The following is a 64,799-nucleotide window of genomic DNA, read 5'->3' as shown; positions in this document are numbered from 1 at the left end:
TGACAAGCAGGTCTTCCCCCACTCCTCTCTGGCTGGGCTGAGTGCCTTCACTCTGTGCCTTGTAACAAGCAGACCAATATCTCCATCACTGTACTGACCACACTTTGTTGCAATGATCTATTTATATGCCTGTTTCCACCATATCTGTGAGCTTTTTGACAGCAGGGGAGATCTTATTCATCTTTATATTTTTTATCCTAACAACAGTGTCTGACACAAAGTAGATGCTCAATAAGTAATTGTTTTACTGTATTTCACTGACTTCCTTTGATAGCTGGAGTAAATCAGAGAGCTGACCTCTTCCCTCAGGAAAGTTATATACAATTTAACCTTGATTATTAGTATGGCAAAGAGCCATCCTTTTCTGAGGATTCTTTTCTGATGCCTCCTAGGAAGGTGCCTCCTAGATGAGGCACCAAGAATTACTATGCAGATGAAAGATACATAGAAATGTGTCTAGCAGGCCAGGTGTGGTGGCTCATGCCTGTAATCCCAGCAGTTTGGGAGGCCGAGGCGGATGGATCACCTGAGGTCAAGAGTTTGAGACCAGCCTGGCCAACATGGTGAAACTCCATCTCTACTAAAAATACAAAAGATTAGCAGGGCGTGGTGGTGCATGCCTGTAGTCCCAGCTACTCAGGAGGCTGAAGCAGAAGAATCTCTTGAACCTTGGAGGTGGAGGTTGCAGTGAGCTGAAATCACTCCATTGCACTCCAGCCTGGGCAACAGAGTGAGACTCCATCAAAGAAAGGAAGGAAGGAAGGAAGGAAGGAAGGAAGGAAGGAAGGAAGGAAGAAAGAAAGAAAGAAAGAAAGAAAGAAAGAAAGAAAGAAAGAGAAAGAAAGAGAGAAAGAAGAAAGAAAGAAAGAAAAAAGAAAAGAAAGAAAGAAAGAAAGAAAGAAAGAAAGAAAGAAAGAAAGAAAGGAAAGAAAAAGATATGTGTCTAGCAAACCAACAACCAACAGCTCAGATTGGCTGAATGGCCAGCCAGAGGTGTGAGATTTAAGTCAGTTAGATGTCTCCGGTAAGAAGTTTACAAGAAGTAAGGGTATTTTACATTTTCCCTCAGGTTTCTGGAGGAGGGGCACGCTTTGCGGAAGGGTGGCAGGTACTCTGACTGATAGCACACAGAATCAAATCCCAAAAGGTCTTTAACAGTTATTTCTTTCAAGAGAACTTCATATAAGCAATAATCCTACAGTCTAGATAATAATTTATTTTAAAAATAATAATAATCCAGCAGAGCCCTAGGCACGTATGAAAGGCGTTTACAATAGGGAGTCTTCCAGGAACTTTTATTCTTACAGAGGAGATAAGGCACGCGCATGTGCAATTGGTACACAGATATCTTTCTAGTTGCTTTTCTTTGAATTGCAAAAATTGGCAGAGAGGCAAGATCTAGTGGTGACGAGGGACTTCAACTAGCGGGACATCTGCTGGAAGCCTCATGCAGAACATCTGATGAATATTTGCCTGGCCTTGCTGACAACTTCATCTCTCAGCAGGCAGAAAAAGTAATGAGAGGAAACTGCTAGTCAAGGTTTAATTATGACCAGTAAGGAAAACCTGGATAACGATGTGTGTGTGTGTGTTATAAGAAACTGGGAGGAAAGTGACTGTGACATTTCCGAAAACTGATAATAAATGATAGGGTGGCCCCTTATTATAATAAAATATGGCAACTATCTCAATTCCTTTTAGGAAACAAGCAGTGCATGAATAAATTAACTAAAATGTTTAGATCAGTACATCCCAGACACCAGGAGAACAAATGTCTAATAGTTCAGAGCAAAAGATTATGATCTTGTGACCCATGACGCAAAATTAATAATGGAGCTCCACCCTCTAACAGGATGGGCCCTTCTAAGAAACGAAATTCAAATAAAATAATCATGAGTCATCCTGATTAAAAAAAAGGAGAAGGCAGCTAACAAAACCCATGGGGCTTCATAAAGAGCTCTTTGATGAGCTCAGATTGAATAAAGGCTTGCACAAAAGATATAAGGAGGAGAACATAGCAGAACAAATGCAAAACTTCACATGGTCCTGTAAGGACAGTAATAAGATTAATGCTCACAATACACTGAGGATTCACTATGTGCCAGGAACTGTGCTCAGCACTTTTGCATGTATTGACAAACTGATTCCTCAGAAGAGCATGACAAAGTAGATGTCATATTTATCTTCTTGTTACAGATGAAAGATCTAAGAAACAAAGTGGTTAAGTTACTGACCCAAGGCCAAAAACCCAGTAAGTAGCAGAGTTGGGATTTTAATCTAAATAAGCTGGTCCAAGAGTTGACACTCTTAACCTCTATGCTCTCCTTCTATTTCGCGATACTCCTCAGGACATTGTATGGCAAGTTAAAGCAGACTGCATAGGCCTTTGGCAAAGTATAGTTTCAAATAGCATTCAAAGGGCATATTCCATGTAAAAGGAAGAAGAAATGATAGAATAAAATGGAGGTGGTAAAATGGAAACATGGCAAAGAAAAGGCAGCCCTAATAAACTCTTAAATAGTTGCCATGTTCTCCAGAGAGGTTTTTAAGTTGGAAAAGGTGGATTAAATATTGTAGTCTTTAAGCCAAATTAAGAAGGCAAAGCTTCCAGTTGCTCTAAAATATTAGTGGTTTTAGGATTTTAAAGATAGTAACTGGCCAAAAGGGAAACAAGACACATTTGTGCTGTGATTGTAGCATAAAAGTAGAGAGCTCAGGTTAGAAGGTATAAAAGGGAAATATCATGGAAGCCAAGACCCTAAAGACCACGCAGGCCAGCGCTTTGTCCCATTTTACTCCATGTTACCAACTAGATCTGAAGTTTATGATCAGTTCTGGGTATCATGTTTTGTGGAGAGTATTGACTAATCATTACTCCACCCACGTCCAGAGAAGTAAAAACCAATGCTAAACAATAGGTACTGTGCTGTGTGGAGATCTCTTGGTGGAAATGGGGCTGTCTTATCACTATAGGTGTAGGTCAGGTGCGGTGGCTTATGCCTGTAATCCCAGCACTTTGGGAGGCTGAGGTGGGTGGATCACCTGAGGTCAGGAGTTCGAGACCAGCCTGGCCAACATGGATGGTAAAACCCCATCTCTACTAAAAATACCAAAAAAAAAAAAAAAAAAAAATGAGCCGGGTGTGGCAGCAGACACCTGTAATCCCAGCTACTCTGGAGGCTGAGGCAGGAGAATCGCTCCAACCCAGGAGGCAGAGGCTACAGTGAGCCAAAGTCGTGCCATTGCACTCTAGCCTGTGCAACAAGAGCAAAACTCCATCTCAAGCAACAACAACAACAACAACAACAAAACCATAGGTATAACATTTGCATGGTAATTCACTAGTTACAAAGTGCTTTCACAGGCATTATTGTCCTTGATCCCAACAACATTCTTCACCGGTAGATACTCCTAGCCCATTTAACAAAAGTTCAGAGGAGGAAATCAAGATGGTAGCAGAACTAGAACTGAGTTTAAGCCAAAGGCTCTGCCCACTATACCAAGCTCCCTTATAGTTGGTGTCTTCAAAGATCTGAAAGACAATCATGTAGAAGAGGGGTTAGACTTGCCCTCTTAGCTCTATCTGAGCTCTAAAGTATAAATAACTTTTCAGCACCCTGACCCTGTTCAAATGGAGCCAACAGAGTGACACATAAAGTGACTCCACTGATGGGAAATTTAGTCTATTAGAGCAGTGGTTCTCAGACTTCTACATTTCATGAACGAAACAACAACAATAATAAATGGAGAACTTACATGGGATTAACAATTTTACCACCTACCTTTTGTCAGCTCTCTGAAAGAAAGGAAACTGAACAGCAAGGAAAGAATAGCTACCGCCACATTGTCTTTCTGTATTCCATTTTGCTACAGACTGGTAAAAAAAAAAAAAAAAGAAGAAGTCAGAAATTGGCAACAATCCACAGACCATTATTTGGGAAACATTGGATTAGAGAGTTTTTAAGGTTCGTTCTAATTTTAAAAATCGTACGACTTTAAATCATGTATTTTGGTACTTAATTATGCCTTTCTTAAATTCTAGCTAACATCTTGAAAGCTTACTCAGTGCCAAGCAATGTGTTAAGTTCTGTACATGTCAGTCAATTTAATGATCCAAATAACCCAATGTAAAAGATGCTGCTGGTCTACTTTCAGTGGAAACTAAGACTCAGGGAAGTTCTGTGACTTTCCTCAGGTTGCACAGCTGAATTGCACTTCGGTGTCTAACTTCAGTGCCTGTACTTTTAATGACTGCTGTAAGAGTGAATGATTGTGTCCCATCAAAATTCATATGTTGAAATCCTAACCCCCAATATAATGGTTAGGAGGTGGGGCCTTTGGAGTGAGATTAGGTCATGAAGGCTTAAGTGCCATTATAAAAGAGACCCCAGAGACTCCCCTTGTCCCTTCTGCCACATGAGGACATGAAAGAAGACTACTGTCTAAGAACCAGGAAACTGGCCCTCACTGGATGCCGAATCTGCCAGCACTTTCATCTAGGATTTTCCAGCATGGAGAACTGTGAAAAATGGATGTTTGTTGTTCATAAGACACCCAGTCTATGGCATTTTGTTACAGCAGTCTGAACAGACTAAGACAACTGTGTTATATGCCTTCTATTATATTATTAATATTAATAAAATATTTCAAGTATTAAAATTTTTATAGACTCTGAGTTCCTAGAAGCCAAGGTCTATAAGTTTTTAATTTCTGAATTCTACAATAACAGTACAATATCTACACTGCATTGAATTAAATTAACACGTGTTTACTGAATGCCTACTAGAGTTCAGCTACTTAGCTTGGCTGAGGCACACAGAAGGTATTTGTTGATTAGTTGATCAGCAAATTCATATAGGAGAAGTTTGAATCTATGATGGGTAAAACAGTTCTCTCATTTAACTCATATGCTATCTCAGTATTCAGACTCACAGGAATCATCAGCCAGGGGAGTCTTTTCTCTGACTTAATAACTCAAAGAAGGAACACCCTGACGTCCTGTTGCTTCTGAGACTCTCCTCTCAGCGCCAGGCAGAACAGCAACAATCAGGCTTGTTCTTTATTTCCTGTGTTCTCCATGCACATAGCTGTTCCTGCCCACTGTCTGTCAGCCTGCAAGAACAAACAGGCTCCCCTCTGGGCCTTTTGAGCCCCTGAACCATTAAAAGGCTGTTGGGAAGAACCTACTGTGAGCCAAATAGTAGGGAAAGCAGGTTCTATAAGAAAAGGTGGATTGGGGGGTAATACACTCTAGAGGAAAAGAGTCTCAAGGGACTGGGAGCTTGATGTTTGACTTCACAGCTTATATTCATATAATGCTCATCATCTGCCCACTGTCCTATGTGCCAAAGAGATTTTTGTCTTGCACTGCCATCTCACCAGTGAAAAAGCATGTAACTTGCTGAGAATGTCCATTCCAATCAGCATAGCTGTTAGCAGGAACACAGCAGATGTTACCTAGCAGCCGGCATGGCGTGCTTTGAGGATTCAGGCTAAGGCGAGGCTGCTGTGCTGCCCTTGTGCCTGGCCCCGGGTGCCACCTCTCCTTGGTGCTGGCACTCCTGCGCCTTCACGTATCCCCTTCCCCGACATGCACACACTGGCTCGTCCTGTATCAGGGCCCAGAGACCGTGGGTGGGTGAGAACGAAAGTGAGAAGAGCAAAATCTATCCATGACAACCTGAAGGTGGCAATAATCACATTTACTTGAAAATTGCCTGAGAATGAGCTGCATGTTCTGTGTGAATATGCAAACACATGCAAATGTATGCAAATGTGCGACCCTCCTAACTATTTTCTCCATCTGGATGTGGCCCCTTGTGGTGAGGCCAGAAGGAAGCAGGCTCCAAGTGATGGATTCCATCCATTTCTCCCTCTGACCTGAGAGGGTAGCTGGAGAAACATCCGCCTTTGTTCTCCTGGTCACCTTTCTCCTATTGCTGGGGTTTGGGAGGGGGCTCGGGCACCCAGATAAGCTCACGGTCAATAAATATACATTGCTTTGATTTATTCTGGGCTGAGATGGAAAAACCAGCCCATCTCATCCTTGTCCCCTGCCTCATGCCCAGTCCCTGCCATCCCATTTTGGCCCCACCATGATGTAATAACATGATAACATTATCATATTGTTGTGAGTATTACAGTAATGTGGGAACGTTCCACATCCCTGAGCCTCAGCCACCATCTCTAAAACAAGCAGGCAGGCTGGGAGCGGTGGCTCACACCTGTAATCCCAGCACTTTGGGAGGCCAAGGCCAGAAGATCACCTGAAGTGAGTAGTTTGAGACCAGCCTGGCTAACAGGGTGAAACCTCATCTCTACTAAAACTACAAAAATTAGCCAGGCACAGTGGCGCGTGCCTGTAGTCCCAGCTACTTGGAAGCCTGAGGCAGGAGAATCGCTTAAACCCAGGAGATGGAGGTTGCAGTGAGCCAAGATCGTGACACTGTACTCCAGCCTGGGAGACAGAGTGAGACTCCATCTCAAAAAAAAAAAAAAATCTAAATAAATAAATAAATACTAAAATAGAAACAAAAACGCAAAACCTGATTTGCTTTAAGGCTCCCTCCTGGAAGGTTAGATCTGAATGTCTTGAATTTATGATGGGAAATGCAGCAACAGGGCAGTGCAGTTATGACTTACCACCAGCTGAGCACATAAGAGAAAAGGGAACAAGGACCTTAAATTCACCTGGAACATAGACCTAGGTTCAAACTCAGAATTTTCTGGTTTCTAACAGTTGATACTTGGACAAGCTGCATAACTTCTGATTGGAGAGCCCCATTTTTCTCTTTAGTAAAAAGAGTCCATTAGCTCCCAAAGGGTTTTGTACTTAACCTCTATCCTCAATACATACATCAATATACACAACAGACATTTCAAATGCATACTATCTGTCCAGCACTGGGCTATGTTCTGGAAAGTAAAAGTAAGCCACAACCTTTGTCCTTAAGAAACCCGGTTGGCGGGACCAACACATAAGAACAGTGGTTAAATAATATACGATAGTCATTATTATGCCCAGTGTGCTTCAGGAGCACAGAGCAGTCACACCTACCTCACCAACCCAGCTTGCAGGGACAGAGAGGATGCGCTCAGGTCAGGGAACACCAGAGCTAAGTCTCGAACATGTAGGCATTAGCTAGATGAAGGGGAGGTGTTGAGAGCTTTCCAGGCCGATGGAGCGGCCCCACACTAAGGCACAGAGGCCGGAGGGAAGGTGGCTTGCTTTGGGGGAACTACTAGTCATTTATCATGTCTAAAAGTTAGCGTGATTGATGAGGCTGGAGAGACAGGTTTGGGGAAGGTTCGGGAGGACCTTGGGAGCTGTGCTAAGCTTGGCTTTACACTAGGATGATGGGGAAGCCACGGATACTTGCAGGAGTGATAGGGATAGATTGGCATGTTTTAAGAATCTCTTTGACTGCAGGTGGAATTGTTTTGAGGTGAGTCTGGCTAGATCCCAGGAGGCCCATCAGAAGCCTGGAAATGCTAGTTCCCCCATATGTCCCTGAGAAGTCAGGTCTGTGTAATCCAGGCCCCCATCCTGCACTACAGACCAGCACTGCTCCTTGGTGTAATTGTGATGCAGGTAAAATCTGTCTTCCAGCTGCCCCGCCCCTGCTTCTTCTTTCTTTCAGCTCCTTGTCCCTCCTCAGCTGCCTGTTTTTCTCCTGCTGCCCTTGACCCTCCCTGTGGCAACATTTCTGATTATTAACTTACAAGGAGTATCTGTTATTTAATCCATTGCCCCTCTTGGAGAAATGTCTGTGTTAAAAGAGGAGCACAGAGAGGGGACAATGTTTGCCAAGGAGAGCAATCTCTCGTCGCAGTCATTTCAGGCATCAGCAGACTGAGTACAGAGTGTGGGGACTGGGCTATGAGGTGTCTGTGCCACAGAGCATGGACAAGCTCTGGCCACTGGGAATGGGGTGGCATGGCCTCTGCCTGCCTTCTGCGATGTGTACCTGGACACAGAGTCCAGAAGCAGTAGACCGTGTGTGGCTGCGTACACATGTGCGTGTGAGTGTGCCCACTTGCCCTGGTGTCTGGGGGTGCACAGCCTGAGACCCCACATGCCTCGTGACTCTGTGTGGTCTCTCTGCTACCTTCCGGGGGCACATTCTTCCATCCTATGCCCAGCTCCTTGGCACCCCTCAGCACTCACTTCTGATCTTACTTTTGCATCACACCTGACACAGTGATGGCTCCGCACAGTCACCTTTCTTTCCAGAGGCCCCTCCCACCCAAAGCAGGAGAAAGAAAGACAGGTAGAAAGGTTGTGTCCCCCATTGCCACACAGCGCTCAGATCTGTGCCATTTAGGGGAAGATTTATTTATTTATTTATTTCATTTTTTTAAGAAGAGTCTCTCTCTGTTACCCAGGCTGGAGTGCAGTGGAGCAATCTCAGCTCACTGCAACCTCTCCCTCCCGGGTTCAAGTGATTCTCCTCCCTCAGCCTCCCGAGTACCTGGGAATACAGGCACCACCCCCACACTCGGCTAATTTTCTTATTTTTGTAGAGATGGGGTTTCACCATGCTTGGCCAGGCTGGTCTTGAACTCCTAACCTCAGGTGATCCTCCTGCCTCGGCCTCCCAAAGTGCTGGGATTACAGGTGTGAGCCACTGCACCCGGCCTTGGAGGAAGATTTGAGGAAGGTCTATTTTTCTGGGGCAAAGGGAGCCTGGGAAAGAAAGGCGGTGTGGGTTTTTGTCACTTTTCCTAAAGCATGGGAACTTGATGTTTGTGCAGGGCTGTCCTCAGTGCGGTGGTGATTCCTGAATTTTAAGGTGGAATCTGGAAGACAAGGAGACTGCTGGAGGTAGTGGTAGGGTGGGAGAAAGGAAACCCTAAAGTCAGGTTCTCATTTTGTTGAATATCCAGCAAAATGTGGGGTGCTTCTTAAACTTCAGTGTGCAGACGAATCACTTAGGATCTTGTGAAAGTGCGGCTTCTGATTCAGCGGCAGATCTGGTGTGGAACCTGAAAGTCTGCATTTCCTACAAGCTCCCCAGTGATGCTGATATTGATCCATAGCCCACAACTTGAATGGCATTAGTAGATGACGTGGCATTAATGTATTTCCAATGAGTTGGGGGGAGCTCCATGGCTGATAAGCAGATGAGTTCTCCCAACCACTCCACCCTCCCACAACAAGGAGCTTCCAAAGGACACCAAGGAACAGAATCCACAGGAGAGGGTTGTGAGAAAAGTTGCAATGTGGTCATTTGAGGGTCCGTGTATAAGGTTAAGTATGATAAAAGATTTTGTGGCAGTTCAAGAGCATTTTAAGCCCTTCTCTAAACAATACTATAATGCAGAAAAGCCAGCCCAAATGCCATTAAAATACCCACCAACAGCTCCCATTACCATCACTACTACCACCTGCTCCCTTCCCTCGCCCCCCGTTGACCTCTGTTGTAAGGGAATCCTTCCTTAGAGGTCCCTATGAAACACTGTTTTAGGTAGATTCTGTGAGTCCTTTGGTCACAGGGCTGAGAACGCACCCAAGGACAGAGCTGGAAGGGTAACTCCTAGCAGTCCAGCTCCCACGTGCTGCTGCCTTTGTGAGAACTTGTGTTTAGATGAAATGGCCCCAAAAGGCAATGGACATTTTTCAAATTGCCTGCAGGGCAAACTCTTCTTTAATACTAATTGCAGTGTATTTCCTCCCAGCTGTAACTGATTTCAGAGCTTCCACATCTGTCAGTGCATTTAATCTTTACATCAGACCTGTGAGCCAGGCAAGGAAGGCGTCATTACCTGCTTTTTCTCTTAGAAACTTCGAAAGCTGCGAAGTGTCACAGCTCAGAATGCACAACTCATATCTCCCTACTCAACCCAGTGCTCTATCTGACTACCCAACTCTGATATGTTTTGCATTTTGCCAGGGAATGAAAATGAAACTTGGAATCCCTAACTGATGGCCTGGTATCCTGGGGAGCTGTCTACTCTGATTTCTAAAAGTTGTTATCTCCGTCAACTCCCTTCTTTCTCTAAATTTAAATTAGCCAAGACAAGGTAAAAAGGGTCAGGAAAAATTTGGAAAGAAATTCCTGAGTTATGTCACCTCTATTTTTAATGTTAATTATAGAGAAGAACCTTCTGAAATATACATGTATTTAGGTTTCTCTGCCTGCTTTTTGCGTGACTCCCGCTCCCTCTTAGAGCCTGTATCAGCAAATTCTCTGGCCAAACCTGGGCCAAAGAGAAGAGAATTGAAGTGACAGCTTCTGACCACTAGAGGGACCCCAGGAACCAGCTACAATTTCTCTGCAGCAGCTAGTGCCTGGAATGGTACCCACCTCTTGGAAAAATTCAGGTTAGGTGCATATCTGGCTAGGAATCCCTTCGTTGTTTGGTCTCCTGAAGAGACAAAGTTATCCTAGCTCTGCACCAGAGGAATTTAGTTCCATAACCCAAGCAAAGAGACTAAAGTCATCACAAGTGAAACCCAGACACCAGAATCAAAGATTACGCATTTTAGTCTAGTTCTTTCACTTAACATATTATCATAGAGTTTCAGAGTCTTCTAGTTCCAAAAATTATGATTAATGGTATCTTGGATCAGATCAAGGACTATTGAAAATCTTCCTCTAGGTGATTCCAATGTATTGCCAATTTGAAAGAAAGCAGTTGGACTGGTCCCAGCTTTAACCCAATTCAGGGGATGCTTTCTGTGACATTTTGATAATTTATTACCATCAAGCCATAGCTTGGATCCTTTCTGTAGCTATGAACTCATAACCCGAATTACTTTTGTGTCCGGAATTGGTGGGTTCTTGGTCTCGCTGACTTCAAGAATGAAGCCGTGGGCCCTCGCGCTGAGTGTTACAGCTCTTAAGGTGGCACGTCTGGAGTTTGTTCCTTCTGATGTTCTGATGTGTTCGGAGTTTCTTCCTTCTGGTGGGTTCGTGGTCTCGCTGGCTCAGGAGCGAGGCTGCAGACCTTCGTGGTGAGTGTTACAGCTCTTAAGGCGGCGCGTCTGGAGTTGTTCGTTCCTCCCAGTGGGCTCGTGGTCTCGCTGGCTTCAGGAGTGAAGCTGCAGACCTTCGTGGTGAGTGTTATAGCTTATAAAAGCAGTGTGGACCCAAAGAGTGAGCAGTAGCAAGATTTATTGCAAAGAATGAAAGAACAAAGCTTCCACAGTGTGGAAGGGAACCCAACCGGGTTGCCACTGCTGGCTGGGCAGCCTGCTTTTATTCTCTTATCTGGCCCCACCCACGTCCTGCTAATTGGTACAGCCCAGTGGTCTGTTTTGACAGGGCACTGATTGGTGCATTTACAATCCCTGAGCTAGACATAAAGGTTCTCCACGTCCCCATCAGATCAATTACATACAGAGTATGGACACAAAGGTTCTCCAAGGCCCCACCAGAGCAGCCAGATACAGAGTGTCGATTGGTGCACTCACAAACCCTGAGCTAGACACAGGGTGCTGATTGGTGTGTTTACAAACCTTGAGCTAGATACAGAGTGCCAATTGGCGTATTTACAATCCTTGAGCTAGACATAAAGGTTTTCCAAGGCCCCACCAGAGTAGCTAGATACAGAGTGTCGATTGGTGCATTCACAGACCGTGAGCTAGACAGTGGGTGCTGATTGGTGCATTTACAATCCCTGAGGTAGACATAAAGGTTCTCCACATCTCCACGAGACTCAGGAGCCCAGCTGGCTTCACTCAGTGGATCCTGCACCAGGGCTGCAGGTGGAGCTGCCTGCCAGTCCTCACCGTGCGCTCGTACTCCTCAGCCCTTGGGTGGTCGATGGGACTGGGTGCTGTGGAGCAAGGGGTGGCCCTGATCGGGGAGGCTCGGGCCACACAGGAGCCCATGGAGGGGGTGGGAGGCTCAGGCATGGTGGGCTGCAGGTCCCCAGCCCTGCCCCGCGGGAAGGCAGCTAAGGTCTGGTGAGAAATCGAGCGCAGCGCCGGTGGGCTGGCACTGCTGGGGGACCCAGTACACCCTCCACAGCCGCTGGCCCGGGTGCTAAGTCCCTAATTGCCCAGGGCCGGCAGGGCCCGCCGGCCGCTCCGAGTGTGGGGCCGCCAAGCCCACACCCACCCAGAACTCCAGCTGACCCGCAAGCACTGCGCGCAGCCCCGGTTCCTGCTCGCGCCTCTCCCTCCACACCTCCCTGCAAGCTGAGGGAGCAGGCTCCCGCCTTAGCCAGCCCAGAAAGGGGATCCCACAGTGTAGCGGTGGGCTGAAGGGCTCCTCAAGTGCCGCCAAAGTGGGAGCCCAGGCAGAGGGGCACCCAGAGCGAGCGAGGGCTGTGAGGGCTGCCAGCACGGTGTCACCTCTCACTTTTATCTTCTTATTTTCTTTCTCTTATTTGCACCAGAGAAGCAATTTTTTTATTTGCATTTCTCTTAAATGCTGTTATTTCATAACAGCATTTGTAATTTATTTGTCTGTTTATGTGTCTAATTACTGCCTTTCACTTTAGTCTCCAAACACCACAAAGGCAAGGCCCACATCTGATATGCTTACCACTGTAAAACAAGAACACAGAGCAGTGCCTAACACATGGTCTGCTCATACGCATTTTCTTCCTCCCTCCACTTCTTCCTTCCCTCTCTCCCTCCCTCCCTCCAGAATGTGACACCCATCTCTGTGGCTCAGATTGAATTGTCAAAAGCTCTTCCTAACATTCAGCCAAAATCAGCCTCCCTGTTACTTCTTCTCATTCAGTGTTTCTAATTCTGAAGCTACATACATGCCTAATGCTTTTTGAACAGCACAACTGTTGAGTTAAAGACAACTATATATTTTCTACATATTTCCATTGTAAATTTCCCCGACCCCTGACTCCCTTGCACCTTTAGTCTCTCTGTGTAGAAGTAACATCGTCTCTAGATTGTCAACATTTTAGCCACTAGTTCCCTCTCCCTTGTCTTCACTTTTTTCTTTTTTCAGACAAGGTCTCACTCTGTCGCCCAGGCTGGAGTGCAGTGACACAATCACGGCTCACTGCAGCCTCAACCTCCCAGACTCAAGGGATCTTCCCACCTCAGCCCCTTGTGTAGTTGATACTGCAGGCACACACCACCAAGCCCAGCTAATTTTTGTATTATTTGTGTGCGTGTGTGTGTGTATGTGTACAGATGGGGTTTAATCATGTTACCCAGACTGGTCTGGAACTCCTGGGCTTAAGCAATCTGCCGACCTCAGCCTTCCAGAATGTTACGATTATAAGCGTGAGCAGCTGCACCCAGCCTGGCCACCCCCTTTTTAAGAACTCTCATTTGTTAGTGGCCTTTAAACATGCAGTACCCAGAGCCAAGCCCTCTATTCTAAATATGGCCTGTCCAGGGCAGGGGTGGTGCTGTGCACTCCCTCATCTTGTACACTTTGTCTCTTAATGCAGTTTGAGTCTGCATTAGCGTTTTGGCTACCACTTGCACTATTGAATCATCTTTAGCTTGTAGCCAAGCAAAACCTCTAAGTCTTTTAAATTTTTTTTTACAAGAACTTCTGTTGAGCCAGGTATCTTCCATCCTGTTTTTGTGCAATTGATTTTTTAAACGCAGGTTTTGCATAATCCCTATTATATTTTATTTAATTTCTGCATACGTTTGCTATCCCAGTGACCTTCCCTTCCCTTGCTCTTGTCACACTCCCCAAAGCATTCCATGGAAGTCCCCCCTGTCAATCAACCCAGTATGTGAAGGGAACAACCCTGTTCTGAGGCTTGAGGGAGATCATGGGGGGAGGAGAAGCATGTTCGTGTTTTTGGAAGCATCCGGGCAGATAGCACAGACAGTCCACTTCTTCCTCACCTCTTTGTCAGGTCACAGACAGGAAAGGGTCCACTAATTTGTAAAGAACTTCCTTCTCCAAGGCTCCACACCCATTCCCTCTACTCTGGGTAATTGTCTTTCAGTGTATTGGCTTCCAGAATCCACCGCAACCACCCTGGAGGAGTGTGAAAGGGCAAGAGCTTCTTGCTCTTGTATCTTCTGTGCGTCTGCATGTAAGGAACACTTCTGAACATGACACTGAGACAGGAACACCCACTGAGTAGAGGCTGTGCGATTTGCTATGGGCCTTTGACTGTGAAATAGAAGTTTGCTCTGAGAAGTCTAGGTGACTGAGGGATTTGTGGATTTTCTGTGTGTCCTGGGATCCAAATTTGTTCAAGGTTGTTTGCGAGAGGACTGGGAAAATTTGAGAAATAGGAAGGAAGGAAGGAAGGACGGAAGGAAGGAAGGGAGGGGATGGGGGACCAGGTGGGTCCAGAGAGATTCTGATGTCAATAATTGTGTATGATTCATTTCCAAGTATTCCAGTACTTTCACTAGCATCTTGAATGTAGTAGGTACTCAACAAATTCTTTAAATGAAATTAATTATACACCCTTAAGTGCCTTAAAGGGTGATCCTGTTCCCAAAACTGCAGAGAGATCAATTGCCACAGGGGGGCGACAGAGGCCAGAAGGTGAGAGTAGGAACCAGCTTTCACAGGTGGGGAAGGAGTAGGGTTGGAAGGGGAGCTAAGTTGAAACTAAAAGGAAGGAGAGAAAACCGAAGAAAAAAAAATCAACATGGTGACTTTTCAGTCCATGGGGGGCAGTGGGCTCTCCCTGAGAATGATGCAATCTGAGGAGGTGGCTGGACTATGAATTTGATTCTGAGCCAGTGAAGGACTTTGTCTCCCAGAACTCTGGGGGAGTCTCAGTGACTCACTTTTCCTCAAGCAAAGATGAAAAATAACAACCTTTCCCAGTTTTCCCCTGCTGGCCAAAAACCCGGCAGTATCCCAAAGGAAAGGAAGCATTGTTTCTTTAATGCGTGGTTCAGGAACTGTGGTGAAGTCCTCAGCTCCAGTCAGCCATGAATTGACACACACAAAAAACAGGTTCACAGGCCAGAAATCTACAGAAGATTCTCTAGCCTCTTCAGCCCCCAGACACTGGAATGACATGGGAGAGGCTCTGGAGGACTTAGGGAGAAGAGGTCAGTTTTCTGCATCAATTATTTGCTTACTTGTTCCTATTCCCTCTCTGGACTGTGAATGTTCCAGTGTGGGCAATGAATCTTTATTCATGAAATTAACTTGGGTATTAAGTAGATGTTTCCTGAGCTCTGATCATGTGCCAGTCAGAGAAAGGACTCTTGCATGGTTGAAGTTTCTTTTCTAGTGTTGGAGGGAGGAGGTAGACAAGCAGTAAACTGATAAGCAAATAAACGAATAAACAAAATTTTAACGTGATAAATGCTACAATGGAAACATCCAAGGTGAACTGGTAGAGAATAATTGGGTGTGGCATGGCCAGGCTACATTCCACTGGATGTCAGGGAAGATCACTCCTGAGGGAGGTGATATTTGCACAGAGACCCCAAGGACAAGAAGTTGTCAGTCACATAAAGAGCACAGGAAGGAGCATTTGGGGCAGAAGAGATATCAAGTGCAAAGACTCTTAGAGTGGAAAACAGATTTGCCCCTTCAAAGAACAAAATTCACCCCTGGGCATAAAGCTTCTTGAGCTGTGGGGAGACAAGGCCACCAGCTAATCGTGGAAGTCCTGTCAGAGAGTACAGAAACACTCAGGATTAACTCAAATGTAGTAGCGAAGAACTAGATGCCAAATTTAGGGTATAATATTGGATTTTTCTAAAAAGTAACTTTATTACTTTCATTGGATTTTCTAAGAGGCCTATAACCCTCCTCCTATCCCCTAAACATTAGTAATACCTGATTTAGAGGAAGAAGACTAGGTCCGTGCTCTTAGAAAGACTAGAAAGATGAAAGGTACAGTTTGGAGCTACATACAATGTATTTTTGCATGATACAGAAAACTACCCAGGAAAAAAATACAGTTATCTTTGAAGAGGGCAAGGGTGAAACTTGACACGGTATCTAGGAAATCAAAGGCAGTAGGCAACTTCTTTTTTTTTTTTTTTTTTTTTTTTGAGATGGAGTCTCACTCTGTCGCCCAGGCTGGAGTGCAGTGGCGCGATCTCGGCTTACTGCAAGCTCCACCTCCCGGGTTCACAAGCAGTAGGCAAATTTAAATGACCACAGATGTGGTAGGAACATATAAAGAAAGCTGAGGACAAACGGCATTGATGGGGGAGTTGAGGCTTTCATGCTAGAAACCAAGTTTGCAAACAATCAGGCAATGATTTCAAGATACTAGAGAGCTATAAGAACTTAATCTTCTCATTTATAAAAATGTGTCCAAAAGATTTCCTAAATCTAAGTGCAACATAAAGATGTCTGATACATCCCCTTAAAATGATGTTCCCGCCGGGCACAGTGGCTCACGCCTGTAATCCCAGCACTCTGGGAGGCTGAGGCAGGTGGATCACCTGAAGTCAGAGTTCGAGACCAGGCTGGCCAAACTGGTGAGACCCCCGTCTCTACTAAAAATACAAAAAATTAGCCTGGCGTGGTGGCGCACGCCTGTAATCCCAGCTACTCAGGAGGCTGAGGCAGGAGAATCGCTTGAACCTGGGAGGCGGAGGTTGCAGTGAGCTGAGATTCCGCCACTACACTCCAGCCTGGGCAACAGAGTGAGATTCTGTCTCAAAAAAAAAAAAAGAAGAGAAGAAGATGTTCCCAAAATCCCCCAACCAATTTTCCAGAGCCAGTCTCTCAGAGATTTTCTCTTCCCTTCACCAAATAGTTAGAGGAAAGAAGAAAGCTAACATGCATTTTTGCTGAAATGATGTTTAAACATTCCCCATCTCTCCCTGTGTTCCCCACACCCCTCCTGCCCAAATCACCTAGATGTCTAGAGATGATTTGGAAGGACTTGGACTTGTTAATTAACCTAAACAGTCACATTCGTCGGCAAGGTGCATTATTGTTAATTAAACTGCGATTCTCCTTGTGCCCAGACGGCGGGCTGCTGTTGTCAGAATAATTAGATAGCATACGATGGTTTTCATGCAAATCTCTGGCAATTAGAGTTGGCGATGAATTGGGTTTGAAATCCCAGTGAAGTTCTCAATCAGAATTCCTCTGAGGGAGGAAGGTGGTGATGGGGTTGGGGGATAGGGAAATAGGAATGGAAAAAGGGTGTGAGGACCAAGCATTTGTTTTCTAAATCCTAAGGGAGGGGCCTCAGCTTGGAATAAATGAACTATGAGCGTCAATGTGATGTTCAAACTTCCCTTGAATAATCTCTCTCCTTTAGAAAGCAAAGCAAACTGACCTTCCTCAGGGTCCTGTGTTTTCCCAAGAGCTTGCTTCCCTGGCTCTCATCTTTCTGAGAGGATTTTTTTCTTTAGCCAGGAGGCCCAATATCTCATACACAGCTAAAGTCCCTGCCAACCCTAAGATTAAATTCTTAAGGGCTCTAAGGAGACAAGATTTGTATTCCTGAAGGGTTGCAGAAAAGATGCCAGATTGAGACCAATTTTAGAGTGGTTGATGGCATGTAGTGGGTTAAATGCATGGGGTGGCAGGTCCCCAAGGAAGCTTTAAAGAAATGACTGAGGTCTAGGTTAGACTTAAGGTGGAGCTCTCCAAGTGCTGCCTAGGTAATGGCAGGGAAAGGGCAGCCCAAAAGGCCTGGAACAATCCCGGTGGGGGTGGGGATGAGGAGGATGTAGCAGGGGGCGGGGGTGGGGCACTGTCTCCAGCCCACCCTAACCTCTTAGCAGCTTCGGGCTTCTGCAGCTGCTTTTCCTTTGTGAAAGCCATAAGAGCTGCCAAGCTATTACCCGGGAGTCTGAGGTTCTTTCTAACTGGACTGACTGACCAGGGATTTCTATCCAGAGGCACAGGGTCGGGGGCAGATAAGACAAGCCAAGTGGTCTTAAATTAAGCCTCCCTTGCATCAGGTTGACACTGGAAGATTCAGGGAGTCAAAAATGCCCTCTCCTCCTCCTCAACTAGGTCAGCTTCCAAATCAGTACCTTGTAAGGGAGGAAAGCAACATCTGGTAGAATTGGAAGAGTGGTCAAGGACGGGAGGGGGATATTGAGAGGAGCCTGGAAAAAAAAAAGCGGGGGAAAAATACTAGAACACATTCATGAACTGTGGTTGGAAACCAGAGCATAATTTAGGTTTGTAAATTATTTCCTTTCTCTTCATTTTCTTTCCCTTCTTTTCTGTTTCAGAATGTCTCCCGCGTCTCAATCGGTCCCTAAATCCCGCCTTTCAATTTAGGACGAACCAATCAGGAGCTAACCTGGTGGTTGCTAAGAGACAGGAGGTGGGAGATTTAGAGGCTTTGTCGTGGCACCCACCCAGGAAAATTCCCTAAAGCTTTTTGCACCCTCCTGCCTAAGCTATTCTAACTCATCTCTGCACCTCTGCCGCACTCACCTACTATTCCCAAGCCCAGAGAGTCAAGCAGAAACATTTTAGTAAAGAAACCAGGTATAGCATATCTTAGGAAAATGGAAAGATGGTAATTGGGTTCAACTGATAGAACGTATCTGCTCAAGTTTCCCCAGCCTTTAGTTGGGTTAGAGGTAGGAACTAACTGTTTTGTAGCCTCTTGGGTAGAGGGTGAATCTGCTCTTGGTGGTAAAAGCTGTGCCCCTAATGAGGAGGGGCTTCTGTCCTTCCAGCCATCTAAACTTGGGTAGGTAGAGGCTGAGAAAAATCTCAAAGGTCATGATTAAGCAGCCAGAGAATCAGGGGTATATTTGGGAAAGAGGTGCCCAGGGGATTGGGCTATTGTGTGGAAGGTGGAAGGAAAGATGTATTTGGGAAATAAAGGTTTATTTCAAAAGCTGAGATTTTGAAAGGGAAATTCAGGGAATTCCAAGCAGAAGATGAATCAGATCAGGGCCTCCCCCTTCAAGTTTCTCCACCCTTCACAACTTCTTGATCTTTTCTTCCCTCCACACATCCTACACAGAAAAGACTAGGCTTAAAAACCAGGGTAAAGAAAACTCATTTGGGTAAGGAGTGAGTCATAAATCCCGATTCTGTATCCTGTGAACAGGGATGGGTGCAGAATTGAGTGGGGGTTTGGGTCCTGAGAAAAGTCAGTGCACAGGCACAGGTGTGCGCAGTTCAGGTGCTGACAGAGATGCAAGCTCGTGGGTGGACATATGTTTTTACATGCATACATCTAACATAAAGGTAGATTCTAACAGATCGAGAAACAGATGTATACACACACACACACACACACACGGACACGCACATTCAGGTCATGCTGAGGAACCTGGGAGAGATGACTCCCAGGAAGTGGCTTTTTAAATTATCTTGATATGTTCCCTGAACTAAGTAACATCCCCTGGGATGCTTCTTTCACCTTCCCCACCACCATCCTAATCACTAAACAAAGCCAGAGAGGAGACAGAAGACAGAGAGAGGCTGGGCAGGTAGGACATGGGGAGGTGGTATTGCTCTGGGCTTCGTCATCACTCTTCCCTGTTTATCTCTCAGTTTGGGTTCCTATTACATTTGCTTCCCAGAACAGCTTTTTTTCCAGCTAAGCCATCCCTTCTGGGTTTTTTGGTTTAACGACTCCCCTCATGCTCTGGTTCCTCTTCCCTTCTCCCTTGAGATGGCAGTGACCCCACACCTCAAGAGAATATCTGTGTACCCTGAGGGTATTTATTCATCATTCAACTTCTTCCCAGGCCAGCTATAGAAACAGACACTGGCAAGAAAGTCTGACGTAAAAATGTCTCTCTCCATTCTCCTTCCTCTCCCCAGACAAAATAAGAAACCACCCGCTTCACAAAGGCAGTGTAGACTTTAATTCAGGTTGACAGGTGGGAAGAGAACTAGGATTTGCTTCCAAGGGTGTCCAAATGGGAAGACCGTCCTTCAGGGAGGGGCAGAGAGGGCAAGAGGGTGCGGGTGGCCTGGTGGCAGAATAGGGCGAGGAGCAGGGGTGTAGCCACACAGTGCAAAATTGCCAGGGCTTCTGCCAGGTTCAGCAGCAGGTCCAGAGCCTGCTGGACCAGACATGTTGACAACAGCAACAGCTTGGACCTCACCAGGAAATCCAGTCCTAGAAGCACCCCATGAGGCCACCAGAAAATAAACCAGGCCCACAAGATGTTCATCCAGGGTCCTGGCCCCATACCCAATGCCTTCTTCAGCCCCTTGGCTCCAAACAAACCCAATGGCAACAAGACAAAGATGGCAAGACAGGCTACAGTGTGTGTGGCCTGCAAAGCCTTCAGCTCCGTGCTGTATATCGGGGTGCAGGGTCCACCAGAAGCACCACTGGCCAAGGTGACAGGCAGTGTCAGTAGGGCAGCCACTCCCCAAATTCCCACAGTGAGCCCCAGGGTGAGGCCTGGGACCTGGCCTGCACCCAGTTTGTGGCCCAGGGAGGCATGGCACCCTAGCAGCAAAGCCTGGGCAAAGGCTGAGCCATACCAGACACAGTAGCCAAGGCTACACAGGGCAGAGCTGCGAGTGCTACCTAGCCCTGGGGCCAAGATGGGCACCACAATGCTGAAGAGGGCACTGCCCACAGCCAGCTGTGCCAGGACAGGCCAGCCAGGGCAGAGCTGCCAGCGGAAGAGAGGTCTGAAAAGCATGAAGAGGACAGTGCTGCTAGCTAGGATGCCCAGGACACTGGTGAGGATGAAGAAGGGCAGTGCAGAGTCATCCAGCAGGTTACAGGAGTGGCAGGGGGCAGCTGCTTCCAGGTTGGCATCGTAGTCTACATCTGGGAAGGAATCATTCCCACCATAGGAAAAATCCCATAAATCTTCAAAGTCCAGCTGACTTGAGTTCTCAGTTGAGGGGGAGAGCTCCGCCTGGAGGACATACCCAGAGGAGGCCATCAGTTACACCGGAAGAGTCTCCTGGGAATTGAGGGGCAGGTGGGAGGGGAGGGCAGAGAGGAAGGTCGGGTGGGAGAACAAGGTCTCTGCAGGAGTCAGATGCAGTGTGAACAGTGGAAAAGGACAAAGCAGGGAGCCTGAAGAGCCGGAGCAGGAACGGTCCTGGGGAAGCCAGGGCAGCTGGGGCGGGAGGAGCAGTGCAAGGTCAGAAGGGAAGGCACCAAGAGACCAGGATGGAACTGACTCAAAGGCAAAGGGAGGGACACAAGAGGGAGCTAGGAGGCTAGCATAGGAAGGGGAGAAGGAAAAAGACTTTAAAGGAAGCGGAAAAAGAAGGAAGGGAGAAAAGATGAAGAGGAAAAGGAAGAGATATAAAGACTGAGGGGCAAACAGCGGGGGAAATGAGGGGCATAGGGGTAAGGGACTCTGGGCCCTGGCCCCATACTCACCCGGTGCAGACAGTTTCCCATGGCACCGTTTGGTTCAGGCCCGAAGACAGAAGGGTTGGGACGGCTGTCAGCGCCTGTGCTTCCAAGATAAGAGTCAAGGACTAATGAGGGCCATCAGGTTCCAGGCAGGGACAGGGGGCATCAGGAAGCCTCACCCCACGCCCACTGCCTGCACAAGCCTCAGGCCTATTGGGGGGCACTGGCCTCGGGGCTTCCTGTTTTGAGGTTGGATTTGACTGGTTGGGACTACACTCAGGAAAAAGGTGGGGACCAGAAAGTGGGCATTTTACCGAAGTGGAAAGGGAGATCGAGAAAACAGGGGGCTTTCCAGCAAGTAGAGATTCTTCAAGCACAAGGAAGGAAGAGAGGGGGGCTGGGTGACTTGTGAGGCAGAGATAAGGGAGGTGCTGGGAAATTGGAGGGGAAGGGCGGCTGACTCTCACTGCTCCTCCATCCCCTTGAACTTGATCCAAGGAAAGGCAGTTCAAAAGCCATGTGTTTGAGAGAAAGGTGGTGGTGGTCAACTCTGTCCCACCTGAGGGGTGTGTGCATGTGGGCGTAAGCTCTTTGTGTGTACTGATCTCTGTGTACGTTTGCTGTGTATCAGTGTGCATATATCTGTATGTGAGGGGCTTGGCGGGTGTCTGGGTGTGTCTGGCTATCTCTAGGTCTGGGTGTTTCAGTGTGAGAGTGGGAGGGTTGGCGTGGCTGTCGAGGCTGCATAATGAAGCCATTTCAGGGAGCTATTGGGTGTTTGCCCAGCCACCTATGGGTTCAGTGCATGCCTCTTGCATATGAAGTGGAATACATGGTCTGACAAGTTAGAGTAGGCTCTAGGGGACAATGGGACAGCATATTTTAAAATGGGACCATTGCCCACAGAGTGATTTCTATTCATATTTCTACTGGGGGACATAAAGTCTCTGGAACTGTTTCATTGGCCAGGCATCTTAGCACTATGTGAAGTTTCTCATTGAGGGGCAGAGGTGGCCAGCAGAGAGAAAGGGCATCTACCCTGCAGGCAGGCCGATCCTCCTAAGCCCATTTCACTTTTTTAGTGGCCTCTTCCCCCTGCCTCCCCTCCTCAGCTGTTTCCCAAGGATCTTCACTGTTTCATCACCCCTTTCTGCTTTTATTTCCTCAGCTGGGGAGACATAGTGGGGACTTTGGGATCGGTGAGCCATGGCGTGTCCAAGTCAGAGCAATGAGATAGAAAGGGCTGGTTTAGGGGACACTGTTTCATTTGTCCAAAACAGCATTGGCTGCTTCATCCCCAGTGTTGTTAAGGACCTTCTGTCTCATTCATGTAGGACTTCCTAGGGGGCCAAGCACCTCAGACCTAACGTGCAGAAGGATGGGTACCTCGTAGAGATTTCCCCCTTTTCTCCCAAGACACTAGCTCAAGTTTCAGGTTCAACATGCAGGGGCTGGAAAGTGAATTTGGTCTGGTGGTGTCTGGTGATGCTCTCCAGGGTGGCGTTGATGGTGTCTCCATCGCCGTCTTAACATTCTCCAGCGATGTCTGGCAGAGGGTGGGGGGAAGCAGTCAGATGCCCCCCAAGACACTCTCCGGAAAGGAAGGGGTTAGCAAAAGGAAGTGAATACACTTCTCTCCCTTGTAGAGTTATATTGTTGCTGTACATAGATATCCTTGGGAGTGGCCTGGCAAGGGACACACCACCTTTTGAGGCACCAGGCACCAGGTGCAAGGAGTATGGGAAGAAGACCCTCACATACACACATCCCAGCAGCAGCAAGAGGAGCAGAAAGGAGGCAGCTGAATGACACAGATAATCCAGATATATTGAGGGTGGCCCCTCTGAGATTAGCACAGGAGAGTTAGAAAGATTATAAAGATACACGGTCCCCTCCCTGCTCCCTTCCCCCACCCCCCCACCCCTGGACAGACACACACAGCACAACAGCCCCTCTCCCTCCCACCCCCCATACAAATATGGCTTCTGTGTAATATGGACAGAGTGGTTCAGCTCAAAGAGGAAAAGTCGTTTTCCCAAAAGCGGGTGCTGGGAGATAAGAAGCTCGACAGGCCTGGGGCCCCAGGGCTCCCTTGCTGTTGTAAGAGGAGTAGGCCCTGGCTTAGGTGAGGGGCTGCCTGTGGTGCCCAGGGCCCTAACCAGCGGCCGGAAGATTCACAACTGTATTACCTGAACTGAAGGGGGGTGGGCAGGCCTGCTAGATCGCAGCTGCCCCTTTTTGCTTGCCCATTGTCAGACCAGGGAGGAGAAGCTGGTGGAGGGTGGGAGCGATGCCAAGGGCATCCTGGATCCGAGGCGGGGCAGTCCGGCCAGGACAGGGAGGACCAGGAACCTCATCTCCATGGCAACCAGCTGGGGCCATGAGAAGGAAGACAGGAAACCAAAAGGAAGGGTGGGGACCCAGCCTTCAACTCACTGGGTACAGACTATGGGAAAAATAGGTGGTGGTAGGTAATTCCAGGGTCAACGCCAAGGAGAGGCCTGAGAGGTGCATAGCAAAGGCTGTGGCACTGACTCCATGGCTCAGCGGAGGGAAATCCAGGGAAGAGCTGAATGCTCTGTGTTTAAGGGAGAGATAGAATGGACAGCTGGGCAAACACACACCTGGGGACTCCTTTCTCCAAGACAGATGGGCATTGGGGGTGGCAGAGGAAATACCAGCATGGAACAACATCCCAGGTGAGGTGTGAACCCTGACTAGGAATACCCCATTCCCAAAGCCTCCCCAACAAGTCCCACAGCCCTGTCCACCTGCCCAGGACCCCTGGCTCTTAGCCCTCCTCCTCAGGCCCTCGCTCTGTCTCTCACTCACACACACATGCACACACACGCACACATGCATGCATGCATACACACTACACACATGTGCACACAGTTCACATTATTCCCTTAGTTTGGGCAGGAAACAGCTCGGTGCAGTGAAGCTCCTTTTAGTAGTTTTGTTGTTATGTCTGCCTGGCTGCTGAGGGAGGAAGGACTAAGGGCTGGCGTTGGGATCAGGAAGGGGGCACAGGGCGGCCAGGATGGGAGGAGTAGTTGCTGAGCAATGCCATGGGAGGAGTGGTTGCCGTGCAACAATCCAGAGTCTTGGGTAAGAGTGAGGGGCCCCTCAGCGGGGGAAGCAGAGGCAGTTCAGGCCCCAGAGCAGTGCCTCTCCCACAGCTGCTGGAGCAAGGAGGGGCAGCCACACTCTGCTATCTCCAAGGGCAGTTCCTATGGAAAGGGCCCAGCTTTGTTCATTTGCTGGGGGAATGGGGCGATAGTCCACCTCCATCCTTCCTCTCCAAATCTACTCTTCCTTGCAGGGACCTGCATCCTCCCCAGGTTAAAGCCCTGGGTCCCTGCATGGCTGCGTGTCTTCTGCAGGCCACATCTCCTCAGGACTCCCCCACTCATCACTTTCCCATTGCTATTGAAGAGGGGTGTCAGGGTGGCACCTGCCTCCCTGTCCGTAGTGCTCAGGTGTGTGGCTACCAGAGGGAAAGCCAATCCCAACCTTTGCCGAGAACCATCCCGTTTCTGGGTTCCTGGAGAGGTCTGGGAAGCTGCTCTGTTGTAGAGGCTGAAAGGAGGGCTGGTGAGGGCCCCCAGCTCCAAACCAGCCCTGCCCCTTACCCTTCCTCACCCCTCTACCTGCACTGTCCTCCTAACACTCCAGGGTTTTGTTTTTTTGTTGTTGTTTTTTGCTTTTCTCACCCCAGGGTTCCCGCCTCTCCAGCCTGGAGACAGATTTGATTTGGGATTGTTACAAAAATAATAATAACCCAAATGCAGAGAAGCCACGGAAAGGGCTGAGGGCAACCCTCCCCTCCCCCCCGCCCTCCTCCCTCCCCATTCCAAACCGAGTACAAAACCGCACCCAAAGCAGACATTCTGTACAGGGGGGTGGGTGGGCTGGGGAGCAAGCGGGAGGGGCGGCCCTGGGGTCGCTCTGTACAAGTCCGGGTTGGTGACGGCCCCAGCAGTCCCCACGGGGCCCCTGGGGGGCGCAGGAAGTGGGCAGGCACCCCTAGATGAAATATTCCTTCTTGTCGTCCCCTCCCGACTGCCCGCCTTCTGCATTGATGATGGCCGTGTCCGCGTCTGGGGCATCGTCGGAGCCTTTCGCCTCATGTGTCAGGTAGGTTCCTGTGTAGAGACAGAGGCTTCTCCTCTCAGGAGCAGCTTCCCAACCTCTGAGTCCACCCTGCCCACTTTCTCACCCACCCACTCACACACTGCTCAAGTAATTTTTCTCTTGCCAATAGCTCTCTTCTACTCCACCTTACCTAATTCACATTTTGCTTCCAACATGCCTCACCTGACCACACCCTTCATGAATAATGAATCCTACCCCTAAGTAGAATCTCATCTATAATACAAAGCAAGAAAGAGAACTGTGTGTGTGTGTGTGTGTGTACGCATGCGTGTGCACGCAACTTGGTGACGGGGGATCTGCTATGTCAGCTTCATGAGCAAAGCAATTGAGATCTGGCTTATGTATGACCAGCCTATGGAGTCAGGCCACTGGCTAGAATTAATAGCAGAGCAGGGAGTCTGAGAGGAAGGAATGTGAGAAGAGGGTAGAGAGAAGGCATGGATATAAGAGAGAAGGTAGAAAAGGGGGAGAGGAAAGAAAGGCAATGAGATCAAAGGAGAAAGAAAATGAGGTTAAACAGACAGAAAGGAAGAAAGCGCAGGAAGCAATGAGATGGAGATGCAGTTTCAGGAGCTCTCTGTCTTGCAGCAGGAGACCTGGAGGTAGAGCAGCATGGGAGCAACCGCTGACTGAGTGGGAAGGTTTGATTTCACTTGGACGATCCCCAAGTGATCAGGCTTTACTGCGGGGTTGGTGGTGCTCAGTTATCACAGGGTTGGCAATGATAGGGTTGGCTCCATTTTTAATTCCCTAAACACTCCAAAGGGCTGACAAGTCTCTGAAGGCCCTTTCCACTGTCTGCTTCTCCTCATGCCTGCCTCTGATTGGTCTCCCTGCCCCTCCCAAGTTCTGCTGATGCTCTCCTTGTGCCTCTGACCTTTGTGCCGGATCAAGTAGTGGCCGAGGAAGATGAGCATGATGAGCAGCAGGAAGACAATGAAAGCCACGATCCCGCCGATGATGGCGTGGTAGGTGCTGGAGGAGGAGGGCACCGGACTGGGGTCTGGAGGAAAGGGCAACACACACAGTCAGATCTGGGGAGAGCCCTTATCTTATAGCATTCCAACTTGGCCATGAATAGTCTTACACAGCAGGGAACAGGTACTAACATCAGGAAAATGGAGCAGTATCACTCATCATGCCTTATCTTGTGCTTATATGCCACGCCTGGATTATAGTATTTGTTAAAACAAATTGATGGATTAATGAATAAATAAATAAATCTGCCCATACCTAGTCATCCAAGTTGAGTTCTTGGCACTGAAGCTTGGCCTTGGTCAAAGATCATTGCTTTAATGCCTCTCCTTCCTGCCCTCCATCCTTCCATTTCTTCCTTTCTTCCTTCCTTCCTTCCTCCCTCCCTCACTCCCCCTCTTCTTTTCCTTCCTTCTTCCTGCCTCTCTTCCTTCTTTCCTCCCTCCTCCTGCTCTTATTTCCTTCTTTCTTTTCTCCCTCTTTTTCTTTTTAATTTCTGGGTTATCAGAGTGTTCCTTCTCTGTCCCCATGCCCTCTTACCCTCCTGTGTGCTTCATATTCTGAGCCAGCTCCCCTAGCTCTAAGGGCCTTCTCAGCCTATTCACCCACTGCCCTAAGATCAGATAGCGAAGGAACAGTAAAACCTGATAGAGCCAAGAATTAAGCACTTTGATAGCACCTTATGAAAGATGATAGTTGTAAGGGGCCACAATCTATCATCTATGTAAAGAACACTGTTCCTTTGTGGCAGGGGAGTTTAGTGTTCCAGCGAAACCCCAAGCCTCTAGTCTTTCCTGAGAAGGAGGCCTGGGACTCCATCTTCACTTTTCCACCCTCAAAGCGTTTGTGCAAAGGAAAAGATGCTTTCTCTCATGTTAGTGGATGTCTCTGCCATTGAATACATAGCATCTGTCCTCCATGGCAACCTATATAGAGGACTGGCAACCTACGTAGAGGATTGACAACCTATATAGAGGACCAACAGCACAGACTGGGCCGGGTGTGGCAAAGACAGCAGCAGCCACAGCCAGAGTCCCAAATATCTGAGGACTCGCACGGGCCCAGCACATGGTTCTGATGTAGCCATAGACATAACTCTCCTACCCATGGGAGAGCTGCTGTTTTCCATGGACTCAGCTTGAGTCTTAATGCCTCATTGACTCCTTACATATTTTGTCTTTCCTACCTTATGTCTCCTCAGGCTTGGCTGGGCCCGCGTTTCAGTTCCTTGCCTGTCTACACCTTATTTGAAAAGAAAACATTTGTGTTCTGGTTTTTTATGCCCTGCTTGAGAGGAAGGGAGAGGACAAGTCCAGGAAATCTGTGATATGATTGGGGTGGAGGTGATGGTGTAACTTGGAGGAAGCAGAGTGAGTTTACCTGCTGTCTCTCTCTCAGGGAGTATGCGAGACACAGTCCACATGGAAAATCAATCCTGGATACTTATTCCACAGGCTATGGAAATGGCAGTTCCTTAGAAAAGCACAGGTTTCCATGGCCAAACGACCTCTGGGGTCATCAATTACAGGCCCCTGTCTCTAGGTAGAGCTGCATTTAATTTCACTCCAGTCCCGCCCACTTAAGGATATTCCTGGAAGAAGATGCAGTAACTCCTTCTACCACCAGGCGTCAGCACTGGAAACAGACACAGTCCAACAGGACTCCCTCTGCCTGGCTGTTGAGCACAGGGCAGAGGGGAGATCAGTAAGATACCAACCACAAGGGCACAAGAACTTTCTCTCACTGCCAATCATCATCAGATTGGTCTGGAGAGATCTGGGGGCAGAGGCCGGGGCTCAGTGCATTGTCCTTGCTCTTGGCATCCTACAATAGCCTTGTTGTGCTGAGGCAGCTCCCACATGCTGAGGTCTGCCCGGGGAGTGGGAATCACCCATCCAGACATTCTGATCCCAAGAACTCAGACCTCTTATCGCTGGGAGGCCTGGCTCTTATCCCCTCAACTGTTTTAATGAGTGTTTCAAGTAAGGGAGCCTCTGATGTTTCTCCGACAATGCATTTCCCCTATTCTGAGAAAAGATAAGACTTTCTGGTGGGACCCACAGCCATTGGGATCTTCAAAAAAATCTCCCGTCAACTCTCCATAAAGGGGCCTCTGTGCCACCCTGTCACTAGTCCTGAAGCTGGGTTTTTTGGTCACAGCTTTGAGAAGAACTTCAGAGAAGGAGCATCACCTGGTCCTTCTAGAAGATACGGCATCTGAGAAAAGATTCTGTCTCTTGGCATAGTACAAGCTTCTCTCTATTTTCTGTCCAGACCCAGTACACTGTGCTTAAGGTGGGAAGAAAAAAAAATGACAGCAGTTGCATTCACCCAATACCTAGTCTTAGGAGATGCAACTCTGAGAAGAGCCAGTTAGAGAAGGAAATGCACCTGCACCTGCACTTGAGAGGCTTTGGGGCCTCTGCACACAGAATTATTGTTCTTGTTGTCAGACAAGTGCAGGGGATGGAAGATGGTGTCACCCAGGCCACCACTACCAAAGAAAGGCAGATGAGAGCCCACCCTTCTAATGTTTTTTCACTAAGCGGCCTTTATACATTCTAGAGTGGACCTGGGACCTAAGCCCTCAGGGACCCCAGTGGTGGGCAGGTTTTCCTTTGCTCCACTCCCCGTCACAATTTGGGGATGTTATCAGGAAGCATTTTTAAAAAGGGAATAAGATGGACAGAGAAAGGAGATTCTGGAGGAAGAGAAGTGAGGAGGGCTCACCATTAACGTTGAGAGTGTAGTAGGCCTTGTAGCTGCCCATGTTGCTGGTGGCTGTGCAGCCGTAAGTGCCGCTGTCACTCTTGTTGAGGAAAGGGAAGATCAAGGCACTCTCCTGGGTCATCTTCAGGGGTGGCACACTGCCCTCCTTCTCCCATAGGTACTGCTGGGGGCTGTCGAGGCAGACAAATCAGAAGAGCTCAGGAGAGCATAGGCCAGGGAGCTAAAAGAAAAAAAAATAACTGGGAGCAGGGATGTCAAGGACTGTTTGATGAAGCTGGAGAAATTATCGGGGCCAGAGACATTGGAGCTGCTATACTCCAGGTGGCCTCTTGGGGTTCGTTCTGGGGAAGCTGTAGATCTCCTGACTTGTATCTTACTTTAACTTGGCCTTTGTGGGAAACTCAGGGACTGAGTTAGAGAGTGGCCCCTTCCCACTTGTGCTGCTTTGCAGAAGAACTAATTGCAGGCGGACATTATTGGACAGTCAGGGAAATGAGAGGCTCAGGTCAGACAATACAGAGGAGATAGGAAGGAGCTGTTATATGAAGACAATCTGAGAATGTGGAGAGTAAGGAGGAGACCAGGAAATGGATCTTCTTACACTGGATTGCCACGACCCTCACAGTGTAGCAACAGCTTCTGGCCCTCACGAGGATGGGGAGGGTCTGGCCTAATCATTGCAGTCGGTGTGTCTGTGGAGAAGGAAATGGTGTCAATGAAAACCTCCCCACATGGCTTAGGAGATTCCCTCACTTAGTTGCACCCTACAGCTTCTACCTCTAAACGTTTCTGCAGCCCAAGAAGCGCAATGAAGACCTTCCTTCTCCTACTTCCTATGAACAAGGACCATTATTGCTATTGAATATGTGAGCAACTTCTCTTGCAACCTTGTGTGATAGGATTCTGGAAGGTCTGTCCTTGGTGGGCCCTAAGAGATGTCTTAACAGAAAGCTGAGAAGGAAAATGAGTAGTTTACCTGTGTCTAGCAAACCTCCTAGCAAATAGGAAGGACTTAATGCATATTTTTTACAGAACAAATAAACTTGAACCTGCCACATACTGAGCTCACAACTTCTCAGTTCTCTCTGCTCTGCAAGGGAGCTTAGAACTGGAAGCAATGCTTGAACACAAAACGTCATTTTGAATGGTCAGTGCAAACACGAAGTGAGAGCTTTGAAACAGCAAGAGACCAGGGTCATATTTTGGCTGCAAAAAGGCACTGACACAATATAGAAGGGCTCTGTGAAGGAAGAATGGCATCTGCCATTGACGCCAAAGGGCTGCTTAGGAGGCTAGGTCCAGATGGCCGCTCAGAACAATACAACCAGATGCTGGTCGAGAACAACAGATAAAGAGGCTGAGCTTCCCCTAAGGATAGAGCCAACCTTAACAACCAGTTAATGAACGTGTTTCGGCCAAATCAAATGGGACACAGAGAATCAGGCCAGGTGAAAGAATGGGTGTTCCGGGACCCCACAGCCACAGAAACCTCTAGCACAGTGCCTGGAATATAGCATTTGTTGACTGACTGCTGATCACAGTTGGGCCAAAAGGGTCCCTGGCGAGTAACTGCCAGATGGTCTGGTATCTAACAGAGGAGTCTCTGGGGCTCAGGCAGGGGACCAAGGCTTTAGCTCTGGCCAGGGACCAAGGGGCGGGGGAAAAGCTCCAGGCCAGGGCCTCACACTAGGAACTAATAATTAGAGATGCACCTTATAGGAATATAGAACTTTGATATTTACAAAGTTCTTTCACATGCATTGTTTTATTTATCCTCACAATAACTCAGTGACGTAAGCAGGAGCCTCAGAAAGATGAAATGCTTTGGCCAAAGGAGTACAGCTAGTAAGTGGCAGCACTGCAGCTAGAATCTGGATTGTCGGCCTGTGGATTGAATCTGCTAAATGAATAGTGATGCCACCCTAAACCTACCTCAGGTTAAAGTTTGAGTAATGGGTCTAAGATATGATTAAATAACACTGAAGTCAGGAAAACAATTGGGCCTAGGTTGATTCCACAAGAAGAGGACGAAGGGCTTTGATTATTTTGAAAACTGCCCAACTTTTAGGTAAGTTAGGACAAGAAATACACCATTTCCTAACTCTAACTTCTCCCGTTGGACTTTAGCTGATTCTTTTCCCTTTGGTTCCTCCACCCAGAAAGGCTGTTCTTTACAAATTTCCGAATTTCCTCAGATGAGAAATTCCCATTTCCAAACTTCCTCAAAAGTGTCCTAACCATACTAAAGGCAAATTCCACAGAGGGTGTCAGTGTCCTTGGAAGGGCTAGGAGTAGTGAAAGTGACAGTGGCCATTTCAGGTCAGAATCCCAGGAAAATACATGGTGCTGGGGCAAATAGGAGAGTAGTCAGTAAGGAAAAGATCTGGGAATAATGATGCCAGGGAAACTGTGCTTTCCTACCACCCATATTTTCTTGAAATCATAAATTGTTAAACCAAGATAAAACTGTAGTGATCCCCACGCTCATCTCTTTCACTTAGCAAATATAGAATCAAGCTCAGTGGGGTGAAGTAATTTTCTGAATATCACAGAGCTAGTAAGTGGTGGAGTGCAGACTAGAAGCTACTTCCTGGGAATTCTGAGTGACCACAGTTACCACGACAGTTTGCAGTCTGGCTACATTACACTGGCCTAACCCAGGGGTTGGTATCCCCTTGGACCAAATCCTGCCACCTGCATTCTTCTGTAAATAAAGTTTTACTGGAACACAGCCCAGCTCATTTGTTTACATATTGTCTATGACTGCATCCCTACAACAACAGCAGAATTAAGTAGTTGACACAGAGACTGTGTGGGTCTCAAAGCCTAAAATATTCATTACGGGGCCTCTGTAAAGAGTTTGCCAACCCTGGCCTTGTCCTGGCAGTCCTTGTTTCATTTCTTACCTATTCACTTAACTGTGCATGTTGTTTCATGCATAGTCACTTGCATTCTCTTTCTCCCTGGTCCTCATCTCATACCTCATCCTTCTTCATCCCCAAGCCCATGACATACATAAAACTTCAATGCGTTGAGAGGTGGATCTGTCAGCTCCCTTTAGAGATTCATGGTTCACAGAGCACACGATGTTCGCCCCATCATCCTCCCGGGTAACCTGGAATGTCACCGAGCTGCTGACAGTGAAGGTTTTACCATTGGGATCTTCCTGTATGCGGGTTGGTTCTCCTAGAGTGCAGAAACAGTGGCACACACACAAACACACAGAGAGAGAGACACAGAGTAAACCTAACATACAGATATCATGTGGGCCTCATTGTAGACGTACGGATGGTGAGTTCCAACCTAGATAAACTTAGAAAGTTGTGGCAGGGAGAATGTAGGCCCCAACACATACATAGGCACTTGAGTGCACACAAAATATATGTCATTCCCCTTTTCTCTTCCATACCATGGAATGCCTCCTGTGTACATTCATAGACAGGCACTTCTCTCTCTTTCCAGCACCACTTTCTCCTGTAACCCCAAGGCAGGAGGTACTCACCGTGGAGTTCCTGGTCACCCTTTCTCCAGGTGAGCCGGGCTGCAGGCTTGCTCCCAGAAGACTGACAGTTTAGGGTGGCTGTGTCCTTTTCCCGTAATGAAGATTTATAACCGGTGATGATGGGCTTCTGTGGAATTCCTGCCATGGATAGGGGATGGCCAGGATAGGAAGGAGAGGCCCCATGGGGTCACACTTCTGCTCTCCCTGTGGAGATGGCTTCTCTGCGTACCTAGGTTCTACTATAATTTCTGATGGGTAGAAGACTAGATAAATCATCTTTCTTTTTTATCTCCTCCCTGAGGACCAGAAGGGAAGGCCTGCGGGAGACAGCATGGCAGTGAGGAGCTATGCCATAGCACAGACATGATACATGACCCTCCACTTAAAGCACAACTGGGTGGCCACAGAAATAGTGTGAGTCTCAGAGAGGCAAAGAAGGAAGTTGAAATATAGGATGAAATATAGGATGAAGATGAGAGCATGTAAGCAACTGGGGTACTTATTTTGGAAATTATAACACATGCATGTCTTGTGTTTTCCTCACACCATCTTGGGAGGTAAGTGGAAGGGGTATGATCATCTCTCTGTTATAAGAGAAAATTCAGATTCAGAGAGAGTAAGAACTTTGTCCTAGATCAAACAGCAAGTAGAGCACAAAGGATTAAAACCCATTTCTTTTTACATTTTATCCCATCGCCAGGGGAACACAGGCTGAACTTTCCTAAAGTGCTTGGAGACTTGTCTGGCTCCCAGCTGCTTCAAGGACCCATCTAGAGAGGTTTGTTTGCAAGGAAGCATGCTGTAGAGACACTGGGGTTTGGGAGTCTCACCTAGCACAGTGACAAGGGACTTGGCAGTTCGCACAGGCATAGTGAAGATTGAGCAGGTGTACTCGCCCTCGTCTGCCAGGGCCACATTGCTGATGCTGATGCTGAGCTCGTGGGGAGTAGAGGTAACCAGCTGAATTCGATTATCTCGAAGGGCTGGGGAAATCAAGAGAATGGAAAGCAAGGATTTTACTGGCACCTTTCATGTTTACCTCCCAATCCCAGGCCAGCTTCTTTGCGGGAAGGGGTCTAGTATGGTGGGTGGGGAAAAAGTAACTGCTCCTGAGTTTAAGCAGTCTTTAAGTCATTCAATCACTTTTCTGGGTCATTAGACATAGTAGCCTAAGAGATACTCAGAAAATAGGTTGGATTTCGTGAGCTTCCTTGTCAGATACCTAGGGCAACATTGACTTCAGCTTCCTGTCAGAGTTCCTGTGAGGTGAAGTCACTCCAGAACCCTGTAAGACTATGCATGCTCTAAACCAGAGCTGCAGTATTGGAACCGGCTGGGGAACTCATGGCTTGTTATATCCTCAAACAGCAGACCACCATGTTTCTCAGCCTCTGGACGACAGGGACAGTTCCCCTTGGTGTCTGCAGTCCCCTTCTCTAGCCCATGGTTTTCACGGAGAAAGACAACTCATGAGATACTACCTCTCTTCTCCCCAAAGTAGAGAGTCTGCTGAGCAGGGTTAGACCATTGCAGGGATGAGTCCTCGTGATCTTTCACTTGGCACTTGAGCACCACGGTGCCACCAGCCACCACTGTTTCATCAGATGTCCAGGGCTGGCTGTCTGCAGGAGTAGAAGAGTGTTAAGTTTCCTGAGGACCCCTAGCCCCTCCTCCCATTTCTGAGCCAAAGTACACCTCATCTAATTCAGACCATCCAAGGCCCTGGTGTACACAAGGTCTCTGTGTACCATTAAGGTTTCATGGGAGAAGGAAAAGAGGTGGTGGTGGCGGTGGAGGGAAAGACAGATCTTAGTTTTACTTACTTTGAATACACAGAAAAACAAATAGTCACTTGTTAAATGTTTCCTGAATGAACTGACAGGGCCACGAACATTTAGAGGAGTAAAGGCGCCCCAAATGTGCACATACCACTCCACATGTGTTTTTTCCGATATGGTTCTACCATTTACCTCTGAAAACACACATACATATCTGTCGTTCTACGTTTTGCCTTCCTGCCACCACCTACATATAAGAACAAGAACAGGAGAAGCAGTTGTGACTAATAATCCTAAAACTAAAATGGGGAAAAGGCTAAACCAGCTCTTGGATTGCACATTCATTTACACAAGAGGTAGCTGGTAGAAAACTGCAAAACAAACAAAATATTTTAAAAAATGAAACATTTTTACATACATTTCAATTCGTCTAACAATAACTTCCCTTCAATCAAGGCCCTTAGCATATTCCCCATGGTATTAGTGTTACCCGCCTCCCAACACGCAACCCAAATCACCATCCTGATGTTGTCATTTTAAAGAGGGAAGGATTAAGGTTTTCTCTTCAATGTGATGAAAACATGCTTTCTAATCCTTCTCTCCTTAGTCAAGTTAAACAAAACAAAACAAAACAAAAAGGACTAGGAAGGTATCTTATGGATGAGGCATTTGAATCTCAACTGTGCCTTCTGGTCAGGCCTACCTGGGAGCCCCTCAGGCTCCATGACACTTTCTTCCTGTTGTTCCTTGTTCCCCACAGCATGGATTCTGATTTCCTGTACTGATTCCCTCATCTTCAGGACTGACTCTCTGTGACTCAGTAGCACTGATCCCCACTGAACAAATCTAAAATAGACAACACCTTCCAGCTCTGATTCTAATGCATCCACAAAAATCTGTTCTTTGACACTAAATTGTTTCACCAACATTGCTTATGTCTGAATAGGAAGCTAAGAAACTTACTTCCTACATTCCCCTGTAGAGAACTTTAAAACAATTCCATGCTCCCTTTGGCACCTACCTTACCCCTGCCTGTCTGCTTATTCCTTTCTTGGTTACTGGAATTCCATTTCCAAGAAATAGCCAATGGGTGCTCCCAGCAGAGCAGAGGCCCTGAGGAATGAAGATGTGCGTGCTGGAGTTGATGCTATTGACTGATAGCATCGACTGTTCAGGGTGACTGTTCCCAAATTGAAGCACAAGCCTGGTGGTTAGTTTCAGCATTAAGAATTGTAAAAATTAGTAGAACTGAGTGAGATCTTTGGGATCATGGAATCCCTCATTTTACAAATGTAGGCAATGAGGCAATGGAGATGCAATGATTGCCTAAGTTCATTGTACTAATCTGAGTTAGAACTAGAACTCTGTTCCTGTGTCTTTCAATACGGTGCCCTTTTCATTGAAATGCTTCTCAAGTCATTGTCTAAATTGAGCATTAAAACTATGATTTTGAGATTAGTGTACCAGGGACTGAGCTGGCTGAGTAAAGTTGAAAGTGATATATTCCTAAAACCTCTCAAAGGGTTTGATAAACCTTTCATTTACCATAGCCACGTGCCAATTTTTGACCAGTCATCCCTTTGTCCCTGGTTCCCTTTGAAGAATTCTACCTTGATTGTGTCTTTCCAGAACCTCTTTATTCTGAGTAATATATTCCCCTGGAATCATTTTATTTTTGGAAAGAAGTGTAGGGTGTACAGAGGTCTCTGTACTGGAGTAACGGAAGAAGGATTAGGTGCAACAGAATTTGGTGGTGCAGACTAAGAACTAAAATGTCAGATGGAAAGGAGAAAGTGCTGTGTGGTAATGAGAGGAGTGAGAACATGTGGTGAAGGCAACATGAGTGGGAGAGGATGCGAGGATGAGTGAGGGAACTGAGGGACATTGAGATGAGGGGGCCTGGATTCTCACCTTGACTGGCCAGCATGTCAGGGCTGCTCCAGACTGTGGAGCTGATGGCCTCGTCGAGTGGAGCCAGAGTTCCCAGCTCCAAATCCTGCTCCTGCCAGTAGCCTGGGGAGAGAATCTCCATCAAGCATGAGCCCTACATGTATCCTGCTACAGTGTGGGGCTCTACTTTCATTGCTGGGCATGTGGGAAAGGCTAGGTCCCTGTGAAAAATAGTTTCACCAGGATACCTAAGAGAAGGTAGGGTTCTTATCAAGGGGAGAAATTAACTAGAGTTCTGAAAAAGGAAGTGACTTTTTCTCCGAAGGAGTGAATTAAATAAAGGAGGATGCTAACTTTTATCAGTCAGTCATAGAATGTTAGCGCCAAAGAGATCTTAAGAGTTCATCCAGTCTAGTTCTCCCACTTCGCAGATGAGGACAATGAAATACTTAAAGGTTAAAAGTGACTTGGTGAAGGTCACTATAGAAAAATGAAAGACCACCAAAGATTTCTCATTCCTTACCCAGAATTCTTTCTGCTCCACCATATGATTCACTAAAATTACTACACATTTAATAATTAGAAAATACTTTCACATGTAATCCTCTTAATAAACCTGTAAAACAGGCCGAGCGCGGTGGCTCACGCTTGTAATCCCAGCACTTTGGGAGGCCGAGGCGGACGGATCACGAGGTCAGGAGATCGAGACCACGGTGAAACCCCGTCTCTATTAAAAATACAAAAAAATTAGCCGGGCGTGGTGGCGGGCGCCTGTAGTCCCAGCTACTCGGAGAGGCTGAGGCAGGAGAATGGCGTGAACCCGGGAGGCGGAGCTTGCAGTGAGCCGAGACTGCGCCACTGCACTCCAGCCTGGGTGACAGAGCGAGACTCTGTCTCAAAAAAAAATAAAATAAATAAAAATAAATAAATAAACCTGTAAAATAAGTACAAGGACATTATCATTCCTATTTTGCAGAGTGGAAACAGAATGAAATGACTCGCCCAGTGTCATACAAATAGGAGATGAAGACTAGAAATTCAATGCCTGATTTTAAATACAAAGCCCTATTTGTTTCATTGTGAGACTCCCACCATTGAAGAAACAGATCATGGTTAGGGCTGAAAGTTGTACGATGTCTTCCCAGATTGCTACCTTCCATGGGATACTCAAATTATCTTTTTTTCCCACTCTACCCTTAGCCCCTCTAAATGACTGAGTCTGCTCCTTCCTCTGGGACAACAAACCCCTTTTCCAGGGCCTGCGTCACCTCCTCACCTCTCTTCCTATAAGGTAGCTCCTAAAGCCTTTCTTGAGGTACTGCAAGGAAAACTAAGGAAACCAAGAAACTTACTTCCTACATTCCCCTGCAGAGAATTTTAAATCAATTCCATGCTCCCTTTGGCACCTACCTTACCCCTACCTGTCTGCGTATTCCTTTCTTGGTTACTGGAATTCCATTTCCAAGAAATACCCAATGGCCTAAGTACCTAGCCCAACCTGAAAAGGCGGAGGGACAAAGAAACCGGCCTTGCGAATCTTTTCAGGGTCTCCCGCCGCAGTGCCCCGAAGTAGCCAATCACGTGCGCAAAATTCAGTGAGCTCATCCGCTGCTGAGCAGAGCCCGGAGCTGCTACGTGTCCGGGCTCTGGAGTCCCGGGTGAACTTCGCCAGTCGTCCCAGCGCGACCCAGAGCCAGCTGGTGAGAGGCAGGTGGGAGAGGAGAGGGGAGAAAGGGGCGCTAGGACCAAGAGAGGGCGCGCGGGGCCAGGAGGGCGAGATTACAAAGAAAAGTGGGACGTGGGCTTAGGGTCCCTGAGGAAGAAAAGGACAGGACTAGGGAGAGAATTGCCTAATCAGAAGCAAAGGGAAAGAGAGGCGAGGGGCGAGAGGAGAGGGGAGAGGGAAGGGAGAAGAGGAGGGGTACAGGAGAAAGAGGGGTGGAGAGGGAAGGGAGAGAAGGGGAGGCTGGAGGGGGGAGGGAGTCAGGCGGGAAGCGGGCAGCGTTAGAGAGTCCTAGCATGGGAATGGGGCTCTGAGACAGCTGCGGAGTTTCCCTGGCCTCCATGGAGACACCTCCCCTCTTCTCTTCTCCTCACAGACAGCTTCCAGGAGATTTTAGGAATTACTCTGTTCTTAAATGGGAGAAGCGCTAATGCCCAAATGCTGAGAAGGAGTAAAGCGGAGAAAACAGAGAAAAACAGTCACAAATAGAGAGAAGTAGGCAGGAAAGGCGGGAAAGGGAATTGTCAGATAAAAGAGAGGCAAGCAGGATGAGAATGAGAGAAGGAAAGGGGGCTGGGGAGAGGGCCAGGACTGTCACATCCAGCAGGGGCTCTCCCTGAGTGCCCCACACTTACCCTGCTACCTTCTGTGCACATGGAGGACGGAGGCAACCTGAAGGTGGTGAGTGCTCATATTGTTTTTCTGGTTGTGTGTTCATGGGTGCACTGTGTCAACATCAACACACAGTAGGGAACCAAATTGGTTGTGCCAAGGTGTGGGATGGCAGAGGGACAGGGAGAAGACAGAGAGGGCTCACACTTAGCTCCTCGGTATTGGTATCCAGTGCACAGTGAGTACTAAATAGGCCTTTGCTGAAATGAGTGGAGGAAATAGCCGTCTCATACCATAGTATAGGACTTTCAGTTTGCAGAGTGGATTTTCAACCACGAACTCGTTTAATCTCAAAACAAACTCAAGAGATAGGCAGCCAGATAGAACCGCTTTTTACAATGAGGTTCAATTACTTACCTAAAGGCACACAAATAGCATACCTCTCCAGAATCCTTTCTGCCTCTGATGGTGCTTTGGGGGCTTTTTTGACATTTTATGTTTCTTATGGCATTCCAGTGTGATTTACTTGTTTAGTTATCAGTCTCCTCATCTAAACTTTGAGCTGGTTAAGAGCAGGAGCCTTAAGTTATTCATCGTTGTATCTTTAGCACTTAGCCCATAGTGGGCTCTCGGTGCATTTAATTGGCTCTGGTAATTCATTCAGCCACACTTGGCACTGTGCTATGTATATTGTTAATCAGGCAGAGCATGTATTCTGTCCAACAGCATGGGCTTAGTCTTCACTCTCCTGCTTCTTCTTTCATCTGTGCTTTTTTCTGCATCCTCCTCAGTTGCTTTTCTCCTTGCTCATATTTCTTTCTTCCCTCCCCTCCTCCTGCATTTCACAGGCATCTTTTTTCTGCATAAGATGAATAAGTGAAATGGTGATGCAGATCATTCAAACCAAACTGAATTGTTCAGATGAGAGGACTGATAACCAAATCATCTCCAATAAATGGCATATTTGGGATATGCATGATGTATTGCCTCTATGGGTTTACAGAGAACTCTGGTTTGTGGTGTCTTAAGAAACTGTGTAAGAGGTGGCTGTTTTTTTCCTTTCCCTGGGGGTGACATTTCTCTCTCTAAGTTTGAAATGCACTTATAATCTCATGTCTTCTCTTGAGAACTGTCTCTTAATACGCTTGAAAGTTATCCTGTCATTTTATAAAATTGTAAGCCTGTATAATAAATTCCGAATGGCCACTCCCCAGGGAGTGGCTGAGTGATTATAATGCTATCAACAGAAACATAGATAAGTAGCAGAAATTATAACCTGAGTTGTGAAAGACTTGTACCTTCTTTGGATTCAGATTGTGTCAGTCATTTATGACATCAGCATGAATTCTCTCAATGAATGCAGACTGGAAAGGAAAACTTAGGAGCACTCTGAATGGGTGGTATGGAATTTGAAGTGGAAATAGGAGCTCGGAAGGAGCTTCTGCCATTGAGACCATACAACCATTAGTGAGAGAAGGCTCAGGCTGCTCAGGTAGAAGAACAGATGAAGAGAGCTTCAGTAATATCGGTCATATTCTTTCCCTGCTTAGAAACCGTCACTGACTCTCCACTCTCTGCAGATAATACCCAGAGTTGTCAGCCTAGCCTTCAAGGTCCTGTGCAGTCTGATGCCGAGCTGCCTTTCAGTTTTGTCTTTTCTCTACTCCACTCACTCCGCATTCCAGGCATGTGAAGCCTTTTGGAATTCTCTCTATGAATGCTTTGTTTTCCTGCATCCGCTCCTTTGCCTGCAGTAAGTTTGCTGATAATGCCCTTCACCCATCTTCACATGTCTAAACTTTATCTATGAATAAAGCCTACATTTTGTGGCATTTCTTTCCAGAAGTCTTCCCTGATTGTCCCAGATTGAAATAATTCCCCATTTCTCTGAGTTACACACTTTATCTGCTTTTTCTTAAATTATGCATTTCTTTCTACTTTGTACTGCAAGTTTGACTTTCCTCCCAAATTATAAAGATTCCATAGGTAGGGTCTGATGCATTTTGCATCCAGTATTGGCCCTAATATAGCATATTGCTTATAGAAGGTGCTTAATAAATATTTCTTTATTAAATGAATCAGATACTAAGTATCTACTACTGTAAGAATTAGGTTCAAAATCTGCCAGTAGAGAGGAAACAGCAAACCAAACAGGAGATGAAGAAACAGGCCAAGGGAGATGGTAGACTACCTAGAAAACTATAAGACAGAAGAAATTGGTATTTATCAACAGTTTCTATATGTCAGGATCCAAATTAGTTGCTGTATATTCATTATTCCAGAACAACGTTTTAATAGATAGATATTATTACACACATGTGAAAGCCGAGTTAAGAAACTTGTCCTTATGATGTATCTAATAAGTACTGGGATAGGATGGACTTTAAACTTAGACCTCTCTGACCACAAAGCCCCAGGCTTTCTGCACATCTTTACTGCACTGTCCCCCTCTGCAGAAGCATGTATTTTGTGTGTGTGGTGGTAGGGTAGAGCGTAAACTGGGAAAGATTCCTTGTTGCACTGCTGGCCAGGGGTGACTCACATAAACAATATTTACAACATTCACCTGCAGTATGATGAAAATGACAGTATAGCAAATTGGAAATGGGCGCCTGTGGTGTTGACGGTCCTGTGGTTTGTACCATTGAATTGCATTTTTACTTGGATGCCTTAATGTGCCTGCACCTATACCTTTGGGACTATTTCATGGACCCGTAAGTGCCTTACCATGTGGGATTCTTCAGATAACCAAGCAAATGGCATGTCTAGTTAAAAAAAAATCCCCTTGTGTTTTCATAGCACTCTAGCACCTAGGCTGAAAACTAAAAAATTATCTTCTTATCTGTTCTGAATTGCTTTGGAGGTTTCTTAATTCTTGGTTTATTTGCTCATGGGTTCTAGTATCTTTAGGATTTCCAGCATTTTAAAGGACAAAGCAGCCCTTTAACCCACTGATTTTCTTCTTATTGATTGTTCATATTAAGAGTGGCAGAGGTGGGAATTGGAGAATTACTAATGTGCTTATTTAAAGCAGCATTGGCACCTGTTACTCAGTTTTTCACTCATAGCACAGAGTCTCACACATAATAAGTGCTCAATAAATATTTATTGAATAAATAAATGAGTAACTCAAATAAGTAAAAATGTATTGTCTTGAATTTAAGTAACTTTAGTGGAAAGTCTATGAAAGTCTGCCAGTATAACCCCGGATTGCTTGGTTTATATATTGTCCCTGCCGTGTCTGTTTTGGGGACCTACAACATATTGGCCTTACAGCCATAAACAGGGTCACAGGTGCACAGGTCAGATGGTGAAACAAGAGGACAGAGCTCTCCTGAATAACTGCTGCTGGCCTTGCCAGTGCTTGGGTCCAGAGTCCCACTTCCCTGACTGTAGAAAAAAAAGCTCCCTGAGTAGGAGTTGATGATGATGGTGATGATGATGATGATGACTCAGCATTTCTCTAACTCCAGAGTTAAAAATACTGTTCATCCCAGCCTACTTGTTATTCCTCACGACTACCATGACAGGTGGGTGGAGGAGTGTTATCTCCAAGGGAAAAACATATTGGGGGCTGCGGCCCAGAATACTGAAGGGACCCACTTTTAGAATGGTTTATCTACATCCATTGCCGGGCTCCTTGTCCAGATTATGTCATTCTCATTTTTCCCTAACCCCAGCTTCTTAGTGAATTCTATGTACAGTAGGATCACACACACAAGAGACTGGCCATAGCAAAATCAGGATTAGAACTCAGCCCCTGGAGCTTTTCTTTATGCTCAGAGTGACAGTTTTCTTTGACAGTGAATGTTTGGTTGTGCATTTGGAAGAAATCAGACCACTTCTATCTGAATTTTGATTTAGCTGAAAACTTCAAAATTTGGGGGAGTTGCTTTGACTTTAGAGCACAAAATGCCGGTCAGAAGGAACTCTGTACAGTTAACTTCCTTCGGTTGTTCTTGGGCAGCCAGCAGCGATGCCTCATTTACTGAAGTCACTTTGTAATTTCCTAATCTAAGACTTTGATTGCCTGAATGTCAAAATATTCTCTTATTTCTTGCCTTCCATTCCTTTCTAACTCTGTCTGTCCCCCATTAAATTCCTAATTCCCTAATGGCCACGATATAATAGTGCAGTCAAATAGAAGCTGGGCCATATGGGGTGGGAGTTATTCTGTCATCTGGTACCCTCTTTCTTTTCAGATACTATTTTTTCCTTTTTCGTTGCTCCTCAGGGAAAGGCCTCTTGTCCCCTCACAGGCAGCAGGATCTCCTAAAGGATCTCCTTTCCTTAGCTCCAGTGCGCTCCAGCTCACGTCCACTTTGGAACTTCAGAGCTCAGTCACGCTTCAGCTGCCTACCTCCCTGATCTAGGCCTTCTCTCCACCTCACTGCCCCATCCACCCTCTTTCTGGCTGGGCTACTGAGACCTTGCTCCCCCTTGTTTCCTCCCTCTATTATTTCTGTTGCTCTCTGGTTTTCCCTCCTATAGTCTTGTTTATCAAGCAGCCTCTTGATAAACTACTCGGTCCCAGCTTTGCTTTCCTCTCCTAGGAGGCATACAGGATGTGAGTGAAGATAGATGGTCAATAGGAATGGAGAACAGAATCTTCACTATAAGAAGTCCTAACGTGTATTAGCTGCTTAACTTGGTAAATCCTGGGCCAGAGATCCAGGATTTATGGACCCAGGGGTCCTACACTATTAGATTATCTAAGAGATTTAGATTTGGAAGGAACCTATACCCAATCTGGGCTCAAACAGGTTTATTATTACACCTTGGCAGACATCTTTTGGTTCCATCCTAAGCAGGTTAAAAATGAAAGGCTTTTGTTTTCTGCTTTGGGAATGGTGTGTGGCTAGGCTTTTTCAGGCTGAATGAGGAGGGAATCTTTGAGATAGTTAGCTACCTTGCCTGTGGTGGGTGTTAAGTTGGGGTTAAAATGAAAAGCTTATCTTAGAGTTAACCCTTGGTTCACAATGAAAAACAATTATTCTTAACATTTTTTAATATCCAAAGTTTAAGAGAAAATTCAAATGTTTTCCCCTATCCAAACTTTTAAGGTATTATGAATATATATGTTTTACATATTTCCTAAAACCTTGCAGCCAACTTGCGTATCTGGTCATAGCCTGCTGAATCCTAAGGGTCAGAGGTGGTTATTTCTAAGATCCTTTTGATTTTACAGAAGGATGGAACTAATGCCCTTTCTGACTCTCTATTGCCAAGTTCAGTAATTCCTTTTTTCTTTCTGTTGCACCAAATTCTGCCCAAAGTATTCTCCCCTCTATGATTCTTAGAAGTGTAGATTTTTATAGTTGACAAGATATTAAGCATCATCTGGTCCAATCCTCTTATTTTAAAGATGAGGAACCAAGGCTCAGAGAGGTTTAGGAACTTGAGCATGGTCACACAGGCAGTGAGTGAGACCTGTACTCATTGATAGTTTATAGCAGTCCTTGTGGACTGGCTAATTCAGTGGTTAATTTGACACTAAGTGTGATTATATTTCCACTGACACCCACTCTTCCTATGCCCCATCTCCTGTGCATGATACTGAGGAACTCCAGTACCGTGGACCTTAAGAGAAGTAAGTCTACTAAATGCCCAGTAGGTTGGAGAAGTTGGGTTATGATGAAGAGGGAGTCCCTGAAGATGGGGCAGATGGCATCTTCTTACACTTCAGGGCTTTACTGGCAGGTTCCAGTTCACACAGAAGAGACCATTGGGCAGAAGTCACTGCCATATCCTTTGGAGCTAAAAAGGGTGACTGTAAGGACAGGTCGCATGTGTGTGTGTGCGTGTGTGTGTGTGTGTGTGTGTGTTTGCTGGCATCTGCAAGGTGAAGAGCTGAGGGAATGCTAACCTGATTGTGAAGCCGGAGACAGGGGCCAGAAGAGAAGATAAAAAAATAAAAGCAGAGGAACATGTCCTATTCTTGAGCTGGAGAGAGAAAAAATCTGGAGGCAGAAGTGGGCTTGTGGTAGGCTGAGGGGGGCCCTCAGAGACTTAGTTAAGATTCCGAGGAGCAGAGACTGGGAAGTGGGTGGCAGGGAAGGAGGTGGGGACAGCTGTTGCTTTGATTTGCTATTGAGTCAGTGTTCTTGGTGCATTAGCACCAGGAGGGAGCCCTAGGTTGGCCCCCAACCAAAACAAGCCCCTCTGTAGCCAATACTGAGTTGTAGCAAGGAGAACTGCAGTGGAGAGACAAAATGGAACGGGATTTGATCCCAAAAGAGTCTCTTCCTTGCCTTAGCTGCTTCCTTATGGGACTGGGCTGTGAGCTCTAGACAAGCATCTAGTGTTCTGCCCTAAGAGGATGAGAGGGTGAGGTGAAACTGAGCACAGGGGAGGGCTCAGTGAGGACCTCTAGAGCACAGATTCTGTGCAGGTACTGACTCTCTTCAGTTGTTTTGGAGTAGGCCCCTGAAGACAGGATGATAACAGCCCTGAGCCATTTTAGGAGTGCCTGTTTATCTCGTCTCCTCATTCCCTTCTCACTATGATCAAACACTTTAGACATACGGACAGGTATGACTTGAAATCTGCATTCTAATGCAATACAGTCAGGAGGTCAGACTTTGAACTCTTAGTTGTCCTCTTAAACTAAGTAGAGGGATTTTATACCCTTTCCCTCAATTTATCTTGCTGCTTTCACACATATGTAATAGAACTGGGGGGAAAAAGTTCCTCATCTTAGGAAAGTACTTGAGAAAGGGAACATAACAGAGTCAAACGCAGAACTCAGTTTAGCTCATTGGAAGGGTATGGGAAAATAGAGACTGGGAATGGGCCAGAAATCCCAGAAAATTAGGAGAAGTAAAGAATATATTCTCTGGAGATGAAAAATCTCAGCCCAGGTTCCAACAACTTTCTCATACTCTGCAGTACCTATCCCAGTGCCCCAATACCTGTCTGAGGGCGTGGATGAATTCCCTTTCTCAATGGGCTCTGTCTTATTCTCCTATGCTCCTTATGTTGCACTTTAGATATTTCAGGCTGATGGCTTGGTGTGGTGGGATAACAATGCTGTGGAAAAGTTTAATTTGTTAGAAGTCAAGCAAGAAAGCACTCATCTCTGCTGGTTCTGATTTTCCTGACTTGTTTTTACTGTTTCCCTTCACTGGGTGATCAGAGTCAGGGTGTGGATGACAGGTTCAGGGCAATGGTTAGGAGCATTACATGAAGAAAAATGTGTTCTGCTCTACACACCCACACTACTCTAGTTTCACTGATTCCCCCAATCCTAACTGCTATTTAGTCTCCCTGCACTCTTCTCACTTAAAAAAAAAATCTGTATTTTTAAAATTGCAGTACATTGTTCGCATTAGCCTCACTTTGTACCTTCCTGAGAATTTAACTCTTCTGTGAAATAGATACATTCTCCCAAGTCCACAGATCTCACAGTCCCCAAAATGGAAAATAACATTTTCTCACAGTCCCCAAAATGGAAAATGACATAAAGAACTCTTATCTCTCTTCTTAAATCTCCATTGAGTGTCTCTTATTTGATGTGGGCAAACACGCATTTTTGTTCCCTAAGATAGATGCATATTTTGACATGTGCCCCTCAATACACACAAGACACTCTGATCCTCACTAATCGTATTTCTGGGTTCTTTTTTCTGACATGAACACACAGATTTTATTATGACCTAGATACAGAGCCCTTTTCACATGCCCATATTAATCAGAACCCCTTACTTCCAGAAAACCATATGGCTTAAACTCAGAGATTCTCCCCAAAGCAGAATTCAGGCTCTCTCTTCTGCTCAAACTCCCCAGGAGAGGGCCAGAATCCTCTCCTCTCCAGGGCTGAGGCTCAGTCCATCTGTCACCGACATTGGACTCCAGGGCTTGGAAACCAGAAAAGAGTTGGCATTAAGTGGCAATTGAGGATAAATGAAAATATGGGAGGCGCAGGGGCTTGGTGGTGGTAATTTTTATATTTGTGTGAGATTAGCAGATAGAAATTATGGGAAGAAACATATAATATGTATTTGGAAAGGTCTCATCCTTAAGAACTACAGCAAGAACTAGTGAGTGCAATTGTTCCACTGTAATTTTTGCATTTGCTGGGCAAAAAAAAAAAACGATTAGGAGCAGATGGTAAAACTGGCTTCTCATTTTATAATAACTCAAGAACTCAGCTCCAGGCTCTTCAAAGACTGACTGACCGCTATGCTAAGTTCCAAGTTACTTGTCATTGATGTACTTACTGAAATCAGAATTGGAAGCAAAGCGCCAGGTCATAGAAGGGTAAAAGTAAAATATGAAACAAGAATCTGCATATTTCCAATAAAATCTGGTGTCAGAAGTACTAGTTCTTCATCCTACCTTGCCAGTATTTGGGAGTATTTGAAGAAAGGGGAGAAATGAATAATGGCTAGCCTACAGATGAGTGCCTGAGATCAGCCTTCATTTCTTTTTCTTTTTTTTTCCCTAGGGCAAGGTGATGCACCTGACCTTCTTGACCCTGAACTAGAAGTAAATGAGCTAAAGGTGCTTATAATTAGCAATCAATACACAATTAGTGTAAGTCTAGCTGGGGAAAGGGAAAATAAATCCTTAGAGAAGACAACATTTTAGTTTGTTCTTTAAGTTATTTAGCTTTCTTATTGTTCTCTTGGAGACTTCCAAGAGAAAGAGAGAGAAGAGAAGGTTGAAGAATCCCAGGGGTAAGAGTTCACATTAAAGAATGATATATGTGCTGAAAAATATGTTGAGATTTCTGTATTTGAGTCCTTTCTGAAACCTGCCTGCTCTTCATGAGAACAGGGAGCTTAGGAAGATGAGTAGATGGGAGACACTCCAGCTGTTACTATAACCCTAATTCTGTCTTGCTGAAGGCTCGCTCATAGAGATAAATCACTCTCATTACCTGTCCTTGAGGAATGAAGTTTCTCCTTGTTTCAAATGAAGAAATGAAAGAGGAGTCCTGGAAATTCATCCTGGAAGCCCACCTCTCCAACTAGACTCTGCTGTAGGTCACTCATAAGTATTAACTATTATGTTAACTCTTATCCATAAATTGACATGGGAAAATCAGCATTTAGGGGATGAGAAGCTTGTGTAGTTCTGATGTGATGTGAAGAACAGGTTGGCTAGTCTAAGACTGACAGGGGCTGAGCGCTCTCAGCTCCCTACCCTGTTTGATATCATCAGCTTGTTGGAAGATACCCTCAAAGCATAGCAGAGTACAGTTTAAAGATGCATCTACTGAGATATGGCCAAAGACCTGTGCTCTGAGAGAAGATGGTTATATTTAAAGCCATTTAGTTTTGTACAAGGTGGTTATAAAGGTGGGGAAGTTAAGTCAAGATTTTGTTATTTGTTTTCTCCTATACATGTACTAACCAGGCCTAACCCTGCTTAGCTTCCGAGATCAGACAAGATCCGGTGCATTCAGGATGGTATGGATGTATACTTGATACTTGTTTTCTATGCCTCTCATTTACCGGATTCCTCCATTATCTATTCTGATAACCCATTGTTATGTATTGTCTTTGCTAAGGTTGAGGGAAAAGGGTAAAAAAGCACCATGACAGGAAAGTTAGTGTTGGTTGTCATGCTCAGAGTGCTCTTAAGAGGTACATGTTTATAAACTGAGTAGGATTCATTTTACATTCCACACTTATAGTGTATACAGTCAATCCTGCATATCCATGGGTTCCACCTCCATAAATTCAATCAATTGCAGATTGAAAATATTTTTAAAACCTGTGCCAGTACTAAACTTGTATAGACATTTTCCCCTGTCATTATTGCCTAAACAATACAGTAAAGCAACTATTTACATAGCATTTAGATTGTATATGGTATTATGAGTAATCTAGAGATAACAAAGTATACAGGAGAATGTGCACAGGTTATATGCAAATACCACTCCATTTGTATCAAGGACTTGTGCATCTGCAGATTTTAGTATCTGTGGGAGGTCCTGGAACCAATCCTTCATGGGTACCAAAGTACAACTGTATATGGTTATCATATAAGAGCAATACTATCTCAATCTAAAACAGAACTATATATAGTTGTATTTTTAATCTATGAATCCAGATATGACAAAACATTCAGTTCTTCTGAGGCCATTTGAGGCCACTGTAGGCCACAATTTCCTGAGCATCTTAGAAAAACCTTCTAGCACTTCTTTTTTAACCTAAGAATTGCTTGCCCTTCTGTTCCCTTTCTGCAGTTGATCAGATGGCTGTGAGGACTTCCTAGATCTATATCTCACAGTTTTGTTATGTGTTTGTGGTGGAACAGGTCGGGGAGCATAACCAAGAACATGTGTGTGTTTGTGGTGGCAGGGAGGGAGATTCCAGCCCTGTTCTGGGGACTGCACTGTGGAGAATAAGGAGATTATGAAACTTGGAGGTAAAACAGGACCATGGAGAGCAACAAGAAAAGCCTGGAGTGTCACTGTCAGGGGCTAGCACCATGGAGAGTTCAAGGCACAGGTATAATAGTTTGCTCCATAAAGAACAGGAGAACTGGGATCATGGGGTAAGGCAGCCAGCTCTCAAGCACAGGAACTAAAAGAACAGACATCATGGCTTCTATTAGGATAACTCTACGCTCATCACTTGCTCTATAAGGCCTCCTGAAGTGCTTTATTTGAACCTGTCAGGTTGATACACAGCCAAGAGACTGTGCTGAAAAATGAGGACCACCACCAGACTCAGTTTGTCAACATGAGCCTCTGTGATTATGTTAGATACCTAGATATTAGTGGTGATGGAGGGGCTTTTAATGTGGTACAACTTATCATGAGTAAAATTAGGCCTATCTTCTAAAGAGGGAACAGAGGGCCTGAGCCCCCTCAGAGACAGTAGGACGCAAGAAAGTCAAAATATGTATTTTCGTCGGGTAGGGTATGAGATGTATCAGACTCAGAATGTCCCAATGTATCCAAAATTGCTGTAAGTAGTTCAGACAATCACACTAGAAGAGAGGTATGGAATCGTGCCTCTTAAGAAGAGTATTGTTCTCAGGATTTAGAAGTTTCTCTGTTAGTTGAGGAATTTGATGACAGTCTTAAGGCTTAGGAAAATTTTGGTAAAGAGAGAAATGATTCTTTAGTAGTTGCTGCTTCAGTGAAGAATATGTACCTTTACTTCTTAGCATCTTAGCTTCTATTGTGTAAAAATCTCAACAGATTCATGTGTTCAAGCCTCCTGAGAGCTCGACTTCTCTGTACTAGAAGAGATGGATCTTCTTGTCATATATAATAGAATTGGACTGGGTTTTTACTTGGGTAGTTATTGGAGCCCTGGGCACCAGCTAGTTCTGATCTTGTAAAAAATCAGCACTACTGCTGATCCTAGAGGCAGAGACAGGTCTCTAGCCCTGGAAACTTGTTCTTCTTCATTTTATGATGATTTGGAGTGTTTATACTTAATCTGAGCAAGTTTTTAGAAACAGAATCTTTTTCTGATGGCTTGCTTCTCCAGGGTCCTTTTCTGATGGTTTGTTTCTGTCTTTTGTAAGCATTTCCACGGGGATTGCTATTCTCAGAGATTAAGGGTGGACCTCTAAAACAAGACCCCATACAGGAAACAAAATATTCTAGTACATGGGCCTATAGTCAGTGTTAAACATGAAACATTACATTCTAACATGAAAAATAAAAGAAAATATAATTACCAAAACCTTATAATAACTTTGAATTTTTCACTCAGTAGTCAGTAAGGAGCTGGTCCAATCCACAGCTTGCTTTCAACAATAATCTGGAACCTAGATCACCATCCTTAGGTAAAATTCCATTACTGAGAATTAGATGACAAAAAAGGGATTGTTGAGCCAGTATGCAGTTCCACTGGAGTAGGAAACAACAAAGAATAAGACTAATAACAGCCCCAGGGGTTTTCTTCCTCTGGTGATATTTTTTCCTACCAAGTGATTTAAGGAAAATAAACTTTTGATCCTGTTTTACATATTATTTGGACTGCAAGAAAGTAGTAACATCAAGAAGTACCAAAATCAAATCTAAGAATTTACAGAGCAATGGCACAACCTCTCAGTTTGTTATTTCAAAGTAACCAGAACGCCAAAGAGATGCTGTCTGTGGAATTTTATGGCTGCAGGACTATGAGTCACTCTCTCCAAGTGAATAGTGAATATCTCCAACAAGGCACTCTTGCAATTAGATTTGGACCTTCTTTCTTCTTCACTTGGAAGAGGAAAGAGAAAGAGCCTAAGGGTAGTAAGCTGGCTCATTCTATCAGTCTAGGACAGAGGATTTTGAACTGTGCGGTAGAACCCCAGGTAGTTCCTTAAGGATTATAAGAATGTGTAAAAGCCAGTAAGACAGGGAAAAGGGATATAGGTCTTACTTCACTATTTCAACAACAGCAGTTCTCCTTTGATATGTTTTCCTCATTTGTTAAAAATGTCTCACATCTTTGTTTTAAAAACAAATGAGAAAACTGCTGCCCTAGAGGAAACTATTAAAACTAACAGTGCTATCCAGATCTATGAAGAAGCTTAGAATAGAATGGCATAATTGCTGGGTAGGCAGTTGACATTACATACATTAGGACCTACATGAAACACACTGATTCTTCATGGAATTAACTAAACTCTGCTATACAAGTGTCTCTGTGATAGTCTTAACTTTTCTGTGGCAGAAAATGCACATGTCTAAAAGGAGAGCATATCCTTCCCAAGAGTTACAGCTGCAACTAGGAGGAGAACAGGAACAGAAACAGAACAGTTACAGCTGCAACTAGGAACAGAAACTGGATGGAGTCGATCTGCCAAACAGATCTGTGGACAGCAGTAGAGTGAATGCCTGCTGGACTTCTCTGGCACATTGGGCATGATGTCCTCACTGGGCATCTGGCCAGGGGGCTGTAGAATGAATGGTAGCAGACAGAGGTCATTGAGAAGAAATAGATGTTCATGTGTGGGGCAGTGCAGTACAAGGTTAAATTGCTGTAACCTTATCTGAAACAAAGAGAGGCTATCCGTCTATCTATCTTTACCCTAGGTCAAGCCACAGAGTGCCGGAAATAACTTCAGAAGGAAGAGCCCAAGAAAGCTGGTCACAGTGTTGAATATTGAGCTGTTCACCAGAGAGAGGACACATTAAGTTCATAGGACTTGTGTCCTCCAAACCCAGAATTGTCAACCACTGTGAAAACTAGTGGGGAAATGTGAGAAGGAAGGGCAGATGGGACATTCTAAATGTCTTACCTGTTCCTGAGCTTCTAGCCACAACACTCATGGCCAGTCTTAGTTATCAGTTGCTTGCCCTCTCAATCCCTGTTCAGCCTTATGAAGCTTAAAAGATTTATGCTGTGCTCCAGGGAATGATATGCCCCAGCAGCACATTAAGTTTGTTTTCCTTATTCTAAATGGGAATAGGTATGCTACCACAACACCCTTGACAATTCAAACATCAGCATAAGAGTATCTTGTCCTTAAACCTTCCCACCACATCTCTCATAGTTTTGGTCAAAATTACCAGTTAAGATACATATACATATTGCCTAGATTTCTTCCTAGGGGCTCCAGGCCAACTCAGGGGTACGAAACACATGCCCATGATCGTGTGCAAAATAGTCTTCAGGATTACTGTCCGTGAGCATTAAATCTATGCATTTACCTCCCACCATCAGCACTGGCCTTCTTAGATCCAGAAACTAAAAGATAGAATTAATTTAAGACAGAAGATATGGTGGTTATGTCTCATGCATCAGTGTGTCCTGAGATATTGCACACCAGACAGATGTCCATTATCTGTAAAGATAATGCTTTCCAAGGAAAATGATGCTTGGTTTGACTCTTCTTTGGAAACAGACCCCTCCTGTTCATCTCCCACTTCCCCACCTCTCCTCTAGAAATTCCCCATTCAGAAGTTACTGCTTTCCACTGTTTCTCTCAGCCACTGCTCTGAAGCATATTTCTAAATATGAGGATATAACATTTCTCTTCCTCTCAACTTTAAGCCTGAATAGGGGCTGAGTCCCCAGTTTGAGGACCAAGAAAGAAGAGTGTAGTTGGTGAAGAAAGACTTGGCTAGTATATTGACTTACTCTAGTCTATAGTTTTTTTTACATCTTAGAGTAGAAGAGCTCACAGCTTTCTGGATGACGTCTTTCTCTCTTTTTGGGGCCCAGCCTAGCACCATCAGTTCCCATTGCTGAACAGTTGCAGTTTGGATCATATTTGCCTCTCGTCATAAAACTCAGCAGGTTAGGAAGGCCAGGGGCTACAGTTGAAAGTCAAGGCCTAGTAGGAGGGTCATTAGTGAAGCACAAACACCCAGCAGCCTCTCTGTCGTGCACTTAGCCTGCTCTCCCCAAGGACTCCCTTCAGCTCCTCAGTGAGTGGGGTCATCAGTGCAGTCCTCCGGGGAGGGGATTCCACATAGGGGAAAAGAGAGGCTGCTGTCTCTGTGGTGACTAGGGCGGGAACTCCCTTTGGGGAGTTTGATGGGTAGAGGGTGGAAGGAGTCAGCCAGCCAACTATAGGGAGGGGATCTCCAGGGCCCCCATACCAGGGGAAGCCCCTTTATCACGATGGAGACAGGGCTGGGGGAGGTCAGGCGAGGTGGAGCGATTATTCCTCCAGCACCCTGGCTCTTTGCCTGTTTTCCTCAGATGAAATTCTCTACATCATCCTCCCCAGTTTCAACCCCTCCCCTCTCCACCCCCGCCCCGCCCTGTGCCCATCCCTGCTGGCCACTGGGTCCATCGCCCAGGAGCCACCTCCCCTTTCTCCTCCCCTGCGGTTCTTTCTGTTTTTCGTTGGCATCTGGCCGGGCATAGCCACCACCCTCCCCCTTCACTCTCCCCACTTCCCTTTGCTCCACAGAGGTCCTGTTCCCTCTCCCCCTTCCTCCATCCCAGCCCTCCTCCTCTTCCGACAGGGCGGCGGGGAGAGGAGGATGCATTCCTTTAGTCTCTTCACAGCCTGCCCTCCCTCCTCAGGGACCTGAGGCTTGGAGCTGTGGACCCCTTCCGGGTTTCCCTACACGCTGCCCCTCTGCCATCCTACTAACCGTTAGTAGCCTTTAAGAAAGCTGAGGTGCCCCCACAGCGCTGACCTACATAGCCCGGCCCAGGGCGGGAGGGGCTCTTCCCCAAGTCCCCTCACCCCTGGCCCCGCCTCCTTTCTCCCCCGACTCCCTTCCTTCATCTGTCTACCATTAGGAACCAAAGAAGGTTTTGAGTTCCAGACTGGGGCAAAGGGGCTAGGTATGCTACCCCATCCCAAATTTGGAAAAATCAGTGCTTAGCCCAGGAAAGCTTTGGGTTTCTCATGCATCCTCCTCCCCAAATATCTTGATTCTTTCTTTTGCGCTCCCCCCTACCCCCACCCCGCCTCTGCTCCTGTCGGATTTCTTTTCCCAGCTTCTACCACTGCCAGGGATATTGCCATCCTGGGCCCCCTCCGCCCTGTGTTGTTGTTTTGCTCCAAGGATAAGGGCCCCCTTCTTTGCCCACGCCCCCCTCAGCAGCCTCACCCAGGCCCCCTTCTCTGCCCACTCGGAGCTGCGCCGCGGGTTGAGGGGGGACGGGCGGGGGTAGCAGAAATGTTTGCATACAGCAGTTTGGGGGATTGCGCTGGCTACCCAACCCCTACAGATATACATACACAAACACCCGACACACGCCCTGACTGAAACAGCGACAAATCTCACTCCGCCCCCAACACACACTGACACAGACATACACACAGATACTGACACAGAAACGCAGAGCCAGACACCAACACAGACGCGCGCGCACACGGACAGCAACACATCCAGACCCCGGGCTGCTCCTAACGGACATCAGCCCTGACAGCCAAACCCCGGTGCACACGCAGACACACGCTCGGTGGTGTACACAGAAGGGTGAACACGCCGGCACACCCACAGTCCACAGAGACACGGATGCTCAGAGACAGACACAAGGGTATTAGCAGCGGCTGGTGACTTTAACCCCGGTTCCAAACAAAGCCAACAGGCTCCCTCAGCCAGACTCCCGATCCCAGCCCCCGCCTCGGGTCACTCCCCACCTCCCCAGGCGCCGCCCCCTCCCTCACTCACCGTCCTGGGAGAGGTTGGCCCCACCGGGCGCCCAGCAGCAGGCGAACAGCAGGAGCAGGAGAGAGGCGGCTGGGGCCCCCATAGCGCTTCCCGGCCGGCTCCCTGGCTGGGCGCTGGCGAGCCTGAATCCCCGGGGGCTGGGGATGGGGAGGGGGTGGACTACGATGTTGACCGAAAGGGCGCCCCCGAGCCGCTTTGGAGCCCGGGGCCGAGGTGGGGACCGGGAGGGAGCCGGCGCTGCTGCAGTCGCGGGGATTAAATAGGGCGCTCGGAGCAAACCATTTGGTTGGAGGTGGAGGGGGTTTGGCGGGGGGCTGGGCTGGTCGCGGGGGGGCCAGGCTGCCGCATTCCCCACTCCCCCCGCCTCCCACACCCCCTCCTTGCCTTGGTGGTGCCTTCCACCCTCTCCCCCGGGAGCTCCGCCAGCCAGGCTCGGGTGTGGATCAGAGGGAGGGAGCTGGCTCAGCAGTGGGACCCCGCGCTCACCCCTTTAGGCTTGGGGTGGAGGGAGGGGAGTCGGATAGGGCCATGGGCCAGCTGGCGAGTGCGGCCACTGCAGGCCTGGGCAAGGGCGTGCCCACTAGCCTGAGATCCTCCAGCTCCGCCCTCCATCCTTTGGCAACTGGGGATCCCCTTAAGCCCTGGGGTCACCCACCAACCATGTACCCAGGGACATCTCTCCAGTGGATAACTACTAACTCTCAGCCTTCTCCTAAACACTGACATCCCTAATTCCTCTTACCCAAGAGCCCATAGTTATCTGTCCAGCAACAATTTGTGGTCCCTGGCCTTAAGCCCTGGGGTCCCCCTATCAACAGTGTACCCAGGGACATCTGTCCAGTGGATAATTGCTAACTCTCATCATTCTCCTAAACGCTAATATCCCTAATTCCTCTTACCCAAGAGCCCATAGTTACCTGTCCAGCAACAATTCGTGGCCCCAGGCAATCTCCCTTGAAAGGCATCTTCCAGCAAACTCGCAGGCCTTGGGAACCAATGTCTCCCTCAATCTCATGTCAAGGAAATAACTCACCCTCTGAAAACATGATTTCACCCCAGACTCTTGTCCAATCTGGCAGCCTAACAAAGCAACTCAGTCGTTTTCTTTCTTAACCCTCCTTATTCCATCCCTCTAACCCCCAGTCCTTTTCTCCAATATTTTTTCTTCTTTCTTGATCTTTTGCAGGATCTTGCCTATCTCAAGTTTGAGTTAGTAAGGTTCATGGATGAAGAGTCTGATCTAGAAACCCTCCAAGGACCCCTGCGTCTGTGACCAAAGCAGCTCTCATTCCTGAGGCCAGATATAACAAGATGAGAGATGCAGGGTGTTTGTACTTGGTCTTGGCTTAAGTGTCCCAAGTCCCTGGCATTTGCCATTCTTTGTGACTGAGTATCTCCGAAAGAGTCTTGATATATCTCAGAAAGAGATCTTTCTAAATCAGTTTTACTGAAACATAGCTTTTGGAAATACATTTCTAAATGTTAGAATTCTAGAATAAAATGATTTTAGATATGTAAGAATTCTTAGAAAATGTCTATTCCAACCCCTTAATTATATAGGTACAACTAAGGCTCAAAGGAGGCTAACTGAACCAAGGTTACACTGACAGTTAATAGTAGAAGACACAAGTGTTGGCTAGGATGTGCAACAATATGATTTTAAAGTGTTTTCCAATCCTGTGAGGCTGATATTTTATCCCTAGATGAGGGATTTGGGTGCATGTCTTCTAACTCTTAGACCAGCTCTCTTTCTGGGCTGACTGTCTCACTGGGCTAATCCTTAATGTTTGGGTAATCTTTCCCTCTTGAAAACAGTTTTTCAGCCGCCTGTGATGTAGTTAATGTCTCTGTCACCCAGAAACTCATGGGCAGGGGTGTGGAAAGTACTTGGTTACCAGTAAAGTCCTATAGAAATTACAAGCAATGATGGAGAGGTCAGGAGAGAATATTCCCCAGGGAAATCCTTCTGGATTGTCAGGATCTGCCCCACAGTTTTTCTCTTAGGGTTGTTAGAGTTGATGGTTTCTGGGAGAAGAGTTCTGCGTGCCTCTTGGACATTTCTTGAGTGCCTGGATAGTTAAGATTTTCTTGCAGGGAAGTGTTGACCATCTTTGGCTGTCTGACTTGCCTGACTTGACATATCTCAGTGACTCCAGACCATTCTGTCTCCTAGGGTTTGTTGATATCTTGGAATCTCCAAAAAGTGAAAATAAAGGGGGTACTATATTTGAGGGGTGTGGAAACCTGGATGTAAGAGAGAGAAGAGGCTGGGCTAGCGGATGGGGGAGAGATATGGGAAAGATTGAACTTTCCCACAGAGGTGGGGCCATGTTGGCATGAAGTTAGTTATGCAGAGAGCAGGCAGTAACGTGGGTGTTTTCAAAACAGAAATCAGCTTCAGAAGGGAAAGATCAGGCTACCTTAGTTAAAGGGTCTTACTGGATAAAGAGTATTATCTTTGCAGCTAGAAGACATCATAGAGATCATCTAAGTGGGCTTAAGAGAGAACAGGTTAATGGAGGGGGAGGGGAGTGAGAGTGGGGTTGGGTAGGATAGGAGGGCAGGATGTAGGATTAGGTCTCATAGTCTTCTAATTAATCTGTCTTTTCCATCTGCTGCTCTGCAGCGATCCCCTTCTGCCTGACCCCTTAATTCTGTAATACTTGCTGGTCTGGCCCTACTCTCTACTGTAACTGCATGGGACAAGAACCAAGGGTGAGAGGTAAGGAGGAAAGCTGTTTTGGAGAGAGTATTAAGAGTTAGCAAATGAGACTCTGGAATGCTCTTTTCCTACTGGCTCCTCTTCTCCTTTCTGCATCATCAGCATCGGTTTGGCAGCAGTTTAAGTCCTGGGAATAGGAAACAGTCACTGGCTTTTAGAATTATAGAATAAAAGAATGTCAGAGTTGTGTGGGACCTTCAAGATTATCTAATTAATACTGCTTGTTGAACAGATGAGGAAAATGAAACTCAGAGAAGCTAAATGACTTTCTGTGTTCATACAGCTGGCTGGTAGAGGGGTTACCAGCACTGGGTGGGGAATGGGAGATAGTACCCTTGGAGGCAGGAAGGATAAGAAGAATCATTCCCAAAACTCTAGAGCAGTGTCCAATTTGAGGAATTCCTCACTCTTGCATATTTCAGAGTGAAAGAGTAGTTTCTCCTACTGATGTGGATGTTAGCATTTGGAATAACTTCTTGCCTATAGTCATTCTAATGCCCTTTTTACATGTGCACCCAGCATCCTACAGGCGCCCACGTACTCACTAAGAATATAGTTTTGCAAAGAAAGATTGACCTACAAGGATTAACCCCATCATGAAAATAGGTAAAATAAAAGTATCCATGTTGGATTGTGATCTCTATGGTTACTTTCCACTCTGAACGCTGTGACATACAATATGCGTTTCCCAGAGACGTGCACAAAGTCTGGAGTAGGTTGTCTGTGGGGTTACAGAGCTGGTAGCTACAGTGAAAATCTGAGGAAGCAGGGAAGGGGAGTGGAGAGAAGGCGGGTTTTGCCTCCTAAATACCCCTGTCCACTCAGCAACAGCCTGGGTAGCTGGGGGTGTGGAATGTGATGCTGGCACTGTTGCTGGACTAGACGCAGCTGTGTGGGCACTGGGCATTCCTTTCCCCACACTGCTCCTGCCCAGGAGGGAAAAGGGAAAGAACTCAGCCTGAGTGGGTGAATTTTACATATTCATCAGGGAGAAGATGACAGCACCTGTAGGGAAAAAATTAAGAAGGCTTAATATCCATTCAGATTCTGCTTTGTACTCTAACCCTTTTTTCTCCTCTATGAGTTTTCTGTATCAGTAAATTCTACATAGGTTTCTACATTGCTTTCCTCTTCAATTTTCCACCCAGCTAAACCAGTACTCCTCATACTGCTTCTTACTTCTATTATCCAGTTTTAATTAACACCAACCTTAATAATAACCCCTGTATGCATTACAATTGTAACCTTAATTGAATTGTAATTTCAGTCCTAACCCTAATCTATTATAGGCTCTGACTATTAATCCTAATACCAACCTGAATTTAATCACCAATTTTAACCAGCATCTTGATTCTAACCAGTTTTAAACCAGCAACCAGAGCAGCAACTTGCACATAATAAAAATGATCATAGGTACCATTATTGAGAACCCATCAAATGCCAGATTTTTTGCTGGGTACTTTATGTACACCATAGCTCACTTAAGTACCAGAAAGTACCTGAGTGTGTCTGGAATGATTAGCTCCCTTACCAAATCAAGGAAACAAAGGTTTAACAAGATTATGTAATTTGTAAATAGTGAATCCAAATCCAGGTCTACTTGACCTGAAGGCTTGTGCTCATTCTTCTTTCTGCCAACAAATACTTTTTGATTGAACTTCTACTAAAAACTAGTACTGATTGGAATGACTTCTAAAAGACTGAGTTTCTTCAAAGCATGTTATTATTGTTTTAGTTTTTTTTTCTTTTAAAATAGCGATACAAAATACAAACCAACCCAACAAAAGCCCCCAAATCTTCTGGCCCAGAGACCCTACTGACACTTTTAAGACATTAATTTATTTATAAAGTTAAAATATTCAAATTATAAATAGAAACAAACTGAAAACCCTCCTCTTTCCCAGAGTTGCCATATTGCACAACTCCAGGGGGCATTGTTCAAATTGGAGTTGTGCAAAGCAGCAGCACTGCCTCCTACGGCTTACCAGAAAAACAGATAAAGTCAAGGTAAATATCTACCAAATTAAATCACCCTATATATACATATAACTTAGACATGAGAATTTCTAGACAAGTTAAATTTATGATTAGCAATAACTATTAAGGGTCAAATTCTATACTAAGTTCTTTGCATTTATTATCCATCTTAATATTCACAAGCATGCTGGTCAGTATTCATTACCCCTATTTTACAGATGATGACAGTGAGGCTTGAAGAGGCAAAATGACTTGTACAAGAGCACAAAGATGGTAAATGACAGACTCGGGTTTCAAATACAGTTTGTCTTACTGCAAACTCTAAATTTTCAGTCATTACACTTAGCCAAGAAGGCTTCTCACAGAAGAGGTCATATAAGTTTGGTTCTGAAGGAAAGATGGTAGTTGCATGATATTAGAAAAGAGAATGGCCTATGAGACTGTAGATGAACTCAGATCAATATGGGAGGAGATGCTCCGAGGGGAAAGGGAGCTAGAAAGTAGATTGCAGAGGGAAGTGAGTAAAAGGTGAGAGAGTAATGGGGGAATAAAACAAATATGAGCAGAGACCAGGGACATTTTTTTGTGATAAATTCAGGCAAAAATAAAGTCATATAATAAATACATGTGTCACTGTTCCTCCAGCTACAGGCTGATTGATGTACTATGGAAAGACAGTAGACACACATAATCATCTGCAAACCAAAATACACATTTTCAGTTACATGGCTATCAGTCGCTTCTCCAACGAAATATCTCTGTATTCTTTCCCTTAGATTCTGTGCTCCAGCAATATCAAATGGCTTGTAATTTCCCAAACACACTATGTTGTTTCATGCCTCAGTGTCTTTGCACATACTATTTTCTATACCTGGATTGCCCATCTCATTAAGCCTGATGAAACTTGTGCTCGTGTTTATCCATCCAAACTTTGATTAGGTGTTTCCTCTCTTTGAAGCTTCCTGTCTACATATAATCACTCCTTGCTAGGTGCTACCACTGTATTGAATGTATATCTCCACTATTACATTTATTTCACTGTGTTGCAATGATTTGTCTGTATTTTTCTCCTCCATGTGCTCTTTGAGGGCAGGAGTGATATTTTGTGAATCTCATTTAGCCGAGTGCTTTGTGTAGAAACTGAAAAAGTATAGATTCTTAGTTAATTCTGAGGTAATCCCAAATGATATGTCTATAAATACATAGGCTTGACAAATCATTTTACTCCCAGAAGCACATACATGCATATAACTAGACTTCATTGGCATACCCCCTGCAGCTATATATGCATGTGACTACATTGATATAATATGCCCCAAAATAAAGTAACTGATCCTCATATACAAATATTTCCATCCACTTACTTGAAGTACGTTTTGTAATTTTTGGAATTGATTTTAGAACCTGCCACAGCCCTCTGCATAACTTCAGTTGTGGAGAATGTTTATCCTTTGAGTCTGGCTTTTAATTTAAAAAATAGCCAGACATCTTTGAGATTCAAGCCTTATGGATAAGTTGGTGGTTCATGTTGTGTAATATAAGAAACAAGACTTGGCTGTAAAGTAATAGTAAATGACTTATAAGCTGACTTATTTGTTGGTTCTTAAGCCAGTTACCAAATAGGAGTTCTAGAAAGTTTCTGAGCAGTGTCATTCTGGTATATTTGTTAGTATAAACAAAATCAAGCAAAAGTCTTATAATTTTATATCATGCCTGGGAAACAAATGTGTTTGTGTATAAGAACACAAGAAGTTATTTTATTTTTTATTTTTTTATTTTTATTTATTTTTTTTTTTGAGACGGAGTCTTGCTCTGTCGCCCAGGCTGGAGTGCAGTGGCGCGATCTCGGCTCACTGCAACCTCTGCCTCCCGGGTTCAGGCCATTCTCCTGCCTCAGCCTCTCCGAGTAGCTGGGACTACAGGCGCCCGCCACCACGCCAGGCTAATTTTTTTTTGTATTTTTAGTAGAGACGGGTTTCACCGTGGTCTCGATCTCCTGACCTCGTGATCCGCCCGCCTCGGCCTCCCAAAGTGCTGGGATTACAAGCGTGAGCCACCGCGCCCGGCCTCACAAGAAGTTATTATGTCCAGAAGAGAACTTCTTGATCATTTATTCATTCATTTATAGTTTTATTATTTACTATTTATTTACTAAAAATATTATTTATTTATTATTATCATTTTTGAGATGAGTCTCACTCTGTTGCCCAGGCTGGAGTGCAGTGGTGCAATCTTGACTCACTGCAACCCCCTGCCCCCCTGGATTCAAGCGATTCTCCTCCCTCAGCCTCCCAAGTAGCTGGGATTACACATGGATGCCACCATGCAGGGCCAATCTTTGTATTTTTAGTAGAGAGGGTGTTTCACCGTGTTGGTCAGGCTGGTCTCAAACTCCTGACATCAAGCGATCCACCTGCCTCAGCCTCCCAAATTGCTGGGATTACAGGCGTGAGCCAACACGCCTGGCGATTTATTTCATTTTATTTTTTGCGTGTCTATGTGCCTGCACAATGCTAGCTGAAATTGTTTTGACCTGGATGTTTTGTTGCAGCCTATTAAAAAATTTATAAGCTCCTAACTTTTAAAAATATATAGAATAAAATGTTCAGTGGGTGGTCTTACTCTGATTCCCAATTACCACCCCATTTTTGAGACTCATTTTAGCTGTGAAGGATAATGCAAGGGTTGGGGATAGGATAATATTTGGGGATGCAAAATACTTGGTAATTAAGACCAATCTGACAGTCATGGTTTTCTTTTCAGAATCATAAAATAGAAGTGGATGTTAAAAAATGCTACAACAAAATGTCAACGTCTGGTGCTAGTCACTTGAGAATACAAAGATGAGTAAGTCATGAAATCTACCTTCAAGGAACTCATAGTTCAGTAGAGAAGATAGGCTTGAGAATACATAATCACTACATCATGTGATAAGTGCTACAGTAAAATTATGTATAAGGCACAGTGAGAGAAGAGAGGAGGCAAAGAGTAAATTTGTGAAAAACCTTAAGACTAGGTGTGGGGCAGGTTTAAGGGATGAAAGACATTACAAAAGAGGGTATGGCATATGCAAAAACAGTAAAATAGGAAGCAGCATGGTTAGTTGTGGCTAAATTTTGAAAGGAATTTATGCTAGAGATTGCTCTTTATTCTGCAGACAAGGAGTCACGGAAGGATTTTAAGCAGGGAAATGTCAGTGCCAGATTTACATTTTAGAGCGATAACTCTGGCAGTAGTGGATGGATGGATTGGAGGGATACACATCATTTGATACAGAAGCCTGACCCTTCTGGAGACCCAAATCCAGTACCATGACATTAAATAGGACCCAGTGAGTGTGGTCCTGTCTTAGCTCCTATGGGTAAGGTAGAGATAGCACACAGAACACTGTTACAGGACCCTGACGCCAGTACGCAGTGTGGACAATGCTGTAGGGCACACAGATGCTGACAACTGTGTGCAGTGACATAAGGTTTTGTAGAGTAAAGTGTGAAGGATTATGAGCACTGTCCCAGTATGCCAGGGACTGAGTCGTTTTTCAGGACTTTCAGTGCTAACATTGGGAAAGTCCTGAGCAAACTGGGATGGTTGGTCACCCTAAGCAGTTCCTGACAGAAAAAGCCTTCCCTCAGTAGCACCTGTTACCCAGACCATCTCCCTGGCAACACGCTGGGGGTCATCTCCAGGGCAGATTGGAGGGGGAGGAAAGCCAAGTGAGGTTTTTTTGTTTTTTTTTTTTTCTGTTTCAGGGGAGGGTAGAGGTGGGAAAGGGGTAGGGGGTGGTGAGTCAGAATAGCTAGGCCAATTGAATGGGAGGAAAGAGAAGAAGAAAGGCTAAGTAGGAGACAGAATGTGGAGGTTTTTTTCTTATCCAGGATCCTACCTTCATTATCCGAGATCTTGGGCTCTCTCTGGCGGTAAGGAACATTGCAGGCTCAAAACAACAAGCATTACAAAGAGTGAATGTGAATATATTTAGCTTTTTATTTACCCATAGGTTTCATATGTTCATGCATGTATTTATTTATTCAGCATTAATGGAGTGCCTACTATGCACTTGGCACCTTGCTCATGCTCTATCGTTTAGTCTTATGCACAACCCTATGACTTGTAGGCAGTATTATTCTCATTTTACAGATGAGGAAAATGAGGCTCAGGAATTTTGTAGCTTCCTACAAGTCACACCTTAACTGGTGGGGCTGAGATCTTAATTTAGGTGTGTCTCTAAAACTTGGTCATGCCAGTAAACCAGCATACCCATCTGTGCCTGATCCAAACAGTTACCTGGAGTCACCTGTTACAAATGATACAGATACTTAGGATATTGCGGTTCTAGGTTAATAATAAAGATTCCTGACCATAGTGCTAACAGGTGCTCCCAGGTGATTCCTATGCCCTGACAAACCTGAGAAATGACTCACCATAGCCTGGGTCTACTGACAAGCGCTCATTAACTCCTGAGGGAACCATATGTGTAAGTAGCTCATTAGAACACAGTTGTGTTAAGGTGTAAAACCAAAAAATATCACTGAGTCTTTCAACAAATTTTCTTGACTCTTCCTCCCCAGCAATTGCTGACCTTGTTTGTAAGATCCTGCGTAATCTGGCGTTTGCCTATCTCTCTAACTTCATGTAACCCCATGGCCACAGTATCTGTTTTTTTTTTTTGTATCTCCACCACATCAAGCCCATTCCCATTCTATGCCGTTGCACTGGCTCTTCCTTCTGAACCAGAACGCTCCTGCCCTGCTTCATGCTAAGCCACTTCTGCTTTCACATCTCAGCCTAAATTAACTTCCTCAAAAAGGCCGTCTCATTCCCTTGCAATCACTTGTCATTTTCTACTATTTTCCTAATAATTTACCTTTTGTTTATTATTGTCTTTATTCCTTCTCCCAGTAAATGTAAGTTCCATGAGCAAACAAACCCTGTCAACTTTGATCAAAGTTGAGTTGCCAGGAACTTAGGGGATGTTGCACATAACAGTACCTGGCACATAATAGGTGCTTATTAAATGCTGGTTGATTTGGAGAAGAGCGTTCACATTCTTTGATTTTACACTTTGATTTTTACAAGCAAGAACTTTTTGTCTTAGGTCCAAAGTAAACCTCCTACTGCCATTTAAGACTTTTTTCCTCTGGTTCATGAAATAAGATATCTCTTTCTTTTTATGAGCCTCTATATAATGTCCCTCTAGAGGATTTAAGGCTGTTATTAAATTGCCCCTTAACCTCCTCTACATTAGGTGAAATGTCCTAATTCTTAACCTTCTGCTAGTTCTTTTATCATTTTAGTACTTTTTCTCTGATCCTTTTCACTTAAATAGTTGTGTTCAGAACAGGGCCAGTAGGTGAGTGAGGCTATGGCTGATGGTCATGAGTTGAACATGATAAGCTATGATATGCTATTCCATGCTCTCTTGTATGTTTTTTACTATTCTTTCTTTTCAATCTGTTTCTTTTCAGATTATTTTTAATCTGTTTCTTGTGGTGCATTTTGGTCTTAAAATCTTTTTAAACCCTAAAATCCTAGAGCTTGCTATTACTGAA

General features: G+C 45.7%; 2 protein-coding genes across 4 annotated transcripts; both read right to left on the bottom strand.

Annotated features, from left to right (window-relative positions):
* Positions 1-19,652: 19,652 nt before the first annotated feature.
* ACKR1 (atypical chemokine receptor 1 (Duffy blood group)) lies at positions 19,653-22,873 on the bottom strand. The gene is made up of 3 exons (XM_063624954.1): positions 22,531-22,873; positions 21,169-21,247; positions 19,653-20,692 (listed from the first exon to the last, which is right to left on the bottom strand). The coding sequence occupies exons 2-3, from the start codon at positions 21,187-21,189 to the stop codon at positions 19,703-19,705; spliced, it is 1,011 nt and encodes a 336-aa protein (XP_063481024.1). The 5' UTR covers positions 21,190-21,247; positions 22,531-22,873; the 3' UTR covers positions 19,653-19,702.
* A 1,205-nt stretch (positions 22,874-24,078) lies between these two features.
* On the bottom strand, positions 24,079-55,105 carry CADM3 (cell adhesion molecule 3). 3 transcript variants are annotated; one of them, XM_063624951.1, is made up of 10 exons: positions 54,552-54,810; positions 36,199-36,300; positions 33,991-34,131; positions 33,340-33,492; positions 32,510-32,647; positions 32,023-32,193; positions 29,609-29,699; positions 29,008-29,177; positions 26,180-26,305; positions 24,079-25,292 (listed from the first exon to the last, which is right to left on the bottom strand). In XM_063624951.1, the coding sequence occupies exons 1-10, from the start codon at positions 54,631-54,633 to the stop codon at positions 25,174-25,176; spliced, it is 1,293 nt and encodes a 430-aa protein (XP_063481021.1). In that variant the 5' UTR covers positions 54,634-54,810; the 3' UTR covers positions 24,079-25,173. The 3 variants fall into 3 exon arrangements, with proteins under 3 accessions (XP_063481021.1, XP_063481022.1, XP_063481023.1); XM_063624952.1 differs by lacking the exon at positions 36,199-36,300 and having other exon boundaries at positions 54,552-55,105; XM_063624953.1 differs by lacking the exon at positions 36,199-36,300 and having other exon boundaries at positions 32,161-32,193.
* Positions 55,106-64,799: the final 9,694 nt, after the last annotated feature.

This window comes from Symphalangus syndactylus, chromosome 12, assembly GCF_028878055.3.
Source record: "Symphalangus syndactylus isolate Jambi chromosome 12, NHGRI_mSymSyn1-v2.1_pri, whole genome shotgun sequence".
NCBI lineage: Eukaryota > Metazoa > Chordata > Mammalia > Primates > Hylobatidae > Symphalangus > Symphalangus syndactylus.
This window is presented reverse-complemented; position numbering and strand designations above follow the sequence as displayed.

Bases quoted from the DNA above. Each gene is read 5' to 3' on its own strand.
- CADM3 (XM_063624951.1), bottom strand. From the start codon at position 54,633: ATGGGGGCCCCAGCCGCCTCTCTCCTGCTCCTGCTGTTCGCCTGCTGC. The intron at 32,648-33,339 runs GTGAGACTCCCA...TATCCATGGCAG, and splicing joins GTCCCTTGTCACTGTGCTAG to GAATTCCACAGAAGCCCATC. The intron at 26,306-29,007 runs GTGAGCCCTCCT...CCTTTCCTCCAG, and splicing joins CTACACTCTCAACGTTAATG to ACCCCAGTCCGGTGCCCTCC.
- ACKR1 (XM_063624954.1), bottom strand. From the start codon at position 21,189: ATGGGAAACTGTCTGCACCGG. The intron at 20,693-21,168 runs GTGAGTATGGGG...TATGTCCTCCAG, and splicing joins TGGGAAACTGTCTGCACCGG to GCGGAGCTCTCCCCCTCAAC.